At 43.3% G+C, this 72,089-nt stretch overlaps 2 protein-coding genes and 1 non-coding gene across 5 annotated transcripts in view; 1 reads left to right on the top strand and 2 right to left on the bottom strand.

The window, feature by feature from the left end:
* Window positions 1-12,120: 12,120 nt before the first annotated feature.
* On the bottom strand, window positions 12,121-12,192 carry TRNAQ-UUG (transfer RNA glutamine (anticodon UUG)). Its single transcript has one exon. It is a non-coding gene; the product is annotated as a tRNA-Gln (tRNA).
* Window positions 12,193-15,908: 3,716 nt separating this feature from the next.
* On the top strand, window positions 15,909-56,378 carry LOC135897259 (2',5'-phosphodiesterase 12). 2 transcript variants are annotated; one of them, XM_065425854.2, is made up of 8 exons: window positions 15,909-16,418; window positions 16,698-17,110; window positions 25,470-25,609; window positions 25,824-25,986; window positions 35,959-36,091; window positions 50,185-50,340; window positions 50,437-50,554; window positions 53,117-56,378. In XM_065425854.2, exons 1-8 carry the CDS (start codon window positions 15,999-16,001, stop codon window positions 53,374-53,376), a joined length of 1,803 nt encoding a protein of 600 aa, XP_065281926.1. In that variant the 5' UTR covers window positions 15,909-15,998; the 3' UTR covers window positions 53,377-56,378. The 2 variants fall into 2 exon arrangements, with proteins under 2 accessions (XP_065281926.1, XP_065281925.1); XM_065425853.2 differs by having other exon boundaries at window positions 50,167-50,340.
* Window positions 56,379-60,852: 4,474 nt separating this feature from the next.
* Rab3GAP1 (RAB3 GTPase activating protein subunit 1) overlaps window positions 60,853-72,089 on the bottom strand; it is a 310,097-nt gene continuing 298,860 nt past the window's right edge. The window contains exon 24 of one of the 2 annotated variants that reach the window (XM_065425862.2): window positions 60,853-66,059. In XM_065425862.2, the coding sequence (XP_065281934.1) occupies window positions 65,859-66,059 (201 nt within the window). In that variant the 3' untranslated portion in view covers window positions 60,853-65,858. Of the gene's footprint in view, window positions 66,066-72,089 lie in introns of both variants that reach the window. The other variant, XM_065425861.2, reaches the window with a different exon arrangement.

Raw genomic sequence — 72,089 nt, 5'->3', positions numbered from 1 at the left:
CAGGTAAATGAAGCCAAGGGGAGCTTCGGTAAAATAAACTGTTTCTTTTAAAAATCACCTTTAGAAATAATCATTGACGAGTGTTACATTTGTGATGGACTTCATATGTGTAACAAAGAAAAGTAAAATAAAAGTGGAAGAAAAAATAGCCTGCCACCGGTAAAAGCCCAACCTACAACCTCCGCATATAAGCCTCTACGATTTGAGCTACGGGGACGACTGCACCAGCATGCACGTCCACTTTTAGCATCCACTTTCTTGGGTATTTGTGCACGTGTACTTATAAAATATTCTTGTAGTGTTAGCAATTGCCACAGCCATGGCGACGGATGCGGATTGTTCATTAAACCTCAGGCGTCACGTAGTACAAGATCTCAGGCGCAGGCAAGCTGCATGGCTAATAAACTTTCGATGCTACCTGAAGGCATCAAGGCCAAACTAGATCTCCTTTCATGCACTTTCATTTCCAATTTTCTTATTATTTCTACACTTAAAAATAACGGTAAATTTCCGCTGTGCTTCCTCCGGCTTCATTGCCTCTTTGCTTCAAATGGTAATAACACCAAAAACAGAACACTTCGGTTCCCCTTATTCTTCTCCATCATTGCATGGCGAGGGCCTCGATTCTTAGTCTTGGTGTCGCGAGGTAGCGTACGAGGGTTTATTGGCCAGTTGCCTGCTCCTAAGCTCACGTTTTACGTGACGCCTGTAGTTGAAAGGATGTTCCACATCTGCTGCCATGGCCATGAGCTGTGCTAGCTAAAACACCAAGCGCTCGGTCTAGTACACATGTACAAATATACAAGACAAAGGATGGCCGTCATGGTATAGCTTCATGCTAAAGCGCCGCACGTGTAATGCGGATGATGTGTGTTCTGCTCCCACCTGCAGGTGGCAAGTTGTCTTTTCGTCCACTTTCATTTCCATTTTCCTTATTATTTATACATTTTAATTATATGTAGCAGTTAATCTTGCCTATGCTTTCCCTGGTTTCATTGCCTAGCTGTTTGCATCACACGGTTGTAACAACAACAGAAAATAATGCCCCTCGGTTCCCCTTATTCTCCCCACTCGGACACCATATCGGGAGATATACGCAACGCTGAGTATGCGTACTCTTACTGTATCCTGTGTTTTTCGCTTGTGCTAGTTCAGTTTTCCAAAATGCCGTACCAACCAGCTCAAGTCGCAACTCTCCCGAAGCATCAAGGCTTTCAGTGTTGAGACCTTATCCATACGCAACGAACCAGAACAATCAGGGAAGCCGAACGACTGCGCGGGGAGACACAGTGCAACAACTCGGGTCTGTCACGATACTTTCTTCATGCGACAAAGTGGAGACGACATTGCACACAACGACGTCTGTCCGCAAAACAGGGGGAGGAAACACGATCAGTGTTTCTCCTCGCTACAACAGCGTTTGCGTCGCCACACGTGCAGAACACACCGATCAAAAAGCGATGCATGACGTCGAGCTAGAAAATAAATACACGTGTTCGAATCAGGGTGATATCATGTCCCGGCAATTTTTGGCCGTTTGCTTGCACCGACAGTTACTATTCCAAGAGTCATACACGACCACATGCACTTCTCTAGCCATGGACGCCCGGTTGAGCGCGCGAGTAAGACATAGAAAGAAAGCACCGATGTGCCACGTTTTTCCCCACCACTGCTGGGGTGCAACCTCTTATGAAAAGAGATCATCCGAAGATAATTCTTAGCACCTCATGAATTCGAATTCAGACCTTCTGGAACCAATTACCTTAATCTGCACCGCATACCGACGCAGTATAACATATAATAACACGTCGCAAACTGTGGTTATTTGAATGTACACAGTATGCAATACGGAAGCATCTATTGTCGAAATAACAATAACGATAACAACGACGACAACAACAATGCTGATTCCAATCTTGTGGCATAATTTTAACGCGACTAGAAATGTGTGCATAAGCTGCGCGGCGACTCAGTGGCTATGACGTTGCAATGACGCAAGGTCACGGGTTCGATTCCCGGCCGTGTTGTCCACATTTCAATGAGAGCGAAGTACAAGGGCTCTCGCGTACTTAGATTTAAATGCGCGCTAAAGAACCTACGTGGTCGATATTAATGCGGAGCCCCACACTACGGTGTTTCCCGTAGCACAATGCGCAGCGTCGGGACAATTAAACTCCGCAATTTAATTAGAGTGGAGCACAGCCCCGAGATAAGGCATGAAAAACCCAAGGCGGGACAGGCGCAATCATCTGCTGGCAAAGGAAGCAAGCTGATTATGTTTCTGCAGACTTTTAATGGGAGTAGCATTCTTTGGCTGTTTCAGCTTCTATCTATCTATCTATCTATCTATCTATCTATCTATCTATCTATCTATCTATCTATCTATCTATCTATCTATCTATCTATCTATCTATCTATCTATCTATCTATCTATCTATCTATCTATCTATCTATCTGTCTGTCTGTCTGTCTGTCTGTCTGTCTGTCTGTCTATCTATCTATCTATCTATCTATCTATCTATCTATCTATCTATCTATCTATCTATCTATCTATCTATCTATCTATCTATCTATCTATCTATCTATCTATCTATCCTCCTACACCATCCCAGTGGCCCAAGTTGTCTGCCTGCTTGGGCCACTAGGTATGTGCTACTGGACGTGACGCCATCGTGGTTGTTCAGTGGTCATCATTTAGGCTTCGTGATCTCACTCACGTCATGCTGTCATCGACACGCTTTCTACTCCGACCGAGTGGTCCAAGTTGGCTTGGGCCACTAGGTGTGGGTTCGGGTCGTGATGACGCCGTCGTCGTTACATCGTCGTCATTCCAACTTTGTCATCCGACTATCGCCACGCCGTCGTCGTCACGCTGTCGTTTTATCATTGTCATCTCTTCAGTGACGTCATCCCAATGTCACGCCGTCGTCGTCATGCCGCTTTCGTCGTCACATCGACGTCACTCTTTCCTCGCCATTGTATCGTAATCATACTGTTACAATTCAATCGTGATTATATCGCCCTTGCCATGTCGTCAGAGTGCCGCTATCATGCTTACATTGTTAGACCTTCGTCGTAATGCCATCGTGGTCGTGCCATCATCATCATCACTGCAGCTTCGTCATCGGGCTCTCGTCACGCCATTGTGGTCCCACAGGTTTCTTGATGCAGTCATCGTCCCGCCATTGTCGCAATACACTCGTCGTCATCGCTTTGTCCTCATGCCGTTGCCATGTCATCGTCGTCACACAGTCGTCGTCATGCATTTGTTGTCATAGCATCGTCAGGATCCCGTTGCATCCGTTCCATCGTCATCACTGTAACTTCGACATCCGAAGTCGTCTTGCCATCGTCGTCACGCTATCGTTTCTCCATGGTCTGTCGATTAGCATTACTGTCGACAGTCATCGTGAGATGAGTTCTACCGTATTTTTTTCTTATAGAAAGTGTCAGGCACGTACCCAGGATTTGTTTTTTTTTCGGGGGGAGGGGGCAACCCAAGGTAACTTTTCTATGCACGTGAGGGTGGGGGGTGTACCTTTACTAGTACAGAGGTGAATAACGCCCACCATTCGCCATAAAGATGCGTAAACCCGCAAAAGAGAAATGCAATAAGGTGTATCTCACAGGTACGCCAGTGAAATATACCTCTCCTTTACTTGGCGAACAAGGAACCATGTCAAATGGACTCACGCAGGAAAGAAACGTAAAATAAAGATTACTATAGTAGAATACAAGTTAAAAAAACAGCCGTTGGCAACCAAGGCACACGGACCGCGCGGGGTTGCGTTACTCGGCCAGCCAATCACAGAAGCAAACAAAATCGTCGTGATGCGGCCTTTTCAAAATGGCGTCGTACTTGATACCTCCGGAGCGTCTGCTGTACTTGAAGAGTCTTTTCATTGGCGGAAGCAATGAGTTGTGCAGCAGACATTGACAAAATGTATGGAGTCTGAGCATTTCACTTTTCAAAAGTCTGCGGTACAGTTCATTTCACTGCTGAACCTGTTTTACTCATGAAACTTCACTGCCAACTGAAGTGAAACTTGACAATAAATAGTTGCAGCGAAGCAAGCATATTTTTTTCACTTCAATAAAGAATTAGGCTTTCGCCATTCCACTGAAATAGGCGAGAAAAAACGTATAAAATTTTGCTCTGATAATTATTTTTTTATACTTACCGCCTTATTTGCGTAACAGGAAAAGATTCAAGTACGAATTATTTGCAGCCTCGCGGAGGAACAGTGGCTGGCGGTTATGAGGGCGTGGGCGGTGCTTTTAAAGGGCCTCTGAAACGGTTCGGACAAATTTTGTAGACGCGTAGGGTACAGCTAAAGTTAATCATTCGCACCACAATGTGTGTGAACCGTCTTATATTAAGAGAGCTACGGACGATTACAAGTTACCCTCCTCCATAGTCATGCATTTTCTCCTCAACTCGTTCGCCGAGAGATTGGGGCTAAGCTCCGCCTTCACTGGATCTGCGTCATGATGGCACGTCGTGTCGGCAACTTCCGGTTCTCTAGAGCGAGCGCGCGAAGCCTCTCCAAAGTCTCCGCCAGCTGCTTGGCAGTCGACCCCAGAGCTAATCGAGAGCTATCGAAGCAGCGTGCGTTGAGAGCATTCTGTCGCAGCGCAGAACGTGACTGTTACTCAGGTAACCATGGCTAGCTGGGCGTTTCGACGGAACGGTGGAGGAATAAACTCAAGCTGATGAAGGAACTTTAGCGTAGACGTACGTGAACTGCCTGATCGGTCTCCACGGTCCAGCCACCCGTTGGTGCAGAGCTTAACCAGCCAAAGAGCTAATATTGCTCTAACCAAGTGCAATACATGTTAAACATTTACAAAAACAACGTGTTACCGATCCCACTCCTGCGAAAAATTTACACCAGCAGCAAAGAATACATTTTGTTACTGATACTGTGTGTGGTTGAGCTCTGTGTCCCCAGGTAGCTGCACCGTACAGAGCATTCACATTTGCGCTTCTGCTCATCCCGTGAAACGACACGCAAGGGGACACGGCCAGGCCCTATCCCCTTGCGCTTGTGTTTACCGTAATACCGGACTAACGAAACGCTATTGCGTTAGTAAGCTTCCGGTGTAAAGTGACGGCCGCAAACGCGCAAATCCTGGCGCCGATCGGATAGCGGCAGTCCGGTGCGCTGCAGCCAGTCCGCTCGTCTGTTGCCTTGCAGAGGGACACGATGTCGCAGCTTGACATATTGCCAGTCGCTACGTTTTCAGTCCACAACGCAACAAAGTCGAACCATAGTGCTCGCGAAAAGACTGAGACCGACTCTGACCGCGGAGCTCTCGTCAAAATGGAGCACGTTGTAACACAAGCAGACAACGCTTGCTGTGTGCCGGAGGTGCTTAAGCTTTAGCTCGGGTGCTCCTATCTAAATACATGTGAAAGGAGAATTCGTTTGTCTCGGCAACCACTGCACCGAATTTGACGAGGATTGTTGCATTTAAAATAAAAACTTAACATCTAGTGACTGTTGGTTTCAAATTTTTTATTTAGGTCGTCAATATTTTATTAAAAATTGGCAAAAATCGCAAATTTTTAGAAAACGAAACTATCAAGTTTATAACTCTGTAACTGAGCAATGAAAAACGATATGACAATTCTGTGAGCTGCATCTAATATTACATCTAAAGCGGACAAAATTGATATGTTACATATGAATTTCAAAAAGAATTGTAATGTGAAAATACAGCTTTTGCAGACCCCTTGTACACAACGTAACGAATTCATGCAAGCTATTAATTGACATATAGAATTTGTCCGCTTTAAATGACCTAATGGATAAATTCAAGGTGCAATGGATAATGGATAAATTCAAGGTGCGAAAGCCCCCAGATTTTCTCTCTCGCGTCCGCTCTTACTCGCGCCTGCGCACAAGCGACTGGTTATCCCTGAAATGAACTCCTGGGAGAGGAGGCTGAAAATTCCGCCGAGCAGCGTGCTGCGATCAGCAGCGATGTACATTTTCAAAACCTTGTAATAAATTACGCGTTTTACGCGGGGCACGTAGATGCGTCAATTAATGATCAGAAGGACCTACTCTAACGACTCAGTACGTTTGTAGAAAATCGTCGTTGTATCCGACTATAGTAGCGTTTTTTGAATTACATGTGGAAGAATTATAGATAAATATGTATCTGCGGAACAATCACAGTTCTTTTGGATCCCTCGTTTACTGCTCTACCAAGTGCCTAAACCAACTTGTATTGTTACTTGCTAAGTTTTGTAACGATGAGTGGCCGCCAGTCCTGTACAACAGAGCGCAGGACGCTGCGGTTCTATACGTACTGCGTCCACCTCGGAAGGTTAGAAAAGCACCTACATAAGCACAGCAGAGAAGTGGCTACGTCAGGCAGCTCGACTGATAACTCTAGAAGCATCATTCAAAACACACGGAATTGTTATCTACTTCCGGCGGCGTTTCCTCTACTTTCTTTTTTAAATAAAATGATGTTGATTCATAAATATGTTCATAAACAACGAAAAATTTGTTAATTTTCACTATTTCTTCCTGTTTGGCTGTTGCCTTGGCTCTCTTTCTTAGTAAATCGCTTAATTTCTCAACACCTTGCGATTCTTCTTTCCAGTTGCCAATTTTGCACGAAAAGTGCCGTACAATTAGGGAAAAGCCAGATGAGGGAACGGGTGACAGTGATATTACTTATGGGTTTAACGGTTATTGCAGGGTCTGATGATGTACGCTGTTCCACATTATTTAATTTTCCACCTTTTCTAACCCATATCGCGGTTATATGGTTGTGAGGATCTGCCAGCGTCGCGGCGAGCCGTCACTCAACGAAATAATGAAGCGAATGGAAAAGTTAAACGCAACTGGCGTTTTCTCTGGCCGCAACTCGTTCCACGAGCATACACACTATATAGATGACCGCGAACCGAATCCGTTTCCTGTCCCTGGATCAGTTTAAACAATGGTTGAACTAACGAAGCAACATCGATGCGCGTGACCGTTGAATGGACGGTGAAAACTTAACGCATCTCGAGTTAATCGTGCGGGCACCGAATCGATAAGGAAACTGGCTTTCACACCCCAGCAGACGCCGATAACTACCGCCATCCAGAAGGAGTGAAAAAGGCAGCAAAATTTTGACCGCCGAATAGCTGTCAAGTCTCAACATTGATTTGGCGGCGCTTTAGGAATGTGTGCGAGGAGTGGTGGTGTGGCACGGGGAGGGGGGCAGCCCACCCCTCCCACCCCCTGAGTACGTGCCTGGAATGTGTACTGAAGTATCATACGTGTACTGATTGACGTATCTCTCTATTGCTTGAATTAATGCTTCATATAATATACGACACGAGCTTTCTTTAGTCTTCCAAATATCTCGCATAGTTTTCCTTTTATGAAACATGGAAACGAAGTTATGATATTTAGCAAACAAAGTTGAAGAAACAGAAAGGCGGAGCTGCTTGATCGCTACAAAAACGATAGAAAGAAAAAGAGAATCGATACCCTTATCAATTTACATTTTAAAGATGTCCGAAAAGAACGCCGGCGTCCGAAAAGAACATGCGCTGAGAAGGTTTGTTTATAATCAGCACACTCTAAACAAGGTAACCTTTATAAAGGTGCACATGTTAGATTTGATATATAACTAAAAACGGTGGCTAAATTCTTCCAAATGCGTACGTTTTTAATATTTTTCATCGGACGTATAATTGACATCAGTCGGAGTGAAGCTTACAAAAGCGGAAAAGAACTCATTACGGCGCCAGTTGTCCTATCATAACATGCAAAACTTGACAGCTGGCCCTGAACTTAGTGTGCTTTGTCCCTGTCAACTGTAATGACATCGACGCCATCTTCACATTTGACAAAGAGTAAGTAAAACATCGAGGTCGTGTAATTTTTATACTAGATGTTTCATGTTTTCTATCAAAAGCATACAAACGTAGTCTGGTGAAACGATGAAAATAAAAAGAAAACAAGTAACAAACACCCAGCTCGTACTTCCCGCCACTCCCCACTTGCCTCAATCTTTTCCTCTTAAAGGGGCCCTGCAATACTTTTTTTAAGGCCCCCATTCTTGCTCTGGATCTATATTCTCAGCATGTCAAAGAAATAAAGGTAAGAGGAATTGTGATAATTACCGCACACAAACATAACTAATCGGTCGCACAATATAGTCCTTTAATGAAAAAAAAATAATTAGGCCTGTGAAGGGACGCCGTCGAAATCAATAATCTCACAGCAAGCTGTTGCAGGACCCTTGCGGGACTACATCGCCGCCGAACAGCCCGTCTTGCGCGGCACTACACTTCTCACGCGTTCGCCATACCGTCCTCCTCCGCTTTCCTCCTCGCACTCTCTTCGCTATCGCCGTCTCTCATCTCCCGCTGCGCTCAGCGTTCGCTTTCATCATTCGCTGTGCTCGTTCGCTCGGTTACGAGGGACAACGCCAACGCTCGCCGCAGGAACGGGCGCCTAAGAGCTGCGCTCTAAAATTATGATGTTGATGAACATGGTGATAATGTGTGAGAAATACGTCACAAAAGTCGTAGGTTTTTGTGGTACAGTCATCATGACCTGTAGTATAGTTGCATTTATTCGCAGAATCGACGCGTACACACACCGTATTACTGTGGAGTCGCCCGTTGGCTCCCTTCTGGGAATACATACTACGACGACAACGCTACTCGCAAATACAGAGGGGAAGGGCTGCCCCCCCCCCCCCTCACACACACTCCCTCCTTCGCGAGACATGCCGGCATTTCTACTGACGCATGAGTTGGTCTTGAACGGGAAGAAGGGGAACGGGGGGATCGATTTTTGTTAGTCACAACCAGTGGCATAACCAGAATTTTTTTTAAAGGGATTGTTGGGGGGGAGGGGGGGCTTGCACTTGACCTGGACTGAGAGGGAGGCGGGGCTAGGGGCTGGGCAGGGGTCCTGCTAACACAAAAGTTTCAGAAGGGGTGGGGGGCACGGGCTCAGCGTGCCACCTCAATCCTGGCTACGCCAATGGCCACAACCATATGCGAAGCAGTGCGTGCTTGGAAGATGTGTTCAAGCTATTAAACTGGGAAGGCTTAGGAGTAAGGATCGACGGCGAATACCTTAGCAACTTTCGGTTTGCAGATGATATCGTTCTATTCAGCAACACTGCAGACGAGTTATAGGAAATGGCTGAAGACTTTAGCAGACAGAGTGCAAGAGTGGGGTTGAAGATTAATATGCAGAAGACAAAGATAATGATCAATAGCCAGGCAAAGGAACAAGAGTTCAGGATCGCCATTCAGCCTCTAGAGTCTGTGAAGGAGTACATTTACATAGGTCAATTAATCACAGCGAACCCTGATCATGACAAGGAAATTCACAGAAGAAAAAAAATGGGTTCGTGCGCATACGAGAGACATTGTCAGCTCCTGACTGGAAGCTTACCATTATCGTTGAAAAGGAGGATGTACAATCAGTGCATTTTACCAGTGCTGACATATGGGGCAGAGAAAAAGAAATGGAGTTGGGCAGGTCATGCAATGCGCAGGTTAGATAACCGCTGGACCATTAGAGTTACAGAATGGGCACCAAGAGAAAGGAGGCGCAGTCGAGGACAGCAGAAGTCTAGGTGGGGCGATGAAATTAGGGAATCCGCGGGCGCTAGAGGGAATCGGTTGGCGCAGGACAGGGGTAATTAGAGATCGCAGGGAGAGGCCTTCGTCCTGCAGTGGACATAAGATAGGCTGATGATGATGATGATGGTGATAATGGAAAATATGAGGCAAATAACTGTTGTTTTAAAATGAAATGTAGAGCTACTAAGGATTGGTACGCAGGCTGTCCAGCTCTTATGCACTGAGCTTTACAGGAAGGAAGGAAGAGAAAAGAAGAAGGCAGGGAGGTTAACCAGAATAACGTCCGGTTGGCTACCCTACACCGGGGGAATGGGAAAGGGGAAAGCAAAGATCACAGGGAGAGAGAGGAGGGAAGGAAGAAGCTGAGGAAGGAGCTGAGAGGAAGGAAGGAAGGAGCTTTACAGAAATATAGATAATTATATGGGAATAAGACCAAGTACACGTTGTTTGAAGACAAATCAATTAAATTCAATTCTCTTTATTTACCAGAAGATAACCTGGCTGGACTCCTGGGCTAAAAGCTGCAAGAAAACAGCCTTGACGGGGCCCAGGAGACCATAACTACATGACGACATCTATGTATGTACAGTCCAGTTGAGCAGCCGCCAGTATCTTTTTATTCCAGGACATCATGTTAATTAGTAAAGAGTAATTAGATAACTTTGAAATGGGTGTTGTAATTGTCACGATATCAATTAGGTACAGTAGTAGACCGTCGTAAGACAAGACAAAGTGAGATGTCTCCAGCAATGTACACATCGCGCGTTTTTTTTTTCCGGCGGAGAGAGAGAGTCCACGAAGTATAAAACTATATCATGTGATTAGCATCCGTGCGCACTAGTGCCCCTGCATATGCGTCCTGCAGGACATTGGAACGCAGCGCGCACGGGATAGCAGCGCCATCAAACAGGCTCAGTGGGAAAGCAAGCTGGGACGAGCGCTAACATCACGCGTGCTTTATCTTCGACGCGCCAGTAGCACCCGCAGATTACTACGTCTCACCAAGCTGTCCATAATATTGCGTCTAGATTAAGCTGTTCATGAGCCTAAGTTGAACAGCTTGCTTTGTTAATGAGACTGCTTTATGGCGCTACTAGCAGTCGCATTGTATTTCTCATGTTTCGCGAGATTTTTCCCTGAAAAACAGAAACGAAAAAAATCGGAAAAGAAAACGTGTGTGTATTTTGCTGGAAACATCTCATTTTGACGCTTTTACAATTCTCTACAACTCCCTAATTTACAAAGTCACAATTAGAACAGTAATTAAAGAGTTTTCTATTTGCTTTTTATTAAATAATTGGATGTCTGGGACCAGAAAATTACTGGCTGTTTCTTAATGAGATACCAAACAACATATACTTGGTCTAATTCGCGTAGAATTTTCTGTCGTTTTTTAAAAGCTTAGTGTCTGACAGCTGGGACACCGTGCATATGCTGCGGAGGATATCCGTGCGCTGACAAACTTTAGCGTGCAGTGAGGCGCGCCAAGTTCATAAAGCGCAACTGCAGTGTGCATCCCCTCCTTCCTCAATCCCTCGCCCACATTTCTTGATGAACCCTACATGCTTTGATGATGCACAAGTGGTAGCAACACACAGGTACGTAGTTCCACTCACGTATAACAATTTCGTCGGCATTCACTATAGTTCACTATATGTTTTTAGAAAACTGTGTAAACTTTAACCTTTCAGCTACAGGTATGGAAAATTTCGTACATACTTTTTTTTTTCCTGTCGTTGTTGTGCTTCAATTGATTAGAAAACTGTATAAACTTTAACCTTTTTTTTCTTTCTTCTTACGCGAATTGTGTACTCAAGTGTTGAATATGTGTACTACTTTAATTTCATGTGTGACCTCCTGAAAGCCTGCCACTGCCATGTTGCTGCCAATGTACGGGTGGCACGGCCTAGTCAGGCAAATGTTTTGCCTTTAGCCGTTTCCCCTAAGACAATCTGTTCATTGTCTTAAATAAATCAATAAAGAAAGAAAGAAGCAACCTGCATATCTGCACGTAATGCCGAATTTCCGGCCGTCGAAGCACTGACGCAAGAAAAAGGCTTCACACAGTACACAGTCAGAAGCGTTAGGACATGCTACCTGAATAAACGCAAAACAAAGCCATTGCAGCGAAAAAAAAAAATTCTATAAAGCATGCCCATTTGTGAGCGCGCAACTGGCAACGAGCTGTCAAAAAGCAGCACTCTTTCCGCTTGAACGTTCAGGCACAAAATAACAATAAACAGCTCCAAATCATCTCCCGACTGTATCCTGGGCCTGAGGTTTCTTCCCTGCGTGCACCTGCAGGGAAGAAACATCCCTTCACTCTGGCTATAGTATTCTAGTACACTATAATTCTGGCCGCCGAAAGTGCTCGGCTCAGATTCGCGAGCGAGACATTTTCCTATGCGGAATCAGCAGCAACAGCAGCACCAAATGGCGTTCAACAATAGTAAACTAACAGCAATTGAAAAAAAAAAACGAAAAAAGCGTTTTAAAAAACAAGGTCCCACCGAGATTTGAACTCGGATCGCTGGATTCAAAGTCCAGAGTGCTAACCATTACACCATGGGACCGAGGCGGGATGCGTCGTCTAAACATGCCACTAGATGACTGAATCAACAACACGTTCTCTACTTCTTTCTGGTTGCTTCTTTATTTCTCAAAAGCTCTTCTTTTTATTTTATGGTTAATTACGTAGCCTTTGTAGAAAAATAAAATCCTCGTGCAAGCTTCGAATGCAGGACGTTGTATGCCGACCTCATAGATGGCGCCACGTCACGGGCAAAATGCTCTTTCACGGAAGGATACCGGTCGGATCCGTTGCAGTTAGCCGTCTTGCTCTCCACTTCTGGCTCACTGAAATATTGAGCATTGTAGAAGCCAATGTAATTACCCGCCTTATTTTGCTGTTTTTATCAATGTTGCAAACATGAGAATTTCATAAACAAAACTGACAGCTGCGGCGCAGAACGCTAGGCAGCAAAACCTGCCTGCGTATCGGTAGTGTCGGCCCTTTCCTCAATGTGCGGCACGAATGTCGTCCAGAGGCCAAGTGTCTGGGCGATATCCGCTTGTTACAAAGCTAGTCCATTAAAGATGCAACTTACACAAGTATGCTGAGCTCTAAGGAGTTCCTCACATTCCAAGTACGCCGTGGTGTCCATCGTACTTTAGTCGAACGTCTGCTGCCACAACGCAACCAACACGGAAAAGCAATTTTTTTTGGCGACGATGTCCCCCGTGTGCTCCCTAGTTGACTTCTTTGTCCCTATTAGGCCGCTCAAAAAGGAGTTAGATAGGGCGATATGGTATAGTTTCAGCCGTTATTGAAGGCGTGCGCGGAGGAAGGAAAAGAAAAGAAAAAAAGGCGCGCTATGTTTGCGTCGACATCCTCTTCGCAATGCTTTATTTATTTGTTTATTTATTGTATCCGTTATTCCGTCGCCGACCAGGAAAGCCTCGGTGCGATATGCAGTGGCGTAGCCAGGGGGGGGGGGGGGGGGGGGAGGGCGTGGGCCTCGGGTGCACGGGGCCAGCAGGGGGGGTGTCATATATGTCTGAAGACACCCGAAAATTGTCGATATCCTCACCTTCCTCGACTACACCCCCCCCCCCCCGGGGGGCGGGGGGGAGCTGACAGAAGATGCTATCGGCTCCGGGTGCCAGACGAGCCTAGCTACGCCACTGGCGATATGCAACTAATCCGTTTTCGAATATGGTTGAACTGTGATGAATCCCGTAAGGTTACCATGCAAATGGCGAAACAGCAATGCAAAAGGAAGTTAAATAAGACACTTCTTAGAAATACTCATACACAATATTCGATGGCTGCTTGACCATTAATTATGCGGGCGCGCCCAGACATTCTTTGTTGCGGTTGATTTCATTGGAAAAGTAAATATTCACAATGTATTGCCATTTTCAAGTCAGGAATTTGTGTCCGCCGACGGCGTACATGTGTTACGAAATTTGTGCACGTCTCGCGTGCCACAAGCGTTTGCGTCAGGTCGGTGATACACGGTAATATAAACAACATTCATATCCTGAATTTAACGTTTTGACATTAAGGATTTATATCTTCTTTGATACCATCAGATATAGTAACCTTTCAAATATAGTGCAAAAAGCCGCGGTAGCATGTGCACCTTAACAAGAAAGCTAGTTGTTTGGTGTAAAAGCTTGTAATGTTACACGTTGTACTAATGTTTCCCGGCAAGCACGTGCTTGCCCTATCGGTGCATATGTGTATGTACAGGGTGTCTCAGCCAACTTTTGACAGAGCTTAAAAATATGCGAATGCCATGTAATTGGACAGAACCAAGGTAGTGTTGTTTGCCGGCGCTTGGAGATACACATATTATTTGTTTCATTCCGCCTAATTGCATAATTAGACATAATTAATTAATCAACTTCTCTAACATTATAATTGGGTGAAAAGTGTCAATGAGAAAATTGTAGAGAAACACGAAAAACTCCCGATACAGCTTTCCGTTGCTCAATACGTGCTACATAGAAGTTTTTCCAAGCGTGAGAGAAGCCTGCGAGTACACGCAAAGTGCCTCGAGCGGCCAGTCGCGCGGCTATTTTCCCGCAAACCTAGAAGTGTATCAGAGGCTGAGCGTTGAAAATCAACAGAATACTTCTTCTCTACACTGGGCCTGTAGTACTCATGCCTGTTCTGCCTCCTGATCTTTACATGAACTTTCTTTCGCTGCACTGTGCGGTCTACATTCTGGCAAGTCCTAGTCTGTGTCGGCAGCATACTGATTATGCCGAGTCTCTTCTTCAGTACTTTGTTAAAACTTTTGCAAAATTGTATGGAAATGACCAGGTTTCCTATAATGTTCACTGTGTATTACGTCTTACAAATGATGTACGCAAGCATGGACTACTGGACATGTTCAGCGCACTTCCTTTCGAAAATAATATGCAGTTCCTCAAGCAGCTTCTAAAGCGGCTTCAGAAGTGATGTGGTCAAGATTAATTCCTTCATGTCATTTCTGTTGCTTTCGCAGTTTAATAGTGCTAATTCATATCTTCTTTTTGCTCCTTTCCTTTTTTTTTATTACATGCTGCACTCAAATGTCCAAGCAGGGAGGACAATAAAAATTTGTGTTCTGTTCTTCTCAAACTTCCCAAAGGGTGTAAATTTTTCTAAGAGTGTAGAGTGTACACTCTTAGAAAATTTACACCCTTTGGGGCTTATCTTGTCCCACAACAATAATCGTCATCCGTCTTGCCCGCGTTTCCTTTCTCTAACGCGGCGAGCCCGGTACTTCCCAGTCAAGAACGACATGCGCATTATCAGTGTGACGCATGCAGTATTCTCGACAGCTAGCGAGCGCTGAGTTTTCAGGAAAGGAAACGCAAGCAAGGCAGATGACGATTATCGTTGTGGGACAAATTTACACCACAAAGGGTGCAACCGTTTTAAGAGTGTAGGTGTTATTCTGAGGTGCACATCAACTATGCGGTCTTTTTTTAACCACGTGCTGCCTGAATAACAATATGTATGACTTTTTTCAGTCTTTTCATGCAGCTCGGAGTAAACAACGAGTTTTTGTTCAAAGCATATTTATGGTCATTTTTTGTAATTATCTTTAGGTTATGCGAGTGAACATAAACCGGTATGAACCGATTTGAAACGTTATTTATTATATTTTGCATTGGGGCAGAAGCGGAACTGAATCATTTTCAGTAAACCGAAACAAAAATCGGGACAAAGAAGTTTCGGTTCGGTGCTATATAAGATTTGAGCTCGTGGACAGTGCGTTCCACTTGACTGAGGATGAGCAGCGACCATAAAGCATTGCCTTAATTGCTGCAACAGTGGTGCCAACATTGGCACGATGGCTCCCTCAGAGTTACAAATGCATATCTCAAAGGCTGTGCTTTTGTCTATCCTTGGCGCTGAAAGTGATTGCAAGTGCCCAAATTACGTCATGGCCACTATATATTAAACATTACTAGTCGCGGAGGCCTTGCAGACCTCTTTGATTACCCGTCTCCATGCCCATCTCTGACAGTTCCGGACTGCCCGAGGCGGTGCTTTCAGCCCATGGTGTGTTTATGTAGCGTCTCGGGCAGTTATGGACTACACCACTGTCGCAAATACAAAACTTTATCGTAATAATTATAAAATTAAACAACGCTTAATAAAAATATATTGATCAAATATTTTTTATAGCTTGTTCTGTTACTGTGAACTAGCCATAGCGCAATAAAAAGATTGCTCCAAATTACTCGCATTACAAAAAAGCAGTTGGAAACCTGTTTCAATATGGCAGCGCCGGCAGCGCGCATGTGTGTAATGTTGTTTCGATGGTTTCACATCCCATACCATTTCCATGAACAGGCCATTATGACCGTGTGACAAGCAATGATATTCGCACGTTTTGTAAGGTCGAAACTAGTACAATCCACTCTTCGATTTAGGATCACAATGTCGTCCGCTGTCATCGCAGCGGAGAAACTAGCTTACGTTAATTATGAGTCCGAAAGCACCAGGCTACGTTTGTCGTTTAAGTATGCTTCAGAGGACCTCGCAGAACGACAGTATACATTAAACCGTAAATCCGCAGAGGAGCTTCGTGTGGTACTCAGTAGGATAGCGCTCAACATTGCCAACGCTGAAGAAGGAAAAAAGAAACGGAAAAAGAAGAAAGATGCTTGCTGTCCCGAAGATACTTCGCAAACTGACTTGCGACCCGAGTTGTCAGTTTCTTTGGAACACAATGGCTTACCTGTGTCCGGAGATGTGGCGAACAGCGATGCCTGGAAGGATGGTTCCGTACTGCAGGTAGTTACGTTTTGCCCAATCATAGTTGGTTCGGGTCGACCGATCAATCTTAGAGCTTATTATTATCTATTTTTTTCTTCTGGTACACTTGTTGAGTAATTGATTGAAGTTGCTTTTAAGAAATTATCTTTGGTTTTATTTGGCAAATATACAGCGATATCTCGTGCTTCTAAACACGACGTTACACCGAAGCCCGAGTTTCTGAGCGTTCGAAACTTATATGTGGTAGATGTAGCGCTATCAGTTGAGTCAGCGCTGCCTTATTCTTTCATTTTTCAGATTGGTGAGCAACGGTACGTGATTGCGGTAAATGCACCCACTGTACGGAGTGTTCGTCTGCCTAAGTACTTCATGGTAGGCTTTCCAGCGTATGCGCGCATTGAACTGGAGAATTGCAGCCTGTGTGACTGGAAGCTCAGCTGGTATATGAGCGTCACGAAAGGGCAAAAGCTACCAAGCCATGAAGTGCGCAAAGTGAACAACGTGCTGTTCGTGAAAACACATCATAGTGGTCCATTCCTAACACCAGGTGCTTCGGACATTGGACGCCATGTGCTTCTGACACTGACACCTTGTGCAGGGCAGGGCATGCCAGTTGAAGTTATTTCATCCTCTGTTGTTGAGGCTGGCCCTGGTATATGTCCGTTCGAAGCGAGGCAGTCTTTTACACCTTTCTTCACTGCACCTGGAAGGTAAGTTTTTTACTGCTGCAAATAATTGTTTAATTTTGTTTGTAATCTGCATTCTTAACTTCTGTTCCTTTTATGTTTGCGTTTAGACTAGAAGAAAATGAACTTTGTATCCAAATAAGAGACGCAGACCGTCCTAATCTTGTGATGGACTGTCTGTGACAGTTTCATTGTGCACTCCAATTCATAGAATGAAGAACTGCCAGCTTCTTGTGGCACTAGCTCTCAGTCAGATGTATATCATAAAACAAATATTTGTATCAGGAAAATATGCTTCACACTGTAAGAGTTGGGGTCGGGCATGTCAAAAGGGGTAGCTGCTCCATGCCTTGGTCCGACTCATCCATGCTAAGGACGTTGTTGAAGGGATGAATGTGTTCCCATCGTGAACGAGGAGTACTGGGTTTACTTACAATATCTATATAAAGAGTGGAGAATGTTACATCTCATCAGTCTAGCATGACTGAATGCTTATTTATGATTGCATTATTTAGCGTGAAATATGTTAACTGCTAATGACCATTTAACACTTCAATCAGACCTAAGTAATATAAATGCATGGCGTGAGACTTGGTTAATGAAACTGAATAATAATAGATGTAAGGCAGTGAGAGTTACTCGCCATACTTCTCAGGACTCTCCATGTACTTATTCTCTTAATAATGTTCCCCTAACTCAGGTTTCCACTTACAAATACCTTGGTATTTATGTTTCTCAGAACCTTTCTTTGTAAACTCATGTTGATCACATAACTAATAATGCTAGTTGTACTCTTCGTTACATCAAACATAAATTTAGTCTAGCTCCCACCAACTTAAAACTCATGCTTTATAAAACGCTAGTTAGGCCCATGCTTGAATATGCATCTGCTATTTGGGATCCTAGAATCACTGGGATCATAGAAGCCATGTAGAACCATGCGGCACATTTTATTTTATCTAGCTACTCATGTACAGCAAGTGTCACTTCAATGAAATTCAATCTTGATTTGCCTTACCTGTCACTTCGTCACAAAATTTCACATCTCTATTTCATAAAATCCATCATTACAATCCCACTTTAAGCGACTCTCTTTTGTTGCCACCATTGTACATTTCTTCCAGAAATGATCATCAGTTCAAGGTTGATGTGCCATGTTGCCGCACTAACCTTCCTTTCAGTTCCTTCATTCCCACAGCAAGCAGTGACTGGAACCACCTTCCCGCTTCCGTTGCTTCAATCTCCAATGCCAACGAATTCAAAAAAGCCCTTGTTAACAACATCTTGTAGCCCTACTATGCTGCTAAAATGTGTGTGTGTGTATATATATATATATATATATATATATATATATATATATATATACACATTTTATGCCACCCACACCTCTCTGTAATGCCTCTGCCTTAAGAGAAAATAAATGAAGTGAAGCACACCGAGGAGCCGCTAACGTCCACTTAAGTCCCCTCTGACTGTCCTAGATCTCTAGGTGAGGGAAATCTGCCGCCTCCTCCCCCCTTCGTCCAGTCGGAGTGCCCAAAGTCGTCGAAGGACCCGTGTTGAGGGCGAGCATTCACATGACCACTCCCACACCTTCTTTCACTGAATACACAGGACGGAGAAGAGCTCCGTAGACAGGAGTTGTCACGCTTGACTCAAGCTGGCACGTCTTGGTTCCTGGGATGACCCCATAGTTAGCTGGAACGTCTGTCAAACGACCGTGGCGGTTAACAAAATCCGAATGCCTTAGAACACGCTTTTCCAGGAGTTTTCTTGCTCCCATTCATCCGTGAAGGCGACAGTGAACCAACAAATACTCGGTCTGCCAAACATGTCTCGCCTTGCAGGGGCCACATGTCTGCCCAAGGGTGATGCATTGTTAGCTTCACGAAGCTATGTGTTGCAGTGGGGCAGGAGAGGCTAGAAGGTTGCTACCCTGGCTGGCTGATTGTAACAACGCTTGCAAAGGAGCAAATCACATTTAAAACTTCCTTCCTAGCTAAAGCTGGCTGTACTATACAGCAGATACCGCATTATGATGCTGAAAGCGTATTCTTAGCATATTTCTTACAATTGTTTGTTTGCTTGCATATAGGTAACTAGCGCTAGCGAGGAAGTGTTACAGCAGTTTCAGTACGCACCTAAATTATGTTGACGCCATCTGGTAGGGATGCCAGGAAAATGACAGGACATTTTGAACACTGACACTTGTCCGTTTCAACATCTGCTATCTCTGACATGTCCAGTTAAACTCTGTGTGTGTGTGTTTTGAGGAACATGTGTGTTTCTACCTTCTAGCATGCCGGTACCCAGTCTAGTCTAGCTGGACACTGGATGCATGTGCCTCATTATGAACAGTGAATGTCATATTTCTGTAAACTGTACCTATTGATACATCTAAAGTGGTGCAAATTGATATATTATACATTGCTCTGAAATACGCCACAAATTTGTGAGTAGGAATTTTGTAAAACCCTTGTCAACATTGTAACAGTTTCATGTAAGGCTTAAACTTATTTATCAAAAATTTCCGCTTTCGATGCTCTGACAGATGCACAGAATTGTTCACACAATTGTGATATCTGTCTTTAGTACAGAGTTATGTACAGTAAACTCTCAGTGGTACAAATGTAGGTTTAATGAATATTTCAGAATAACAAACTTTAGAAAATCCCCACCAGTTTTCCTAAGCATTCTATGCAAAAATCTTGTTAAATGAAATTCTGAAGAGTGAATATTTCAGTTGAACGAACTTGATCAATGGACCCTGGCAGCACATTGTTAGAAGACTATGTGCAGTGTAAATGAGCTCATTACCGGTGCTGAACTATCAGATCTGGAAATTCTTTCCAGTGTTCATCCTGAAGAAGACGAGCACGATGAGGAAGATGCAATGGCAGAAGCAGATTCAAATCATTTAACTCTAGCTGAAGCTGTAGGATGCATTGGAAAGTTGTGAGATTCGTGCCTTGGCAACAAGCTTTGCCAGAGGAAGTGGACAAAAACATACTCTCTGGATAGCTTCGTTACTTCTTTCCCTTTAAGAGCACCAATGCAAATGAAAATTACAGATTTTTATTTTTTCAAAATTAGGTAGACAGCAACGTAACTGTTATGCACTTCGTATACCCTAGCAGCTGCGGAGCACCTGACCAAGGTGGTGGTCAGACCTGCGACGCAGCAGAGGGTGCTAAGAATCTCTTGGTCTGGACAGGCCGCCAATAGAAACTGACCCTGTCAACCTTTAATTGCCGAACTCTGTCTAGCGAGGCTAGCTTAGCAGGACTCTTTGAGGAACTATCAGACATTGTTTGAGATATCATCGGCCGTAGTGAGATTAGAAGAACTGGTGAGGCTTATACTATGCGGAATAATGGCCATGTCCTCTGTTATAGAGGTCTGCCAGATAACAAGCAATACGGGATAGGATTTCTATTCCATAAGGATATAGCGATATAGCGGGCAACATTGACGAATTCTACAGCATTAATGAGAGGGTAGCTGTAGTCGTAATCAAACTTAATAATAGGTATAGATAAAAGGTAGTACAAGTCTATGCTCCAACATTTAGTCACGATGATGAGGATGTAGATCACTTTTATGAACATGTTGAATTAGCAGTGAGAAAAGTGCAAACTCGGTATACTGTAGAGGATATACGATATATAAGGATATAGCGGGCAACATTGACGAATTCTACAGCATTAATGAGAGGGTAGCTGTAGTCGTAATCAAACTTAATAATAGGTATAGATAAAAGTAGCACAAGTCTATGCTCCAACAATTAGTCACGATGATGAGGATGTAGATCAGTTTTATGAACATGTTGAATTAGCAGTGAGAAAAGTGCAAACTCGGTATACTGTAGTAGTGGGCGACTTCAATGCATAAGTGGGGAAAAATCAGGCTGGTGAACAAGCGATTGGCAACTACGGCGTCGATTCGAGGAAAGCAAGAGGAGAAATGCTGGTAGAATTCGCAGAAGGGAATAAGCTTTGAATAATGAACACCTTTTTTAAGGAAGCGTAGCAACAGAAAGTGGACCTGGAAAAGCCCTAATGGTCAAACAAGAAATGAAATTGACTTCATAGATTCTGCTGATCCCAACATAGTGTGGGATGTAGAAGTGATAGGTAGGGTAAAGTGCAGTGATCATAGGTTAGTGAGGGCCAGGATTCACCACAATTTGAAGAGAGAAAGAGTAAAATTGGTCAAGGAGAAACAGGTCAACCTAGAGGCAGTAAGAGTAAAAGCAGACAAATTCAGGATGGTACTTGCAAACAAATATGCAGCCTTAGAACAGAAAGATGAAGACGACAGAGAGATAATAAATGAAACCGTGACTAGGCTGGCTTCAGAGGCAGCAATTGAAGTGGGAGGCAAGGCACCAAGGCAACCAGTAGGCAAGCTCTCCCAAGTAACAAAGGACCTAATAAAGAAATGACAAAGAATGAAAGTGTCCAACTCAAGAGATAAGATAGAATTCGTGGAACTGTCAAAACTGATCAAGGCGAAAATAAGTGATATACAAAACTAAACCCGAGGAAGACTGAAGAACCCATAAAAACTGGACGCAGCCTGAAATCAGCGAGAAAGAAACTTGGCATAGGACAAGCCAGGATGTATGTACTGGAAGATAAGCAGGGTAATATCATCAGCAATCTCGAAGATATAGTAAAGGAAATGCAAGAATTCTATACTGACCTGTAGAATACCCAGAGGAGTCAGGATACCTCCATTAGAAATAGTAATAAACAGGATACAGAAACTCGTCCTAAAGTTAGCGATGAGGTCAGTAGGGCATTGCAAGACATGAAACGAGGAAGAGCGGCAGGAGAAGATGGAATAACAGTCAACTTAATCAAAGATGGAGGAGATATAATGCTTGGAAAACTGGCGGCTCTTTATACGAAGTGTCTATCAACTGCAAGGATCCCAGAAAACTGGAAGAATGCGAACATTATACTAATCCACAAAAAGGGAGACGTTAAAGAATTGAAAAATTATAGACCCATTAGCTTACTCCCAGTATTATATAAAATATTTACCAAAATAACCTCCAATAGAATAAGGGCAACACTGGACTTCATTCAATGAAGGGAACAGGCTGGCTTCAGGAAGGGATACTCTACAATGGATCACATCCATGTCATTATTCAGGTTATCGAGAAATCCACAGAGTACAATAAGCCTCTCTATATGGCTTTCATAGATTACAAAAAGGCATTTGATGCAGTAGAGATACCAGCAGCCATAGAGGCATTATGTAATCAAGGAGTACAGAACACTTACATGAATACCTTGGAAAATATCTACAGAGGTTCTACAGCTACCTTAATTCTACACAAGAAAAGCAGGAAGATACCTATAATGAAAGGGGTCAGGCAGGGAGACACAATCTCTCCAATGCTATTCACTGCGTGCTAGGAAGAAGTATTCAAGCAATTAAACTGGGAAGGCTTACGAGTAAATATCGATGGCGAATATCTCAGCAACCTTTAGTTTGCCAATGACATTGTTCTATTCAGCAACAATGCAGACGAGTTACAACAAATGATTGAGGACTTTAACCGAGAGAGTGTAAGAGTGGGGCTTAAGATCAATATGAAGAAGACAAAGATGAGGCTCATGTGCCTGGCAAGGGAACAAGAGTTCAGGATTGCCAGTCAGCCTCTTGAGTCTAGGAAGGAGTACGCTTACCGAAGTCAATTACTCACAGGGGACCCTGATCATGAGAAGGAAATTCACAGAATAAAAATGGATTGGAATCACATACGGCAGACATTGCCAGCTCCTGACTGGAAGCTTACCATTATCCTTGAAAAGGAAGGTGTACAATCAGTGCATTTTACCAGTGCTGACATGTGGGGCAGAGACTTGGAGACTGACAAAGAAGCTTGAGAACAAGTTAACGACCGCGCAAAGAGTGATGGAACGAAGATTGCTAGGCATAACGTTAAGGAGACAGAAAGAGAGTGGTTTGGATCAGAGAGCAAACGGGTATAGATGATATTCTAATTGACATCAAGAGAAAAAAATGAAGCTGAGCAGGTCATCTAATGCACCGGTTAGATAACCGTTGTACCATTAGGGTTACAGAGTGGGTACCAAGAGCAGTGAAATGCAGTCGAGGACAGCAGAAGACTAGGTGGAGTGATGAAGTGAGGAAATTCGCAGGCGGCAGTTGGAATCGGTTGGCGCAGGACAGGGGTAATTGGAGATCGCAGGGAGAGGCCTTCGTCCTGCAGTGGACATAAAACAGGCTGCTGCTGCTGATGCTGATGCTGATGATGATATATTGATCTACAGAACTCCATGAATTGCATTTCACACTTTTGACTCGAGTTAAGTGAATTATTTCCTTGCCTCCCTTGAAGTTCAGTAAAGTGAGAGTTCACTGTATTTGTGAACTTTAAGCATTCGTAAACTTTATGCTTACGCTTTCTTAAGCTGACTTTACGTAATTTTTGTAAAAAAATACGGGGCCTGAAATCAAGATTATGCTTTCTAAAGTTGATAAAATTCAGTTTTCTCTCTTAAATGCAACACATTTCATTGAAATCATATCAGTGGTTGTATTTCTGTCTTTCACATGTTTCAACAGGAAAATTGAAGTTAACATTGATCTAAACTTCCTTTCAAGGTTAAGCACTATCTTTGCTGTGTTTGTTGGATTGACCAAATTGGAAATAGGAAAGTGAGCTTCAGCCTTGTAAGCATTCACATTCCTAGAACTCTCTTGGTGTGGCATCCACTTTTCCAGATAGGCAGCATACAAACACAAAGTGTTGAGGCTGCTCCTTGGCCTGAGCCAGTGGTGACATAGACAATATAGCTGCATTTTGGCTTGTAGAGATAGATATTTCAGTGTTTATCACAAAGGACACAGTCCATGCATGACTATTAACAAGTTTTTGGTGCTTTCAGAAAAGAATGTACAGAAATCGAAAGCAAGATTTTATCCAATACACATGGAGAGTTATACTTCACATTCCCTCTGATCAGGGGACATATTCTGCGACTATCACTTTTGGCAACAGTGTAGCCTCAGCAATAGTATTGCTGTCAGGTGCACACTGATTGGCTGGTTGAGCAAAATTGGATGACGTAGTGTTCGACCAGCCAGTCAGCTTATCCAATCTTGCTCAACCAGCCAGTCAACGCGTGCCTGATGGCCAAGGCCTGGCCAAGTTGACAGTATTGCCGTAGTGGATCGTCGCAGAATACATTCTCTGTGCTTGCACAGTGTCATTGTTCTACTTGCATTCACAGCACATTTGTGCTCGTTTTATGCAGCTTACCAAATGAAGCCATTCATTATGAGAAAGAATTGTTACATCTCATTGTAAGCTGCATCATTTGTATTAAACTGGTTAGAATTAGCATGTTGTGGAAGCCCTGCTTACTGAAATAAGCCGTATTCTGAACCTGCTTGCTGCTGTCTTGTGTTATTTGCAGTAGCACCTGTATAACTGTGAGCAAACACAAAGCCCAGCAATTTTTAACATGCTCATGAAGATATACTGCATGTGCACTACCCCTTTTTCCAACAATAATAATATTATAATAATAATAACAATCTTTATTTCTCTCTTTCCACAGAATACAGAATGAGAGCGGACGTAAGGGTAAAAGCCACATGCAGCGGCTTGAAAAAAACCCCATTACGCCCCACATGACAGTATGATGAGAAAACAGCTTAGTCGTGACAAACGCAGAGAATACTAGAAACATTGGAATACATTGTGAAATTTGTGAACGTACAAGGGCAAAAATACAGTAGGGATCAGCAAGAAAATATATGTACAAAATTGAGAACAGCCTTAGTGCATTTGTTGTTAACATTGTGTGATGTAAGAAACAGCACGACATACAAAAACAGAATGAAACACCATACATTAGTGCAGGAGCGGCGAAACACTAATTAACTTATTTTTCGATATTTCTTCCTGTGAGATGTTATTGCGTTCAAGTGTGTTAAGGAACAGGGAAGTTTATAGGCGCTTGATTGAAATTGGTACACAGTCCGACAAAACGGTGTAGACCAAGCGGTGCAACGGCGTGCATTGCACATGGGCACATGGCTTTGAAGGTTGAATAGTGTCAACATATCTGCGTTGTTTGTTCTAATAGCATTCTTGTACATAAGAATTAATCTTATGTACAAGAATGCCATAATGCCATCACAATCCGAGGATTCACTATTCCCATGATCATACCGATTCTTAATGGTCTCACATGCATTGCTTTAAACTGGCTGCCTCTAAATAACACATTGCAACTTTTTACTTTTGTTACTGCATACGTATTTTGCTTCTGTTCATTAATTAAATTGTGCACTTTTGTACTCGACCTGCTGATTATATTCTTGCTTTATCCACAGGTTCCGATGTATTTCTTACAACCTCCTTGCTGATGTCTATGCTGACACGAAGTTCACAAGATCTCACCTATTTCCATATTGCCCATCTTATGCCCTCGACTTAAGTTACAGGAAGCAATTGCTTTTAAAAGAACTATTGGGTAAGTTGCTTTTTGTTTCAACGGATGCTTGTGTATTAGAACAGATATTATAATGTATCACTGAAATTGTGTATAGCTACTGTTCAAGATAAGTTAACCAGTGTGATAAGTTAACTAGCATTGATTTACTGGAATCCAAATGTACTCCACTGTTAGACTACTGCATATACATTCTTCAACCTTTGAGAAGAATGCTGCTATCATGCCTGTGCAGGCTACAAGGGCGACCTGATGTGCCTGCAAGAAGTTGATCGCAGAGTTTTTCAAGAAGACCTAGAGCCTATACTTGGAGATCATGGCTTTAGCGGCTGCTACACGGAAAAATGTAGCCCGATGGCTGAAGGCGTGGCTTGTTTCTTCAGATTATCCAAATTCAGGTGCGGTAAGAATGTTTGTTTAAATGTTGTTCGTTTCATTATATAGTGTATACATACAAGTCAAATTCTGTCTTGTGCATTTTCTCGCTCATGTTGAACAAGGGTGTTTATTCTTGCTAGAAAAATTGCTTATTTGTAACACAGGTTTTATGGTGATCTGACATATACATGCCTGTTGTTTCAGATATGTTGAAAAACGGTTTGGTGTCTTTATGCCATTCGAATGTCATCATTGTGGAATTTAATATTAAAGTTCCAAATAATTTGTTCATTGATAATGTGCATTCTTGAAATGCAAAGCATGCAGTGCAGAACAAAAATCTGAACATCAGATCAGAGAAAAGAAACATTTAACATACGGTGTGCAGCTAAAACATTGTTGGATGTCCTGTATAAAACAGAATTGTTTGTGTGAAAGTGAGAGCCATGCATGGCATGCATGCATGTATGTGTGTTGTTAACTCTCATGTTACCATTCCTATTCAAATCGGTCACTAGTGACTGATGACATCAGTAGCGGATTTCATTATGTTGAAGCCATTTATCAAATATGCAACATTGTCCAGTAGGTAGCTTGGGAAAGGGCTCTCGGAATCACTTTTGGTTCCGTGTTTTGCGGCAAAACTGTTCCTTTTATGAAACTTTTGGTAAACTAGTCAAAAGTCAAGTAGGCTATGCAATTTTTTTTTTTTGCTTCTTAAAAAAAGTGTGCAGCCTGTGATTAGGGTACATCAACATTGAATATTTGTAATTGGAGTACACGCAGTAAGTCAGAGGATGGCATTACATTGTCAGATTCATCATCTCACAGTTCTTAAGAGTGATAATTGAAAGGAAGTCAACACCTGTTTGCCAGTAAGTTTAGGTTTCAACTCTGAGCTGTTTTATCCCTCTTAAGGACACTTGAAAAGGTCTGCCACACGTCGAACACGCAGAACTGGGCATTTTTATGATGTTTAGAACAGTTGCAGTGTCAGAGGAGCGCCAACTTCGGCCAGTTGTTCAGAATTAAGCTTGTCCAGCAGCGGCTGGGCCTTGACATTTAAGATCACAAATACCTTCTTTCTCAAAAACCAGTCCCAGATCTTCAGCACCAACTGAGAAAGATGCAGTAGAGCTGAAGCTGTTGTATCGGAGCCCAAATTTGAACCAAAAATTTGTTCACTGAAAAAATGCACACTCCACCTTTGTCTCACGAAGTCAAGGAACTACTTCACTGCATGGCACGGGCATTGGAAAGGCCAACCTTCTTGTGTTTTATGCCCAAAAAACGGTTGTGTGCCAATTATAATTTTCTTAGAAAAGTGCTGTTGGAAATGTTATATGAAACATATATTATGAATTTCAAGTGGTGGCAAAAATGTCAGCCTCACAAATTTTTGTTTAATAATGGTTTCTTTCTTGCAGCTTATGTGTTTGGAAACAGTGATTAGTTCTTTAGAATTTATAATGCAGCATTATATTATGCTGAATCGTTGTTTATGATGAGAAAATATATTTTCATTAAAGCTCTGAAAAATGTCTCTTTTGCCAAGGTAACGAAATAGTTAAATAAGACTAAATAGGGAAGTCTCTAACCTCTGAAGGTATGTGAAAATTTCCAGTATTCTTATTTTCTTCATGCTAGTCCTTCGAAACCATGGGTTACTGACGAATGAACTCTGCTTTTATTTCATATGGTCGGCTTCTGGTGTGGCTATACTTTGTTTTAAAGGGGCCCTGAACCACCATTTGGGCTTGGTGAAAAAACACAGTCCATGGATAGCATTCGCTGCTGTGAACATCTGAGGCAAATTTTGCAGTCATGCGTAGCACGTGGATCTCGCAAGTGGAGCGGGAAGTCACCTTTATCTCAAACGCTCTCTTTTCAACAGGAGCCTGCTCCCTTCTCTATTCTGGAAGCTTCATTTCGTAATATAGCAGATTCCCATCTGCAGCAGCTATTATCCAATAGCTGATGCCAACCAAGAAGGACGTTTGGATCAATGTGCTTCTTCCTACTATTACTGTGTATATTTACTGACACAGTTTAATAAACACGCTGAAGTAAGAGAAAAACTTTCGAATTTCAAAAATCAAAACAGTAGAACCTCGTTAATTCGAAGTCATCGGAACCACGAAAAAAATCTTCGAATTAAGCAGGTTTTCGAGTTAACTGAACACACAAAAAAAAAATGCAACCCAGGCAAAAAAGTTCGCTGCAGGAATGTGCTACCTTTATTTGGCAATCTTTGGATTACTTAAAGTAATCGGAGGTGCTGGTTTGCTGCGTCCTGTAGTTCGAGATCCAAGGGTCATGGTTTCTAGTTGGCCAACTATGTGCAGCATTTGAGAATTTCCACCCTAGCACTCAACAAACCTGCGGATAACGTTCAGCGATCCAATAACTTTCCTGAGAGCAGCTGCTCGGGAGGGCTCGTTATCATCGTCATCGTCACTGTCATCGCACATGGTCGCATCAGCGGTAGCTTCACTCTCCAAGTCTGAGTAGCACGTTCGTTGATCATTTTCAAAGTTTAGATACTCGGTGAAGCCGACTGCACCGGATTCGCTATCCTCTGCACAGAGTACATTGATGCGGTTGCAATACTCGGCTCCTTCTTCATCAAGTGCACATGAATAGTCAACATCAGCATTGACGGTGCTTTCCTTCGAGAAGCCAGTGTGTTCAAAACACCGCATGATCGAAGTGGGTTCCACTTGCTTCCATGCATACACAAAAAGACACATGGCCCCGAGGAGGTCGATGGAGTACTCCTTGCTATTGTGCAGCAAAGGAGCATGCGCTTGGAGCAAATGGTGGCGGTAAATCTTCCTCGTGTGGTGAATGACGCCTTGGCCCATTGGCTGCGAGATCGACGTGGTGTTCGGAGGAAGAAATAGCATCCTGATAGCTTTCAGGTGTGGAATGTCGCCATGCGCCGGGCAATTATCAACGACAAAGAGTACATTCCTGTCTGTGGCCACGAACTTGCGGTCAAGCTGCCGAATGTAATCTTCATATATTGCGCCTGTGACCCAGGCTTTTTTGTTGTGCCGGCAGGTAAGCTCATCCCTTGGCGGCAGCCGTGCATTTTTAAAGCAGCAAGGCTTCCCACTCTTTCGAACTACGAGTAGCGGCACCTTGTGTTTACCGCACAGGTTCGCGCCGAATAGAACAGTAATTCTTTCCTTGCCCTGCTTTTGACCCTTGACCGTGGTGTCCTTCGCTGCAAACGTTCTTGTGGGCTGCATCTTGTCAAAAAGGGCTGCCTCATCAAAGTTGTACACATCGTCTGCACCGTACTCGCCAAGCAACTGAGCCAACATGCGTTTCTTCCAGTCGTCGATGATGCTCTCGTTTGCGTTGCTGCTCTTGCCACAGACGGCTACGAAGGTCAAATGATTGTGCTCTTTAAAATGGCTGAACCATCCATTGCTACAGTATCTATTCCCATCCATTCCCGCAGTATCATTGTATTAATGGGAAAGTGGGCTGCATTTGCATTTGCAGCCAGCAAAGTAAAGATGATTCCACATCTTGGTACGTGGGAGCCTGTACTCGTGACTGCTTCGAAGAATATGTCTTGCTGTAGGCCTCCAGTACCTTCGACTTGTTCTTCAATATTGTGGACAACGTCGTGAGGGGCACGTTGTGCCTTTTAGCCAACTCGGTCTTGGAACACATGTTCTTACCTGCTTCTTTGATCAAGCAGAACTTCTGCTGCAGCATTAAAGTCTTATACTTTGGCATCTTCACTCACTGGCACTTCTGCACAGTTCAGAAAAAAAAAGAACACCATGCTAGCTGCAACATCCCTAACCACTGCACACAAAGAAACGGCGCAGACTGGCGTTGCGCACACGCAGGTCGCCGCAGGTGCAGAGAGAGAATGGGTGAACAGCAGCCAGTGGCAGCCTCATGGAATATGCGCTGACGCTGCGACTGTGAAGAGCATGAGGAGTGGAGGACGAAAGCATGTGACAAAAACCGGTATGCCCACTGCATTGCAGTGAAGCACTACTTCTCCTCTGCAGGCGCTCGTTTTGGCGGTGCGCGGGGCGTACCGTGGACTGATTCTTGTACTAGCAGTACTACGGGTCAGGTGTTTTCTCTATAAATAATCGCTATTGCTATGTGGCGTCGCCTCACAGCTCCGAATGGCCGTCGTTTTGTCGGGTTTGCGGTGAAATGGGGATAGGGAATTGCCGCATAGCACCCGAAATCTTCGAATTAACCGGGTTGGCCTACGCCGCTGGGTCAAATTTACATTGGAAAATACGGGTTCCGCAGAAAAACTTCGAATTATCCGTGATTTCGAATTAAACGAGTTCAAAATAACAAGGTTTTACTTTCATAAGATGCAAACTATCTTCTGCTCATGCTTGGTCGCGGCCTGCCCACGTAGGAATTAAACCTCCTTGACCACCTTCCTTATAGGTGTTGTAGCCATCAGGTCTCGCTAATTTCGACTAGTTTTGAACACTCAACTAGCCTTGATCCACGCAAAACTTAAGGTCAGACCTCATGCATGCTTGCCAGTGCACGCTCACTCCTGGCCGCTCCTGGTTAGACGCCTGGGCAGACTTCGCTTCATAATGAGCTACTGATAGCGTCTCAAAATTCGCAAGTTGGATGTAGCTACTATTCGTTGGTCAAGCTGGTGCAGGACAAAGCTGGTCCGCACCACGTTGCACAGCCAGACAGGAGCATATGAGCACGAGTAGGCTCTCTAGCCCAGTCATGCGCAAAGCAAACGCTGTCGTTCCATGTAGCTGCGATATGCTACGTTGCGGTATGCTACCGCAACTGCCATGGGGTACCGCGACGAATCCACTGGCTGCGCACACTGCGACTCGCAGAGGACAACCGCATTTGGTGCATTGTAGACGGCAAAATCGGAAATAATGGCATCTACGTGGCCATGCAAAATCATATTTGAAGTGCACGCCATGGTGACGTTCATTAGGCAGACTGTTGTGGGCATGCCTTACTCAACCATAACCTTTGCAGTGCAAATGATTGAAGAAGGAGCGGAGGCACCGCTAAGGGTGGGTTTGATCGCCAATAACTCTGCTTCTGCTTAATGCATTGAAGAACTTCTTGTGGCAGAGTATTTCTTAAGTGGCCTAATTTAACTTCAGATGCATTTCTCGACTTTGATAAGAAGTGGTTCATGGCCCCTTTAATAGTCTTAAGTCTAATTGTATTGTTGTAACTGTTAGCACTGCTTAAGCTCAAGCTGATCCAGAGAGCTGAGAAGATGGCAAGAGCCAGCGGAGCCCTGGACAAGGGTCCCTGACCATTAGCAATTATTCTAATTATTCTTCTAATAAAGTTTATCTATCCTATCCTCTGTTCAAGAGTGTGAACTGAGAGAGAAAGAAAAGGTAGGGAGGCCAACCAGATGCATCTATAATTTGCTATCCCATACTAAGGGAACAGGTTAAGGAGAGAAAAATAAAAAAAAGATAGAGGAAGGAGGGGAGGGTGTGAGTGTGGGGTCGCGCGAACATGTAGAAAGGGGTAGCTGGCCCATGCCGTCATCCAACCCATCTACGCTAAGGATGTTGTTCAAGGGAGGAACGTGTTCTCATCTAGAACGAGAAGTCCTGGATTTATTTACAATATCTACATGAAGAGTGGAGAATGTTAGATTTCATCAGTCTAGCATGACTGAAAACGAGACACACCAAGGAGTCTAAAATGGCTGCTTAAAACCCCTCTGTCTTCACTAGATCTCTATGCCAGGGAAACTGCCATCCAACCTTCGCCTAATTGGAGCGTCCAAAGTTTGGTGAAGGACCTGTGTTGAGAGCCAGGGTTCACATACTCCCTCCCGCACCTTTGTTTCACTGAACAGTGTTGCAACGCCTTTTACTCGAACCTCGACCAGCGTTACTACTGGGTAGCGTGGTGTTGTCGGCAGGCTGCAGGCGTCTGGTAGACCATGGCGACCAGGCAGGGGCGAGACGATTTCTAGTGCAAAGCTTGCACTGTTTATTCCGTGGTTGGTGAAGGATATGTAAGAAGAGAATGAAAGAAGGATACATAAGAAGAGAATGAATGAATATAAAATACATTGCGGGGCCGCTTAAATAGGCCCACTAAAACCGTAGGGATTTTGCTTGCGTCCACGTCACGTGACATGTACTGAGTCCCGTCGGTGCTTGGCGGCTGCTCCTTCTCTCCTAGGTGACGTTGCACGTGCTTGCCTCTGCTGGTGGCAACCCGTGGGTCCTGTTTGGTTCACGGAAAGGGTCTCCCCTTTAGTCGGAACAGTTCGCGGAAACGTTTCCCTCTTAGAGTCGCACAGTTTGTGGAAAGGGTCTTCCCTTGAGTTGCACATACACAAAGGGGCCAGAAATTACTGCAGAGTGCCCGCCAGACTGGCAACCTCTCGAGACAACCTTAGTAAATTAGGGATCCATCCTCCGTTTCGAATAGGCAGGGTCTTTCGGTCATCCTTCTTGCACTGGGTGTTACATGCCAGTCCTAACAACACACAGAAAAGAGGGGGGGCTTCGTAGATAGTGGTTGTCACTTTTGACCCAAGCTGGCATGTCTTGGTTCCTGGTATGACCTGTGGTTAGTAGGGGCTTTTGTCATACTACCGTGGCAGTTACCAGAGTCCGTGAGGGAATGCCGTAGAACACCCTTTTCCAGGAGTTATCTTGCTCCCATTGGTTCATGAAGGCGACAGCGAACCCCAGCTAACAATACTCGGTCCGCCAAACGTGTCTCGCCTTGCGGGTGCCGGTAGTCTGTCCGAAGGACGCTGTTCATTTCATGAAGCGAATCGTTGCAGTGTGGTAGGAGAGGCTAGAAGGTCACTACCCCCACTGGCTAATCATAACAAAGGGCACTAGCAGTGAGAACACTTCATGCTACCCATTGTGCCTATAACTGGTCACTGAGGCCAATCAGTTTCAAAGGATGTAGCAATGCCCATGTTGCTTTGCGTTACTGCAACCTGTGAGGGCCGTGGTCCAAAAATAGTTGTTTCTGAACATAGGGGAAGAGTTTTCATTTTTTTCGGGGGATGCTGGGGCCTGACCAGACGATTGCCATATCCCTCTCCCTCCATTTTCCCTCTCCTTTCCATGTAGTATGTGCACGCGCACACGCACGCACGCGCGCACACACACACACACACACACACACACACACACACACACACACACACACACACACACACACACACACACACACACACACCTGTCTCTCTACACTGCCCACTCTGTCAACCCTTTCCTATATTTTGCTGAGATGCTTTTTGTTGTTGTTTTTTGTCCATTGCTTGGCAGATGGAGGCCGCAAACCAAAAATGCAAGAGCAAATAAAACTTCACTGCAGGTCGCCTTCATGCAGGTAATCACTTGACGAATTAACATGGCACAAGCATAATATAATAATATTTGGGGTTTTACGTGCCAAAACCACTTTCTGATTATGAGGCACGCCGTAGTGGAGGACTCCGGAAATTTTGACCACCTGGGGTTCTTTAACGTGCACCTAAATCTAAGCACACGGGTGTTTTCGCATTTCGCCCCCATCGAAATGCGGCCGCCGTGGCCGGGATTCGATCCCGCGACCTCGTGCTCAGCAGCCCAACACCATAGCCACTGAGCAACCACGGCGGGTAGGCACAAGCATAGCCTAATGAATTGAACAAAGTTTATTCTTATCAACATAATAAAGAAAGAATATACAAGTGCATACAATATCAACAGAAAACAAAACAAACATTCAACAAAAAAAATTTTCAACGGCCATTCAGTATAGCTGCATAACTTGCCGTTTTTGGTAGCGGCGTTGAAGTCTGTGGTCAACCGTAACTTATCAATTGCCATTTGGCCATCACGCATAACTTTCCCATGACAGCAGCCGTATAGGACTGCTTGATGATGCGCTCTAACTTCACAAAGCTGCAGTGGAATGTAGCAGGTATGCTGAAGACATTAGCAGGGTGTCTCACCCCGCTGCCTGAACATAACAGCCGGTGCGACCTTTCGGTGTGAAATCGCTCGTTTAGGTTTTTTGCTTCGCCATTGTACGCTGCCTGACAGTTGGAACAGTTGCTATCGTAGATGACCCCTCGAGCTCTCTGTTGGTGCACGGTCCTTGGGCTCAAGGGGTCGTCTACAAATTGAACTTTTCCTGCTGTCAAGCAGCCTACATTGCCAAAGCAAAAAACCTAAACAAAAGAATCTCACAACACAAAAGCGATCTCGGAGCCTTCTCTTGACTGCACAACCAGGCCCCTTGCCAAACATTAAGAAGTTGCAGATCATAGTACATTGAAAACACCAAGAACAATTTTCTGAAGGAAAGCTCCACTTGGTGTACATTGATTGGTTTATGTACAGGGAAAAAAAAAGTGAGGGAAAGCAGGCCAGAAACAAACTGTCAATCGTCTCCAACCCTTCCCCAAGCCTAACCCTTTCGATTCACCTCATTAGTCGTGAACACAAGGAAATTCAAGACTCCCTACTGAAGTTCAACACCCCCACTGCTATCATCCAGCCTTGTCTCGTTTACTTCTTTGTCCTGTGCTCCGTGTTTGGTGCTGGATTTCCAAACATTAACATGTACCAACTGGCCCAACTAACCACTTTCATATTATGAAAGTTGCATCCTGCCGTCTCTGTTGTCACTCCCCCATAAAGAAGGAACCGACTTGGTTACGAAACATCGGGAAAAATAAATTAATTTTCTGTTTGGAACAATTCTAAAGTCATAACCAGCCCATTCCACTCGCAAGGAGGAGGTGTAATTGGGAGAGTTCCCTGACCAGGTTTGCTCGGCGCTCGACACACATTGGGCGTAGTGTGAACGTGCCATAACATCGTGGACGCCTGTGCTTCTGGGGGGGGGGGGGGAGGAACTCGGGCCCCCTACCTGCCCTCCTCCCCTTGTACTCTCTGCCTATGTCTCTGAATATGGTCTGAATAACAATCTGAATGACAATCTGAATGACGACACGCTCGACGTCATAACAAGGACGAAAACGCAGCACAAGTTTGATTGTCCTTTTGCAGCTGCCCGAGTTGAAGAGTGCAAATAAAAGAAAAAGCCTTGCTCATGGCCTCTTGTCTTGTTACTGTGCTAGTACTATAAATTTCAGGCTTAATTGTGTTATTTGTGTGGTTAAAAAGTAATTCCACGAAATCAGTTGAGTGTGCCAGCTTTTAAGATTTCATCATAAAATACCCAATTTCTAGAGCTTCTTTACGATTTTCGTGTTGATGCCAATAATTTGATGACTTTTCATTTGCTTCCTATCTAAAGTTGAACTGTTCTCGACACAATGCAGATATATAGTCGTTAAGCAATTTTTTAGAGTCTTAGTTTTTGAACCCACTAGATTATTCTGACCAACTGGCGGCAACACCACCACTAAAATTGCAGGTGAAATTTGGCTGTCATATGGATAGTTCATGACTAAACATCATCGACATTGCTGTTCTCTGATGCAAATATTTTTTTGATGCGACTTTCCCTATGAAAATATTTTCATGCGTTTTTGAAGCGCCCTACAGGTATTTTTTTTAAAATAAACTCTCTGCGTCTTCACTAACGAAACAACTTTTAGTATTTAGTATGTCTTGCATCTAATTGCATGCTGTGTCTGACTAATTATTATTGGAGTTGCTGTGATATGCGTTGCCTGCACTAAAGGCTTATGGGGTGCAGGATTTTTAATAAAGCCATACTTCCACAAATCCTGGGATTGCAGCCTCAAATTCAGAGTATGAGCAACTATCACAGTGCTCCAAACTTTAAAGCAGTGGTCATCGTAGCTTCCCAGAAATTTACCTTTTTTTTTATTACACTTTGTGACCTTTTTAAGTGCCTGTAGTTTATACCTGCACTACAATATAAAAATCGACATTTTAAGTTTTGTGCTATGAATAACTGATGATTGTTAGTATGTGTCATTATCAATAACCCTGAAGTTGATTCCATTCACATTTCCTCTTGCTCTGCAGGGCACTTCATGAGCATAGTATTGTATTGGCAACAGAAATGACGCAAGAACCAGCGCTGTCGGACATTTTGGCAAGCATCAACAAAAATGAGCACCTCAGGGATCGAATTTTGAATCTTCCAACAGCACTCCAGGTAATATTAGGCACCTTAATTGTGCATATTATAGGCAAACGTTTCTGTTATCAATTATGAGGGATTGCATCTTGAAATTGTGGCTGATAATAATTATAGAACAGCTTTGTGGCATGTTAAAGGGCCCCTCACCAGGCCCTATAGCAAATTTTGGTTATATGCTAGAAGTTGTTAAATGTCCTCTCGAGAGCATTTTGCCGCAAAAATTTTTCAAATTGGCTCATTAATAGCCGAGCTATAAATATATCAGTGCCGCGAACCCATGATTTCAGGAGGCGAGCTTCACCGCAAACATAGACGCTCCTTCCACGTGCCCCATCTAGCCTCCACAAGTGAAATTCCTTCCCTGTGTTCTCCCATACTGGACCTCGAGGATCGAAGTGACACATATTTCATGGCCCCGTCTTAATTTTTTTTTCTCCTCTCTTTTTTGCGGTGCGGCGCACTTCCGCTGATGGCGTTGTGTGCTAGCTGTTGCAATTGTCTCGTTTCGCGCAGCACACGATTTTGCCTGCTGTGCATGAGGACACCTGACTAGCGGTATAAGTCTGTGCTACATGAATACTGACAGACACAAGCGGATCACAGAGCATGATCCTGTGCTCGAACACGGTAGAAAATAACATAGTTTCGGTGTCTGCGCTCGCGACTGCACGACATGGGAACAAGCAGATGAAACAGAAGTACATCTCTCTTGCTGCAGTCCGAAGTAAAACAAAAACATACAGATATTCGGTTTGTTTGTTTTATTATTTGTCTAAGCTTTAATCCGTCTATCCTAGCAACATAATACACAAATAACTGATGTTGGCTTGAATAATTCTCGAAGTCACGCATCACCATGAGCGACGTCACAGTGCAAACACGTGTACGTAGGCGCACAAGCATGTGCACGTCACCCACGGCTTGGAGTGTGGTGGCCACGAGGAGAAAAAAAAATGGCATTCGGTTTGAAATTTCATATCTTTCTACGACGTGTAGCGATGTAATACTTTGCAGGCACAATTGTTATCGTGTATTGTATGCTCTGCACTTGTCAGCTCAATATGGCTAGACCCGGTGAGGTGCCCTTTAAAGGCTTGCAGCAGGACGTGGTGAATGCCCATTTGTGAAATTATTACAAATAGCCTTGCATCATTTCTTGTATATATTAAGGTGCCTTCAAATACTTTTTGGTTACGAAGCCTACTTGTGTTCATCCTAAGGCACCCTCGGAAGTTTTTAAGGTCCAAGTACAACTTTCTTAATGCTCATATGGGCATTGTTAGGATTGGCGTTTAGCATTGTTATACCCGGCATCCCTTCTCGACTATTATTGCTGCACTGGCGAGTGTGCATCTATGAAAGGCCCTTCACGCTGCATCATCGCTTTCTCAGGACGAGGGAGCTGGCCACTAAATCAGCATAACCAAAGCTGAAGGGCGAGATGAGCGCCTGGCTGGGCTAGACTGGACCTGACATAGACTGTGACACACAAACAGAGGGGCTCACATCCAGGCAACAACAGTTGCTGCCCGTTGTGGAAGCAATGACTACCGTGAAAACCACTCTACCAGAACCCCACTTCGACAAGCGGACCGTTACGAATGGCCCTCTGATTGATAAAAGGGGGCCAACATCAAGGACTTTCGTGGAAATTACTTTGACATCAAGTTCCCAGTTCGCCCTGTTGTTGCCTTGTATGCAGGGGCGAATGTTGTTAGATATGGAGCTGTTTCCTGCGATTACTTCGAGTTCCCCAGACCACATCGGATCGCAGCACAGCTAATTGAGGAATGCCGAAGCAGGAAAGCACATTCCAGAGGAGCGGCCGAGCAAACACGTTTAAGGCAACAAGTTCACGTGCCAACAAGTTCGTGCGCCGCCGGGATTAGCAGGTGGGCATCCGACAATGGAGCATGAGCAGCCCTCCCCTTCCCCTCGTTAGAAGTGCATTGCCAGTCTGCGAGGCAAGACCACAGAGAGCCGCCAGGTGGGACACCGCGACACGGGCGCCTACCATTGGCTGAAAGTGGCGTCATCGGAGCGGACTCTCCCATTGGTCAAACATGACGTGACTTGCAGTGCTCGAAGGGTTTATAAGAAGCCTTCCAGAGAGACCTGAGCATTCTGGGACATGCCCTGATTCCCTGATTCACCTCTCTCGAACTTCTTGCCGCGGGCCGCAGCGTCCGAGTTGCTGCCGGCCCGTAATGACTGTACTACTGTTACTTGTCGCTCACCTCCCTGTACATAATGTAAAATAAATCCCTCCCAAGTTTGCTTTCATCCCGAAGTCCGTCCTTCAACCCCTACATCTGGTTGGCAGCGGTAGGATCGCCTCCGAATGCATCAGCTGGTGGCAGCGCTACGGATAAACCTTCGTCGAGAGAGATCCTAAGGAACCGGGAATAGCGAAGAAGAGAGAGCCTTCGTCGAAAGAGGTCCGAAGAAACTGGGAGTAGCGAAGAAGGAGCGAGCCTTCGACCCAGGGAGTCCGGAGGAACCGGGAACAGCGGACAAATGAACCGGATGGCAGGGTGCTGCAACCGTAAGTGAGCGCGTGGTTTTTTCCTTTTGATTCGCCAGACTCAAATGTTGTGTGTTCATTTTGATAGTTCTGGGAATCGGGAGTTTGTTGCATTGTGTGTTTGCACAAATTAATTAAGGAAAACAGTTTTAACCACCTGTCGGGGCAGCTGCCATGGATCTTAGAAGGTTGACGAGGTTAGATTTGTTGTTGGTGTGCGACGATTTGGGAGTTGAGGCGGACGAACGGATGAAAACGCCAGCTATCATAAAGGCGATTGAAGATAGTGGCAATGATGATAAAAGCATTGAGCTTGCTTGGGAAGTGATACAGGAGCCACGGGAGCGTGTGCGTCGTGTACGTTTGCGAGAGCGTCGTGAGCTTAGGAGTGAGCGTCAGCGTGAAGAACGCGAGAATGAACGGAAGCATGAGCTTCAAGAACTTACTCTTAGGTGTGAGCGTCACGGACGTGAGAATGAACGCGAACGTGAGCGAGAGCAAAAGTATGAGAGAGAGAAGGCAGCACTGATCAAAGAGATACAGTATTGTGATCAGTTATTGGCACAGAGAGAACGGCTGTCTGAGAATTCTGTAGGTAGTACAGAGCAAAAGAATGAGGAAGCATCTAGCAGATTTTCGCCAGAAGCCGACGAGAAGAGTAGTGCCTGTGAGATTAGCTGCAGATTCATAAGTAAAGGGAAAAGGCTAGCTGCTAACGATGCCTTAGTGGCAATAGAGGCCGTTAAAGGCCAGAGTGAGAGCGACGAGGTGCTGTGCCAACAGATGACTGTAGAGACAGCTAGGCCAGCTGCGAACAAATTGGCACAGTTACCGAGCGTGTGCGTCGCTGGTTATGTTAGCGAGGTTGCTAGCGAAGAAAAGGGTACTTCTGACCCGACAGAAGCGAGCACCCATGTAGAGCCAGATCTGCGTGCAGAAGTGAGGTGCGAGCTGGACGGTGCAGTTGAGAGTAGTTCTCGGGATGGCGAGCTCCGTAGTCCACGAGAGAACAACTGCATTGTTCAGGGATCGGTGCGGCTCTCCGCCAGTCTAGATAGCCTAGATAGGGATGGTTCAGTTATTAATCATTCGGACTGTGCGCGTGAGACAGCGATCGATACCGACGGGCTGTGTGCCGATGCACAGCGTGAGCTGGGCAATGTAGTAGAGGGCAGCTCGCAAGAGTGCGAGTTGTCTAACTCGAGTAAAGCCTGCTGCATTGTGCCAGAGTCGGTTGAGCTGTCCGCCAGTCGAGGCAGAGAGAGTGTTGGTTTAAAAGTAAGAATCACTCAGACTGTGCGGGTAAGAGACCGATCCGGGCCGACGAAATGTGTACCGGCCAGCACGAGGCACGAGAAGGCGACATGAAAGCAAGTGCAAAGAGAAAGCGCAGTGAAAAGAAGCGCAGTAAAGACCGAAAGTCGGTAATTAATGTAGCGCCGCCAAAGATGGCGAGAACCCCAAATGGGCAGGGCGCGAAGAGTAGAAAGGTGCGGTCGTCACTGACGATGTTGACGCATCGAAAACGTTCGAGCCACCGGTCAAAAGGAGACCGCGAAGCATGTTCTGCACGGACGCGGACAAAGGGCACGAGGCAGTTAAACTCCTCGTCGTTCCGTAGTTCTTTTCACAGCTCAGCGTGCAGTTCGAAGAAACGCAAGGTGGCCGGACGAGACCAGGTGGGGAGTAGCGACGCGGTCAGTCGAGGTCCTGTTGAAAGCGGGGCGGGAGGACGCAAATTGGCAGGAGACCGTAACGTCTTGGGGGAGCTGATAGTGAATCAGCCCTTTTGTTGTCTTTCGGCAGCCAGAGTAGCTTTCAGACCACGCCCACCTCGAGTCAGACTCAAAGTATGAGTCAGACGTAAGCGTTTGGAAAGGGAGGCCAAGAGCCCTTCCGTAGAAATGAAGTGTGTTGTTTGTTTTTATTTTTGAGAATCGGAAAATTTCGCGATTTGAGATTAGGATTTCTTTCAAGGTGTAAGGTTTGAGCTTTGTTTGTGTTTTCGTTTGAGAAGCTCGAGATTTGAAAGAAGCGTTTTAAGTAAACATGTAGTCTCGCGAGATGCTCATTAATAAGTAGATAGGCTTTTTTTTGTGTGTATGAGTAACCTGAAGGTCAAGGTTATCGTCGAAAGGCCTATGGTAAAGCGCGTGTGTTATTTAACCTTCTTTCTTTTTAAGCGTTTTGAATTTTGTAAGGTTAAGCGCGTAGGTTTGAGTGAGTGCATGATTTGCACGGAGAAGCGTTCTTACTTCCATTAGCGCGTGTCCTGTGTGGAGGGAAGGAAGCAGACTTTATGACTGGGTTGCTAGTGTGTGTTGAGGGCAGCCGTATTCTGACTTCTTTAGTGAGCATGCGTGGAAAGAGTTAGTAAAAGACGCATTATTTTAAGGGTTCTGCGGAGTGTGTAAGTCCCGCAAGTTTAATTGTTCGTTTATGTCACGTGTCCTGTAGGACTTTCAGGGAAGAAACGTGAGTAAGCGTGAATGCAAAGTTTGCCTACAACGCAAGTACGCGTTCTGTTTAGTGACCACAAGGCTAGTGCGCTTGTGATTACGTACTTGTGAGGTTGACCAGATTGTTCAGTGGCACCATTACGTGCGATAAGTACGCCACTGCGATAGATTGGAAATATGCTGTTCGTGTAGTTAGGCCACTTAAGTTATGTTCGGCTGTTTTCATTTGTTGTTTGCATCGTCAACGACCCTTTTGTTTTGCAACAACAATAGTACTCTGGTCTTGTCGGCAATCGAGGAGAAATGGATAGCTGTTTGGAAGGGTGGTTGGAACTGCTTTGTCAAAATTGGGGAACTAAAAGATCAGGGTTGATTTTGACTCAGTAATAGCCTGGCGAGTCAGGGGTGAAGAGCCTGCGCTTACGCGTGGTGCAGCGCTGTGTTGTTTGGTTTGTTTGACGTATGTTCTCCAGGGCCCAGGATCCCGAGGGTTGTCAAACGAGGCTCGACCCCAGTACCCTTCAGCTTCTATCAGCGTTCCTCATGGCCAGCGAATTGAGTTCACCGGCCATTCAGAACTACCGGGGCGAGGACGAGCTGTTAGATATGGAGCTGTTTCCTGCGATTACTTCGAGTTCCCCAGACCACATCGGATCGCAGCACAGCTAATTGAGGAATGCCGAAGCAGGAAAGCACATTCCAGAGGAGCGGCCGAGCAAACACGTTTAAGGCAACAAGTTCACGTGCCAACAAGTTCGTGCGCCGCCGGGATTAGCAGGTGGGCATCCGACAATGGAGCATGAGCAGCCCTCCCCTTCCCCTCGTTAGAAGTGCATTGCCAGTCTGCGAGGCAAGACCACAGAGAGCCGCCAGGTGGGACACCGCGACACGGGCGCCTACCATTGGCTGAAAGTGGCGTCATCGGAGCGGACTCTCCCATTGGTCAAACATGACGTGACTTTCAGTGCTCGAAGGGTTTATAAGAAGCCTTCCAGAGAGACCTGAGCATTCTGGGACATGCCCTGATTCCCTGATTCACCTCTCTCGAACTTCTTGCCGCGGGCCGCAGCGTCCGAGTTGCTGCCGGCCCGTAATGACTGTACTACTGTTACTTGTCGCTCACCTCCCTGTACATAATGTAAAATAAATCCCTCCCAAGTTTGCTTTCATCCCGAAGTCCGTCCTTTAACCCCTACAACGTGCAACATTGTCGGTGGAGCCTGGCGGAATGATGCGACGTCATGGGCGGGATTTTGCTAATGGTTCAGTGATTGTTGTTGGTCCCGAAGTAGAACAGTGAATTTCCTCCACAAGAGAGGAGAAAAAGAAGTGCATAAAAAGTGAATCTTGAGTGTTGCGGGAGAGTGCTCCCGCTCCTATCGATGCTCCTAGTCGTGCTCACGCTGATTCTAGTACTCGTATTAGTGCTAGTGCCAATGTAAACCACCATCAGGTAAATTTGTAAATAAACGCTTTTCCGATCTGTTGGACGTCGCCCGGACCTCTCGAGCATCCGGCACCTGGCACATCATCAGCCACGGAACCGTAATGGCCGCTCAGACACCGAGTCCCAACAACTATATGACAGCGGTGGGATACGCTACCCTGTGTCCTGATACGATCTTGACTGGATGAGGTGGGTCTTCACCGCAAGAATCAGGAAACGACGACGAAACCAGGCATTATGATGATGAAAAAAAGTAGAAAAGATTGTATTCACTTCATTGGTACATGGTTGTGACTTATCCGAGTCTTGAATGGTTCTGATTTAACACGGGGGCCAGGACGGCCTTAAATAAGTTACCCTGTTTCCCTCATTGAGGGAATCCACTGACCAGTCATAAACGCCGAATCATTCACCACCTCTGTCGCCGCCCCACTGGTCGTCAGTGTGCTGCTCGAGGTGCTCATGTCTTCAACGAGCTCCTCATATATGTGGTGCACCTGTCTCCGATGTGTCACAGTAGGAGGCAACCGCCTGTCGTCGACGCTTTCCCCTGGGAGTTCTCGACGAGGGCCCTTTCATTGATAAGTGGCCACTTCGTGACGGTCAGAAGTACAACGTTGCTGTGTTGAAGAGAAGTGAATGATGAGGCATGAACATCAACTGTGACAGCTGCGTGTTGCTGGTGGGGCATCCCTCCATCGCCAGATATGGTAGTCGATGGCTTCTTGGAAAATTGGAAAACTTGGGTCGATCATAACAGTCCCAACAACTGGATGGCAGTGGTGAGATGCAACCTGCGGTCAACGCCAGTCTCCATCATCCGATTCACGAGCGACTGATTGGAAGCTGATGTGATCGACAACACTCCATCCTGTCAAGAACCAACGTATCTGGATGTAAACTTCAAAAGGGAGGTGTCAGGATTCATGACTGCATATGGTGATTGCATGGCTTTTCTTCACTGAGATATCACCTGGCTTTGCATATTTTTTGGGGGAGGTACAAAGCATTAATTTTATGTAGCCTTTGATGGAAGTATTTGGACTGCATCAAGGTTGTTGTAGAGTGGAGAGTTAGCAGCACTAATGGCAGCCATAAACTTGAAGGCACTAAAGAAGCCAGAATTGTTAAACTTGGCCAGAGAGTTGGGCCTCCAAACTGCCGAATCGAAGAGAAAGCCGGAGATCATTCAGGCAATCGAAGCGATCGGGGCAGACAATGAGGAACTTGACGAATGTCTAGAGAGCATTAAGCAAAAATAACAGGAGCGCGAGCATGTGGCATGTGAGGCCAAAGAAGCGCTCGAGAGAAAGCGTGCAGAGGAACAGGAAGAGTACCAAAGGAAACTGGAACGCAACAGAATTCAGATGGAAGAAATTAGAAGGGAAATCTAGAATCTTCGAGCGCAACAGGTACAGTCCAGGCTGGGTATGTTTAGTCTGTGAAAACGTGGAAAGTTTTCTTGATCTTTTTGAGAAGGTTTGTGCGCAGGTTGAGCTTAACTGTGAATGTTGGTCCTTTGAGCTGTATGGTGTTTCCCCCTAACATGTCGGATGTCTCACCTTTCTGATGACGAGTTCCGAAATTACAATACAGCCAAGAGAGCTTTATTCCGGCATTTCAGTATACCAGTTGAGAGTGGAGGGGAAGGGTCAAGGGGATAAACAGAGAGCTCTTTCTCTTGAAGCAACTGAGCGACAAGCTGCGGTTGGGGTCGCATCGGTGAATGGAGAGCACGGGAAGTGCAACGTAGCAGAACCCTCAGAGGTAGAGCACGTGGAGAGCGTGGCCGTTGCCTGTCTACAAATGGGGGCCATTTTGGAAAACATTCCTTGTTAGGACGAGGCTGGTTCCAGCACCCATGTGAAGGTTAAGGAGTCTCTGGACACCTTCCTCGTGCCTCTGTATATGGGAAAAATGCAGGAGTCATCTAAGGTAAGCCCAAATAGCGGGGCAGCCGAGCAAAGTAAGGAAGCAATGATTTGAGATTCCAGTAGTACTGCCGGGGAGGGCCTGGCTAAGCAGAAAGTTATCAGCGTTAGCACAGGTAAATTGGCTCGGCAGTATAGGGAACAGAAGATTGCTGTGGACTCGAGCTTTGGAGAGAGGGCAATTTAGGCGTCCACCGAAAATGAGTTAATGGCCATCACGGAGAGCTCTCCTTGCGGGGACAAGGCTTGTTCCAGCGACCCCAGTAGGGTCAGTGCGGATCCTTGTGCCTCAGTACTTGAGCGACTCTCAAGCATTGTGAAATGTAGAGAGCAAAGACTGCAGAAGTAAAGCCAGTGGCAATTTCGGAGGGTGTTTCTTGCGGAGATGTTTCAGAATTGTCCAAAGTAAAGCAGAATGCCGTGGTGGCCGAGCAGAACAGGAACCCAACGCTCCTGGGTTTCACGTGCACTATAGATGACTGGGTGTCAAAGAAAAACGTTTTCTGACTGTGCCGGGAGAGAAAAAGAGCCAAGTGCTTGGTGCAGCGAGAACTTGAAGAAGATGCCACACCGCAGCATGCTAGACAAGGCAACAGGCATCGCGCAGAGTGGCAAAGAGTTTATTGTGGTGGTTCAGAAAATGGAAGCATCGCCAAAGGCTGACTGAGTCAGAACGAGGCGCGTTTCTGCAAAAAAGGGTGCGGCTGAAATGTACAACCTGGCTGAGACACACACATGTGAACCAGGCCAGTCGAACAGGCACTGAGGTGGAATGTGCCACGAGAGCGAGGGCAAAGGGAGAATGGCTATTCTTCCTGCATTTACAGCCTCCTCTTCATGGACGAGAAAGCAAGCTATATGAGGACACACAGTGGCAGGTGTCTGCAGAGGGCAGTGTAAGTCTGGCGCCCTTTGTTGTTCTCGGCGTGGCCCAAAGGCTTTCAGACTGTGACCGCTTCGAGCACGCCTGAAGAGGCAATAACTGATAAATTGGGCACACCCATCAGTTTCTTGTTTGTACGTAGAACATGATGCCTTTTTTAAGTATTAAGAACTTTTGCTTTTAAATTCAAAGGCTCGTGTTAGGCTCCGAGTTTCTTTGTGTTGTTGTGCAAGCCAGTTACACGAATAAAAGTGTGAAGCAGGTTTTGCGACGGTGGTTGCTAATGGTCACGCTGATTTCTGTTGGTAAGCATTAAGATTGTAGGTTTGCAGAGACATACCTGTGTTAATTTAATGCTTACAGTGTAGGGCGTGTATCGGTTACCGTTGTAGAAATTTTCTTTGCTGAAGTGTGTTTGGAGAAGCAAAATTTTTTGCTCAAGGTTTCTTTTGTGCGCAGATCGAGTGTAACAGTTTTTTGGGTTTTAAATGTCACTCAGTGAATTAGTTTAAATAAGAGTTGAAGTGGTCAGCAGCGCTCAGTACATTTCGCATTAGAGGCACTGGTACTGGCTGGTTGCATTGACCAAACAAGCAACTCAATACGAAAAATTTGTCGGTTTGACCATTTTTTATCGCAGTCACGAATTCCGTAGTTCAAAAATTCACCTTAGTTTTCTTTCTTTTATGGCGAATTATGAATCGCACACCACATAGGCAAATTGCTAGTATGGAACAGCAAAGATGCGGGACACGTTATTGGGAGAGGGTCCCGATTCTTTCAAAAAAACTTCTGCCAATATGTACTGGGTAACACCATTTATGGCGGTCTTGGAGCCATTCGCTATAAGAAGGGTAAACTTAAGAGTAATGCTGACGGTCTGAGTCGTTGTCCCTGTAGTGTAGCGCTTATGCCTACTCTTGTTGCCATTTCATTTATATGTTGGTATTTTTTTCATACGCTTTTTATTATCACGTGGATGTATTTGATTGTTAGCTGATCTTGGTGATCACTTATTGGAGCTTTAGGAATTGGCTGTTTTTAGTGTTTTAGGGGAAGGACATGCAAAAGGGGTAGAAATGCAGTATCGAGGTCTGTTTTTTGTGTAGCCTGGTGTGTCTCTGTGGAAGGTGGCCTTGTGTTCGCTTGCTTTGTGGTTGTGGCTCTGGCACTGTTCTGGAGTGACTGTTAATGAAACTGAGGACAAAAAAATTGCAAGAGCGGTTTGCAAGTGCAGCTTCACCTTGTCTGGCCCGAGGACAAAAGGCACAAAAGCACCACGAGGTCTGCTGAACGACTGCAGGGAATCCATGTGCTACGAACATAGGGTTCGTCACAATGGAAAGAAATTCCGCTGCTGAAACACCGATCCCTTGCCCAGTAACTGCTGGCTCCTACGTGTTGGGATCTTCATTCCCTGCCGGAGATGCTGTTACGATAGGCATTTAGCATTGTTATACCCGGCATTCCTTCTCGACTATTATTGCTTCACCGGCGACCATGTAGCTATGAAAGGCCCTTTACGCTGCATCATCACTTTCTCAGGATGAGGGAGCTGGCCACTAAATCAGCATAACCAAAGTTCACGGGTGAGACAAGCACCCGCCAGGACTATACTGGACCCAACATAGACTGTAACGTGCAAGCAAAGGGGTCCACAGCAGCTGGCGCCCTTCGTGGAAGCAATGAATACTGTGAAGACCACTCCACTAGAACCTGACTCTGACAAGTAGACAGTCAAGAATGGCCCGCTAATTGATAAAAGGGGTCAACGTTGAGGACTTTCATGAGAACGACTTCGCCATCAAGTTCCCAGTTCTTCACGTCGTTGCCTCGTATGTGGGGCTGAACGTGCAACATTGGAGGTGGAACAATGCGACATCATGGGCGGGATTTTGCGAACGGTTCAACGATTGTGGTTGGCTGAGAAGAAGAACAGTGAATTTCCCCGACAAGGGAAAGGGAAAAAGAAGTGCACAAAAAGTGGATCTCGAGTGTTGTGGGAGTATGCTCCGACTCGTACTGGTGCTCCTAGTCATGCTCATGCTCATACTAGTACTCGTACTCATGCTAGTACCAATGTAAACCATCATCATGTAAATTTGTAAATAAATTATTTTCCCATCTCTTGGACGTCATCCCGGACCTCTCGATCGCCGAGCACCTGGCACATCATCGGCCATGGAACAGCAATGGCCGTTCAGGCACCGAGTCACAACAACTGTATCACAGCGATGGGATATGCTACCCTGGGTCCTAACGACTGTATGACAGCGGTGGGATATGCTACGCTGGGTCCCAACAGCATGTACAACTCGGTGATGGGCAATAACATTCTGTATGATTAGCTTGCTGTGAGCTGAAGAAGCAAAAGTAAACTTAGCTGCTGTGCTTTGGTGCAGCAGAAGTGTTTTCTCCCATTCAGGTTTGTACATAAGCTAAATGCATACATTTAGGCAGTATTTTCTGCCATGAAAATATTAGAGTTTGTATTTCCTTGCTCACCAATGAAACTTGTTATGGAACCAATTGGCAGTGGAGGTGGTATCATGGTGTAATGATGGAAGATTGCATAAGGGTGAGCGATTGTGTTTGTGTTGCGACTAGTTTTGATTAAAAGTTAAACCTCGATATAACAAAGTAGATAAATCGGCAATTTGCTTCGTAATATCGAAATGTTCTGAAATTTAATCTTTTATGCAAGTAGAGTTGCCGATTTATTTTTCTTACGGGGAAAGGGGCCGCAGAATTTTCTGAATTATCAGGCAATGGAAAAAAAAAAACATTTGAATGAAAAAACAATTCACTTTGATGAATTTGGGAGTCTGCAATGAATTACATGGTTTCATGCCACGTCGTGATATCTTCACACTGGCAGTACGAATTAAGGAAAGCCAGCCACGCTTTCGCTTGCACCCCACCCTCGCAGCTGATAGTGTCGCCCGCACTAGGACGACGCTATCATGAAAAGCGACGGTAGCGGATGATTCATCTGCCTCTCGCGCTAACGAGTCACCGAAACTCAAGCTTACGCGCACTCCAATACTAAACATGTGGGAAGACAGCTTACATGATGCCACGCCGTCTCGGCACACCCACTCTTTGCACACGCAGCAGATTACCTTTAAAGCAGGGTGTGTGGCTGCATATACTCTCAGCTGTGCTTACAGCCATGTGCAGCCATGGCTGAGACGTGCGCCAACAAAAAATTCACGCCCTAAATCGCCCTAAATCGAAATCTTTGCCTCTTCCTTCGACTTCTGTGCTACTGCTGCTGCTGTTTCCTTGCATGCTGCATCGGGGAGTGGTTCAGAGCGTGTATATACATGGCAGGAGCGTGGCAGAGAGGATAGGCGACGTGAGAAACTCGTTTGAACCTTTGCACCACATCGAATGTGCACAGTGCCCTCTGGAGCTCCCTGGGCGATGCCACAATACCCTCTTGACGGCTGTAATTATCCGTGACCCCCGCATAAGCATTGCAGAAACTGCAGCATTTACCTAACGTGCAACCATCCAGAGGGGAGGTATATAGAATGATAGAGAGTAGGGGGGGAGAGGAGGCAGAGAGTGGATAGAACCGACGCAGCCACGAAACTCGTGGCAACCTTCACTCACAACTCGCATACATGGGGGAGGGTGGAGAGGGAAAAGGCAACATGAGAAGGCGAGGAAATGCTACTACTTGGGTGCCTCAATGCGCACGCCCCCAAGGCACCCTAGCTATTACTAGACGCGAGAGCAGTTGCAGACAAACTGGATAAATTTAAGTTTAAGGTACGGTACGGTACGTTTTTGCTATTTCTGAAAAATAAACACCATGCAAATTTGTCAAGCGAACAATTGACGCACGGGGTGTAGACTCAAGGCACATTAAAGCACCGTAGCATCTCAGCGAAATTGTAGCACTATAGAGTCTAGGCGTTGCACTTCAACACCTACCGCCCGCCATAGTAGCTTTGCGGCTATGGCACTGCTCAAGGTTGTCGGTTCAATCCAGACCGCGGCAGCTATATTTTTATGGGGGCGAAATACAATAACACTCGTTTACTTAGGTTTAGGTGCTCATTAAAGAACTCCAGGAGATCAAAATTAATCTGTAGACTGCCACTACGGCATGCCTCATAATCCGATTGTGGTTTTGGCAGGTGCAGTCCCATAATTCAAGTAAAGTTTAACACTTCTGCGCCAGTGCGATGTGCCATGTGAGTAATGACAATACTAACCTTCTTGGTGGTTATAATGGCACACAATGCCCCAAGGAAACACGTCTCACTGTTTGTTTTGTGAACTACAAAGACAAACAACAGTGGTGCGTGCAAAATAACATTTACCGTCATCTTCACTATTCTCGTATTGCACTAAATGCTTAAGAAATGAAACATTCACCGTCAACATCACCGCTAATTATCGTCAGTTGAAGCAAACAGCAGAGAAAGCTTTGCTGCCGTTGATTCCCACAGTGCGTGGGATCTGCATAATTTTTTTGTTTTCTACTGCATAGTGTTGTCAACATGTGAGGGCCTGCAAACAAATGCAACAAGCCCTGTTTCTGACTTGCAATCATCAGAAAAAAAAAATGGTTATGGCTGCAGCTGCAAATTTTACAGGGCCTTTGCTGTAATGGGTTCTGCTGTCTATGCAAATGGCTGGGAGCAATAGCAGTAAAACAGTTTAGCATACTGTGTTACCATCCAATGCTGCCTGTAAATCATAACAATACCCCGAAATTGAACTTCTATTGACATTCTTTATAGTAGTGGCAGAAGAAAGTCAACATTTATTACCAAACTTGTGCAGTGCTGGTACAATAAAGTTACAACAGTTGTAATGTTTAAGGTTATAGTTTTTGCTTTGCATGCAGATTTTACTCTTGGAGCCTCTAGAATTGCCCGGAAGACTGCTTTTGGTGGCGAACACGCACCTTTACTACCATCCAGATTCTGACCACATCAGACTGCTCCAGGCTTACTGCTGTGTACGGCTAGTTGAGTGGATGCAAGGGGAATATACAGAAAAGGTAAGCATCTTCTGCAGCAGGCCTTCTCCAGTTTGACACATTGTCTTGGGAGTACCAAGTTTCCTTTGTCTGGTCATTTCACTTTGAATGTTGCAGTATGGTGTTGTGCCTGCTGTCATCTTTGCTGGCGACTTCAACAGTTGTCCTGCATTTGGAGTGTACCAGCTTATGACCTGTGGATATGTGTCACAGGACAGCAGAGACTGGTGTAGCAGTAAGTGCACAGTTATTGCATATCACAAACCATTCCAGGGAGTGTGTTGTTCAACTTAACACCTGCAGAACTTAAATGGTGTATGGAATCTGTAGCAACATTGCAAAGACTCCGATTAATAATTTTATCTGAAAATGTCGGGGATACGAACTTAAGGAGATCGCATAAGGTGAACACACAGGTGTGAGCTTGCCTCTGAAGGCTTATTCAATGCTAAACTTGGTTTCGTGTCACGTGGTTTTGTTTCACACGAAATGCATGAAGCACATTTGCGCCAAACCATGCATAAAATGGCATACTTAGCACCATAGGCATTGTTGGTCTTTGATATGCTTCATGCATTCCACACATTCCACTGTTCTCATCTGCCAGCTCCAACTTGGACGTGGCCCACTTCATGGTAGTCATGGTCATGTTTTATGGTCCTCTGTCTTTGACATGCTTATAGCGATTCTCGGATATTTGCTATCTGTGCCCTAGCAGTTTAGCCTGTCTTCATAGAGCGTCTTCACCAAGCATAGGTATGCACAGGTTTAGCAAGCCCCATTGCAGCAGCCTTTTGCCCCCCCCCTTCTGTCTTAGCGGCGTGACTTTCGTCTAAGAACCTGCCTAATCCCTACGAAATTTCCGCAGCACAGCCGCAGAGGGCACAGAGTTGCTGCACATTCAAAAATGAAAGACGTCACAATAGTGACATACATACAAAAAGAGAGACAAACAACAAACTTCTTAAAGGCACGTTGAAGTTGATTGAAGCTACACACTTTGGGCGCTTTCTACCAGGTGCACCGCAGCTGTAGCGGAAAAGTAGGCATGTAGTTTTGGTTGGAGGAAAAATAAATACTTTGCAGGGCAACCTACTTTACGAATTTTGCCAGTGGTCCATTGCAATACCCATTGACCTGAAGTGGGGAGGGGTGGGGCACTTGCCCCGTGCACATGCCTATGGTGCCATGTATGCCATTTTATGCACTGTTAGGATATTATTTCCATATGCAACAAAAAGGCAGCAGGCACAGGGACTGTCGATAGTGGCTCCACTCACAAGCCTTCTTTGCTTTGTTTCTTTCTTTCCCTTCTCATTTTTTGCTTCACCGTTTATGCAACGAGTGCATATTCGAACCACTCAAGTCAAAGCTCTGAACGGAATACCGAGGCACAACCTCACACACACACATCCTGCTTCACCTCAGACCCTGTCTTGCACTCTTCACACTTGGCCATCCGTTCCTCACATATGGCCTCCTCTTCACTGAGTTCTTTGGCTTTGCAGATCATGATAGTAGTGGAAGGCCAAAGGATTTTTATCAAATCAAGCGAATCTGTTGCAACATTGTTTTGCACTTGCAGCAACAGTTCTCGAGAGCCTCCTTCAACGCGCTTACCATTTTGTCTGAGCCCATCGTTTCCAGCAAAATGTTACGAAGACATTACTCAAAGGAATAAAGCCATTGTATTCTTTACTGAACCAAAATACATCATACCACAGTGCCCAGCTTCACTTCAACCTCTTCATTTCTCACAGTTACTTTGCTTCTTTGCCTTTAGCCGGTAACAACATACGATGGCACATGGCTTTTGTGCGGATTTTCTTGGGTGTCATGACTAATTGATGTTTTCCATGAGATGTGCTATGCAGCTGTATTGGGCCACACATTGAGTAGCAGCATAGCAGACGATTGAGCAAACCGGAGCAAGTGCCAAAATGTTGCAACCTCCCATGTGACCACCTTCTGCAACATGATATCATGACAGACACATTTTTAGAAATGAAATCAGAACTGGTTCGTAGGAAAGCTATTATTGTAAATTGTTTAGGGCACTGTGAGGCTTGCCAGTATTTTTCTAGTGTCTCAAGGTCAAGGACCATAATGTCAGTACTCCTTTAAGAAGGAAGAAGGTTACCATATTTCACGATTCTACCACATCACCGATTGTAATGTCCAGTTATATTACTGCCGAAATATTTAAAAAAAAATAATTTGGTGCCAATTCTACGGCACACATCAAGTAACAAAATGCGATTCAATGCGTACCCTGTTAAAACAATATTATGGAACATACAAAGGCACACAGACACGCAAACAGCTTAACCTTAGCGGCTAGTGGCTGTCGGAGTCTGATGACACATTCTTTTCACTGTCTACTGACCACAGAAAGTCATCTTCAGTGCCACCTAATGCATTAGAAATGCCACACTTCTGGAGGCTCGCGCCACCATCATCTGCGGGAGGGCATTCCACGCACCATGGATCTACCTCAAGATTTCTCAGAGCGTTGCTTTTGTCAGACGACCTGTTTTATGGCAGTGCGGCTAGCTACCTTGCATTGAGCTTTTTTTTTTCTTTTTTTTTTAAAGTAACAGTCGGTTTCATTTTTGAATTTGGGTAGAATTAGTTACGATTGTAGCATGCCTTTTATTGAAAAAAAGTGCGCGTTAGATTCTTGCAAATATGATAATTGCATTTAGTGGTTTTCTCCAGTTCTGCAGTATCCGACATGTATGTTTCTGGGGGAAGACTCTAACTGCTTAGAAAGAATATTCTGTGCATATGCATGCAGATGTTGAAGAAGCTGTGGTGGGCTTGGAGGCAAGGCAGAAGATTCCCTTGGCAAGTGCATGCGGCATCCCTTTGTACACCAACTACACCAGGGGCTTCCAGGGCTGCCTGGACTACATCTTCTATGACTACATGCAGCTAGCTCGGGAGCATGTAGTACCTATGCCAACTCATCAGCAGGTCACCGAACAGGAGGCACTGCCCAGTGCACACTTTCCATCTGACCATGTGGCACAGGTTGCCACACTCAGATGGCTTTGAACCTGGGTGCAAGAATTCAAGAACTGGCAGCAATCTTCCAAGCACAAGTTAATTACAAAAGCTGATACTTGCCGGTTGTGTGTTAAGGTCATGGGGTCCTGGACTATGGCTTCTGCACAGCCAAAGTTGTGGCGGACATGGTGTACAAAATTCCAATCAGCCATAAAAATTTGGGTTTCAAATTAAGTCAGATTCATGCTTCCGAAAGAGACACTGAAGGCAAACATTAGGTCAAGCTAAAGTAATGAATTAGTGCTTTGAAACGATCAAAGCATCACTTTTACTGCAAACAGATTTTTTTGTAAGGTAATGAAATATCTGCAACGGTTACAATACTCCCTAATGCAAAATTTGAGTGAAGCTCTACACGTTTTCATTTCACGATATATTGGCTGGCACAGACAGTCTGTCTTGTGTGGCACATTGCAAACAGAGCGATTGTGGTGCGACAGCCTCGCTAATCTGGAGATTGCAAGAGGCAGCACGTGAGTGACGCGTGGGTGCAATTCACAGCAGCTGCTGCAGACAGAGCTCCCAGACGACGCACGCTACTCTGGCACCATCCCGTAGCCATCGTCACCGCACTATGCTTTTATTCTCCCACTTTCGCCATACCCTCCTCCTAGGACGCTTTCCTCCTTACAGCTTTCATCTCCTGCTGTGCTCCGTGTTCGCTCTTTCATCCTGGGCTGTTCTCATTTGCTCGGTTATGCCGAGGCTCACCACAGGAATGGGTGCCCAAGAGCTGTGCTCCAAACCCAAAGGCAGAGCATTGAAAGCGATAGCAAGGCTTAGCGTTGCACTCGAGCTCCTTGGATGATGTTCTGACACTATGTGGAGGTGACATGTTCGCGTGATGCATCATGCAAGACAATGATATATGTGCCACAGCTGCCTAGCAGTAATGCGAATCTGTGTGCACACATTAGTATCATGGCTCCGCTGAAGAGCCACTTGAACTGAGCAAGATGCTACATCCACTCCAATTGGCTTTGTCATTTTTGCAGCAGAACACACTGTACAGGTACCTCTGAAAACCGTCTAACCCAACACACATGGGTTGCGCATGCGTCAATCCCTTGACAACATGGCAGTGGCAACAACGACGGCGTGAACGCACCTCAGGTGTCTGTATAATTGTTATCGCAATAAATTGGCAAGCGCATACAACAGGACTGGTACCGCCACTGTTAAAAATGTGGTACTGGCATGCATGGCATATAACGTCCCATTTCAAATTTGCAAGTTATGTAGTCAGCCAGGGACAATAAAAAAGAAGTCAGTTAAGTTACATTTAAATACGAAAGAAAGCACATTTTGCACAATTTTCTTGGATTTTTCTATAGAACTCATGGATGCTACCTCTGTATTCCTTTGTTGGCACTGTTTACAGCAGTGTAGTGTCCTCTCCTGTGGCCCTCTGACTCTAAGCAAGCCGGTAGTGCATTACTTCCGAGATCAGTGCACTTCCTACAGAAATCACACCGCTTGTGGGTAACTTGAATTGCAGAAACATTGTGTGGCTTATAAGTTTTTATTTTCTGTACAACTAAGTAATGTCTTGGCATAAAACAAATGTTTGAGATTTCTGGAAGGGGACTCTTAATTGTCTAGATTTATTCAATGTTTGCATTTAGTGGCCCTCTCTGTAGAAAGAAACTAATTGTTATTTTCTGTGTTAGCATGAACTATGTTGCATTTTATATGCCACAAAAAGCCCCACAAATGTTTTGACATGAATGCAGTATGGGAAATTTACCCAGTGAGAAATCCTTTCTCTTGTTGGGAATGTTTCATTATGTTCCATTGCCTTCTGAGAAGTGCTTCACATATGTGTACTTGGAGAAGTGGCAATTTGTAAAAATTTTGAATGGTCTAGTTGTGTTTTTGGGGCAACTGGTTCCGCACCTGTGGTCACATTACACTCTTTAAAAAATTACACCCTTTGGGGCTTATCTTGTGCTACAACAATTTATTTATCACAGTACCCACAGCGCCAGTTTGCCATTACAGTGGGGGGGAGAAATACATATATCATTGACAAAAAGCAGTTAATTTAGAATACATGAAAAAAAAAAAGATACAGATCAAGGCAAATCGCCGTCACAACAAAAAGAAGAAACAAAGAAGCAGAGCATAACCGTACATGCGCGAAGTGAAACAAAGCGGTTCTGTTGACGCAAACACAAAGCACAGAGAAAAAAAAATTGCAAGTCATACGACTGAAGCAAAGGCATCACTTGAAGATAGCGATACAACATCGCTGGGCAACCTGTTCCACTCACTGACCGTCTTGGGGAAAAATGACATCTTAAAAAGCTCCGTTCTACATCTATACTCCTTAATTTCAATAATCGTCAATAACAATAATCGTCATCTGTCAAGCCCGCGCTTCCTTTCTTTAATGCTGTGAGCCCGGTACTTCCCAGTCACGAACGGCTTGCACGTTATCACTGTGACACAAAAAGGAAAGGAAAGTAAAAGAAACGCTACCAAGGCAGATGACAATCATTGTTGTGGGACAAATATACACCCTAAAGGGTGCAACCGTTTTAAGAGTGTATGTGTATTGCTCAGTTCAAGCCTACTGCAAGTGATCGCTGACCATTGCTGTATGCAATGTGTATGATACTCCGAATTCAATGTCAGCAAGCTGAGGGGCCTTCCATGAGCTTAGAGGTGCATCTGAAGAATGGAGTACAGTATGAAGCAAATCAGCTGTTACTTTGTCTAGACAGCATTGCTGTAGAACATTGATGTCAACGTGTCATCAGTGGAGTTCAGGAAAAGGCCCAATATTGTGCCTTTCAAGTATCTTTTGAGCATTTGTACACTTGCAAGTGTTTGCAACTTCTAAACTAGAGCCATCTCCTAAAAAATTTTCAATCTTGTTTCTTCAGCTTGTATATTTGTGAAAGATAATGCAAGCCTATTTTGGCTCTAAAAATTTTGTGACAATTTTATTGTAGAAAAAGAAATTGAATAAAGGGATGAAATTGGAATAGTGGCATCAAACTTTACATGGCATGGCTGTGATAAAAAAGTATAAAATGAAACACCATACTTCTTTGACTTGTGCATTTTTTTTACTCTTGAAATGGAGCAGATTTTCCATGGGTCACACTTATGGCTACATGATGACAAAGTACACTGTGTTGCAACTGAGTATCCAAGCACTGATGGCATAAGAAGCAAACTTTATTTAATATTAGCCACTTCTGGCAGCCACTGCCACTCCCATTCTATTTGTTACTTGAGCTTACCTTATTGTCCCTTCAAAGATGCTTGCTCGTGGTGTTGGTCATGCTGGTAAATGCAATGTTTGAACCCGTGGGTAATGTCTTGTATTGTAAAAAAAATGAATACATAAATCTGAAGCCTTTTACTACAGTGGCTGCCATGCATCCAAAATTCATGAGTACATCTGTTGAAGCGATGACCCTTTCAGGCATCCTATGGAGGTCTGCAAATGACTATCTGAGGTCATCCACTTGGGAGTATGCATTGAAATTCCACCTTACACTGCTGCTTGACAGATTGAGTGGCTGTAGCATGGTTGTCATACTACTAAGAATGGCAGCAAGTCGCAGCTGAGTCGTCACATGGCATGCTCTGATATACATATTGATGAGAGTACCCTTTGGCAATCTTTTTTCTTTCAAAATAGTTTTACGCTCTGAAGTACAAGAATGCACACTTTCCATGAGGGCATGCTTTACAGGAAAGATTCTGTTGTTAAGCAATTACCTGTTATTGGCTTGTTTTAGGGCAACAACAATGGTAACTTTTGGTTCATCTGCAAGTAGCAGTACTATGCAAGCACACATGTCACACTTAAAGTATGTATATATAAGCAACTGGGCTTCTGTACAACAGAGCAGTTACTGTACACATTTTCAGCCATTGCCTTTGAAGTATTCCCCTTATGGATTAGTACAGGATATTTCAAAATATGTTTGCAATTTCTTAACAATAGGGAAAGTGTGACAACTGAGTGATTTCCTTGGGATTGCTTTTACCACAGAGACATGTGGCACTAGGCAGTGACTAGACAAATAAACAAATTACTTTTTAACTGTAAGGGTAAAAAAATTGATCCCGATGCAAGATGCTGACGCTGCTCATTTCTGTACTTCACTCTGTAACAAGCTTTAGAAGTTGCAAATAATAAATGAGCATCCTACTTGTTCTGAAGTCTGCAGAAGACTCCCTTTAAGGTGAACTTGGTCTGCTAGAACTTTCAGGAAATGCAACAGTTCTGGGACCTCCGTTTAGTATCCAATAGATGCACTGCATCTAACTTAAGCTAGGTTTTTATAAGCCAAACAATATTTTTGAAGTCCCTTCATGTGCAGTATTTGATGGAGGCTGCATTACTCTACAGATGTCCAACTTTGTGATAAAAATGCAATAAATTAATAATTAGAAGTTTCTGGGGTTCCTGTATGCACACTGTGTGGCATTTCTGAAATGGTACCTCTTACAAAATATTTTCAGGGATAGCTGTTAAAGATACTTAACTTTCGAAGTGTCTGGTCATAGATGTCGTGTTTCCCTGGCACAAGACGTCGCCAGAAAAGAAAACCATTGTCTTCATCCAGGATTTGATCCCAGGTGCCATCGTCGTGCCACTGTCACTTTTGTCATGCCGGCTACTGCTGTGTGGGGCAGCACTTAAGAGGAAGCTTTAGCTCTGGCCCAACTCTGATGCCGCCTATTCAAATACACGTAAAACACAAATGCTTTTCCGAGATAACCACTAGGCCAATTTTAATGAAATTTGTTGCATTAGAGAGTTCCATTCCCACGTTAGAGTTGTAAACTTGATAGTTTTGTTTTCTGAAAATTTGAAATTTTCCACAATTTCTAATAAAAAATGACGACCTAAATAAAGAAAGCTGCCAACAGTCAACAAATTCTAACCTTTTCCTTTAAGTGCAACAACCTCATCAAATTTGGTGCAGTGGCTGCCAAGAAAAACAATTTCTCCTTTCCCATAATAGGATCTTTTCTTTGGCGATGCTGACATAGGATCACAATTTTTTGTACATCAGCTATAGTTTGTTTGCTTCTAACCAATGCTAAAAGAATATTCATTGTGCTAATGAATTTAAAATATACATGCTACAATGATTATGATGCCTTCAAATTAAACCAATTGAGTATGTAGCTGGGACCTTGGCACCTGTTTTGGACCACATCTTCAACACTTCCCTTAGATCAGGCACATTTCCTACAGCAATGAAGAATGCAAGGGTTTTAGTTATATTTAAAGGTGGTGACAAAACCAGCTTGAGTAACTGGTGCCCAATTTCTGCCTTCTTTGAATTTTCAACGGCATTGGAAAAGAAAATGTTAAAAATCCAGTATCTTTCCTGACGCACAACTTTTTGAAAGAGTTTTAGTTTGCGTTTACTAAAGGGAAATCTATTGAATCAGCTCTATTATAACAAAAAAACAACCTGATTTTAGGTGACATTAAAGAAAAACTAACACTGCAAATATGTATGGACTTTAAAAGAGTTTGACTTGTTAAATCATAAGACATTACTTTACAAGCTTCAAAAATATGGTTTCTGTGGCATTCCTTTATCACATTATTGTTTTCATTCAATTTACCGAAGACACATTGTTCATGCTGATGCCTACAAATCCAATACATGCTTCATACAATGCGACATTCCTCAGGACAGTCTTCTAGGGCCATTCCTGAATGTATTTGTCAGGGACATTGTCAAAATGGCCAACGAACTAACATATGTTTTACACGGAGACAATACATCTTTTTCTCAGAAGAGCTTGTAAATAGAGGTAATGCCATTCTGAGCATGCTTGATCTAGAGTAGATGATTTACTGGTAAATACAAGAATGATTAAAGCAGTATTTGTTTGTCCCTTCAGCAAAAGGTCATGTTAAATCATTTGTTGAAGCGAAATATTTTTGTTATTGAGGTTGTAAATAGCTTTATAAATATTTTGGAGTACTCTGATGAGTGCCATGAGATGGACCGACCACATAAAGCACATTGCATCAACTCGTCTACCACCCAATATTCCAATCCAATCTCAATATATCTCACCTGGTATGGGTAACCATGTCTATAACTTTATGTGCTTTTAGGTGAACAGAAAAGAGCAATAAGACTAATAGCTGGAGTCATTTACAGAGCTCACTCATTTAACCTTTTTGTTGAATACAACGATCTTATCGACTTTCTTTTCGGATGCAGATTATTAGACTCCTTGCGAGTTTCTATGCCTAGTGTCTACGAACGTCTCAAGGCTAATTCTAAAATGGCATGCAAACATAGTATAATAAATGGTTAGTTTCACACAAAACAAGCTATGGCAAACAGAGTCTACAGTTATAAGTCTTAAGTATGTTTACGAGTTAAATAAGAATTCATAAATTAATTAAGTATGATACCTCCCATGATATTTATACTTTGCCTCCAGCTTCCTTTAAGTTATATTGAATTAAAAGTATCCAATATTACTACTTTCTAGTATCCAATTAGTTTACTTTTTTTTTCCTTGTACTTGCACTTGTCATACATCTTTCATCCCCCAATGCTTGTTGTATCTTTGTAATTGACATTTGAATTGTTTATTCGTCACCACATACCAACATGGATAGTAGTTTCATGCCGCTGGTGTATGATGTCCGTCTACCAGTTCCATGGGTCCCAGATGTCCTCAAGCTACTTTCTCGTAGCTTTTTGTCCGAAGTTCATTCCCTAACTAGGAGGAATTGCATTCATTCATTCATTTATTCATTCATTCATTCATTCATTCATTCATTCATAAGCTTGAAAATTCCTTCATCCTTGTGCTTTTTTTGTTTATAGTTTAAGAAATTTAAGCGACAACAGCATGAAACATATTTTAGCATATCTACCAGATTACATAAATCACATGTATTCTGCACAGTGCAATAATTACATTATCATGAATTAAGTGTGCTCCAAGAAGCTTCTTTGACTGGAAACCTTGAAAATGAAAATTGTCATCAATCCAACTGATGCTTCAGTCAGGTGGATGACACTTTTACTTTTCACGAACCTCTCTACACCTTGTGGACTTTTGCAGAACTGATTTGCCTTGACTGGAAACCATGCAGAACGTAGTTTGGCCAGGATTGAAATGTGATTTTCATGCAACGCAGAATCAAAATATATTCCCTGCAGTTGTTGTTTGAGTTTTCAAGGTTCCGTGGAAATTGTTTAAAAGTGGAAGAAAATGTGTGTTGCCACATTAAGGTCTTGAACCATGGTACTATGGAGAAAAACAGTACCTTCATTTTCTCCTTAGGGCAGAATTATACAAGTGGCGATAGAGATTTTTATGTTTCAATGGTTGGAATTTGCTAGTATCACCTTCTAATGAGACATTTTCCCTGGAGCCACCATGTGTTGAAAGTTGTCTTGTGGATTATCCACTGTTGTGAAATAACCACTAGTGCTCATTGAAGGCAGCTGAAGTACAAAATTCAAGATCTTTAATAGTCCATTGTTAGTACAACCACAACCACGAACATGAGCTTGTTAATTTTAGGCAGTCGCAGCATGTACACTTAAGGTCAGACATGTCACAGTTGCCTGCGAGCTCCGTTTAAAGAATGCTTGCTGTAACATGTTTTTGAAGGTACAAACTTGACACACATTCTGTTTTTCTACACATGCTAAAGCCAGGTTGTTTCTGGTTTGAATTCATAAGTGATTATTAAAGTGTGCTGGAGGCTTTTGTCACACACACTTTAAGTGCAGTGCTGACATCTGGCAAAGAAGGCGCATTTGACTTTGCTTTGGAGGACTGGTGCCTCAGTAAATACACTGTAGATAGTTTTTAGCATATGCATTCAAGTGTATGTTCATTCTCGTTGCGCACTTGTGCTTTGTGTGTGCATATGCTGCTTCATGTTTTAGTTTTCAGCTCTGGAACAGCACGCTAGGTATGTGACCTGGCTAGAATCTCCAACTTCCACTAGTCCCTTTACCATGTGGCAACTTTGACAGCATACATGGCCAAAAAGTGACATCTACTTCAAAAGGTCCTTTTAAAAATGGTGCCATAGCAGCTACTTTGAAAATTTTGCAGCAAGTACATTTGTAAATTGCAAATGTTTTTTATGCCTTTCTTTGTAGTACAACATACAGTACTGCTGTGCTCATGGAGTCTCATTTCTATTACTGGCCATGTTCTAAGCCCTATTATAGACAAAGGATGTATGCAAATTAAAGCTGGAATGTTTAGTTAATATTTCGCAAAGTTGATAGCTCTCACTTATGCCAACTGGCATATAAGTTGGAGCTTTTGCTGCCAATATAAGTTAGCAGAAGGAAATAAGCTCCTAAAGTGAAAAAATTACATTTTAATACCATTCAAATAGCAATTCTATTACTAAAGAGAATGGAGAATAACCTTGCCAACAAACTATTTTCATATCACGGAGAAACATTGGCTGGTAATGATGAGGGCACAGGCAAAGATTGTAGTTTATCTTTCTGATGTTAAACCTGACTACAGCTTACCTGTGGCATAAGTAGCACTGAATGAGGGCTTATCATGGTCTATGCAGAAATTTATTGTTGCATAGCTCCTGGATTTCATGTAGACAAAATTGAAACCCTGGGATTGCTAAATTTAAGTCTGGCTAAGCTGAGTACCCTAACACATGCTTTACTAAACATGCTACTGTATAATATCCAAGCTTATTAATGTTTTAACTGTTAAAACACTGGATGGTGGTTCTGTGCTATCCTATATATACATTAATCTATCGCCTCACTTCGCAACATATGCTATACAAAGTATAAAGGACGGGCATATGTAAACTTGTCAGGCAACTCATTAGGTCCTCTAAAAGCATGCAGGCGCTCACTTACGCAGGCAATATCGGCAACACTGCAGACTGTATTTTCATTTAAAGTGCCTTGAGCCACTGTTCATCTTTTTTTTTTTCATAAAGACTTGCAAACTTCAAATGTCAGATTGGCCTTTCCAAAACTGTTCAACAAGGCCTGAATCCAGATAACCCAATGGAAGTAGAGTGCTGCCATAGAGAGGCCACAGCAGTGTGCTCTTTCTCACGGCTGAACGAAGCAATTACGAGGGCACTGTAATTGTGGCAAGACAAAGATGCAGTGTCAAGTTAATGTCTACAAATACTATAACTTTATGTAGACAGTAACAATCATTAGGATATTTCTACGGGTGGTATGTAGAACTTTCAGTGCTAGCAGATGACAAATTTCAATCTCTGACACATGGATCTCGAAAATAACAGCTGTAATCCTTCAGTGGAGTCATTTTTGTTAGATCGCTCTTTCATCATGAGCTGCAAAGCTTTCATAAATCTACATGCAGGTGGCTCCATTTTCAGATCTGCAGTTCTTATGTAAAGTGTGCATGGAATAAGACAGCATGGAAACGTTTGCCATGTTCCTGCAACCCTTGAAAAGAACGCCATGCCAATGCCAGACAGGTAGCACCAGAAATAAACTAACTGCAAGAGCAGTGGTGAAATCCCATTGCTGCACATTTTTGCGCTACCAGCTGAAATTTTAAAAGCAATGTACATGTTTCATTAAAAAACTATAACAACATTGGAGGAACAATGTGGAAACACTTGTAAGGACATGAAAGTAATGGCATGGCTGCTACTGCTTTCAAAAGTGGGAAACCACAAGAACATTCCTTGCTGTACAGCACATCAGTGTGACAAACTTTGAATGCAAATTCACTGTTCGCCACAATTAATGACAACATATATCACATGCATTTGCCACAGGAACTGCCTCAAATGCATGTGCTGCAGGAACAGTGTCCAAGAAGACTGAGATAAGACACTGATAACAAAAAGAAAACAAAATTTTTCAATTGCATTAGAACTTTAGTGCGCAAGCTTGGGATTGTGATGATAAGTGTCAGTTGCCCTTAGGCATTGCTCTCATAATGACAGCATCTGGCAAATTTTAACATAAAATCTTTTGTGTTGAAGTGTGCTGCGTACTTTCTGGTTGCTTGTATTGGAGGTGCTAGGTTGAGTGAATGATGCTGTGAATAAAATGGTCTATCATTAACATTTGTGTTACAAACTTAATACAGATGCTTCAGTAGAATATGAAATCTGTACAAATAGTCAGCGCAACTGAGGAGGCTGTGGAAGCCAGTGCGTAAGGAACAGTGTGAACACACATTGCAATCAAGTAACCGGATTTTCACTATGAAAATAGTAAAATCTAAAGTTATATATTGCAATACTTTTCTGTGTTACAATTTGATGCACTTACATTTCCATTTAATGCTACAGATTGCTGGCGACACGATGCAATCTTACACAATGCCTTTACAAACTGTGCTGCCTAGTTTGAGCCCTAGCAAAGCCTAGCCTAGCCTAGTCAGCAAGGCACTATCATTGGCACTGTTGCTAACAGTTTTCAGACAAATCTTTAGACAAGTACGCACATGTTAGGTCTCCTCAAATGCCAGGGCAACTAGGCAATGCAGTTTAGTCACTGCTTTTGCATTTCTACAAGTTCAGTTGCTACTACGGTCAAACTTTGATTCAACAAACTTCGATATAATGAAATTTTTAATTGAAAAACATTTTAGTCATCCTGTAATGGCTCCATAGATGATTACAGATTATTTTCCTCAATTTCATGCAGCAATAATTCAATCCATTCTTCTCGATTTACTGAAGTATTCGTGTATTACATATTCATTTCCACACCCTCTAAGAGTGGACCTAGGTGGAATATGTGACCAAAATGCATCAATATGCCATTTTTTGGCCTAGTACCACTGTTACCCATACTGGATGCATGCAATTTATGCTTTCCAATGTGGAGCATTCAAGAGCATGCCAGCAGAAGAGACTGAACAGGCTCGTCAATGGAAAAGTAATAGGCAAGTCTGGCTGTGTTTGATTGACCTCCCCATTATCAAGATCTAATTGCAGTGCAGTAAAGACATGGTGCACAGTCACAGGCGATTAATGCATGCACAGCAAAGCAAAGCACAGCAAAAGCTACACGTGGGCTGATATGTCGCTTGATGTGTGCTTTTGTCTGTTTCTACCATGCATGAAAATTAAGTTAACAAATGGGAAAGAAAAAAAAGACTGACAGTATTCTTCACACTACCGTGCAATTGTATTACAGGCGACATTCTCGGCATATGCATGCTGAGCTCAGCAATCCTATGTTGCTTCATCGTACAGTCCATATACCTAGGTATGTCAGCACTTGCATCTTCATGATCCTCCACGATTTCTCCCATACCATGTGTGACAAAGTAGCAAAATGCTGCTATGCCGCTTATAGAAACTACTCTCTCCACCTGACTTGATATATTGAATTCATTTCACTTTATTTCAACATCATTGATGTTGAGGTACGTGGACAAAAAAAAAAAAAAAAGCCATTGAGGCTTGACGTGGTCTGCAGCCCTTTTTCTACATGTAGCGACAAAAAGCAGACAATAAACAGTATCTAATGTATAGGACTTGTTCTGAGAATCATTTTAGTGTAAATCATTCTGAGATGTGCACAACTCACTGGATCCTGCAAAGTGAAGCAAGTAATTGTGCTCTGCTACCAGGTTATATGAGTGTTTAGGCTTTCTAACTGCACCCATAAGCTATTATTACTGTTAAATACTGCTAACTCCACTCCTAAGCACTCCTGGAGTGCTTTTATTTGCATTCCTAGATGGGGGAGGGGGAGCAAATGGTGACCTAATGAAGTTTTTGGCACCAAATATTACTTTATTAAATCAAAGTTTGGCAGTAGTATGTTTGTGCCATTACGTGTTATTTTGATGCCTACGAGAAAAAAAGGATATTAATTTAGTAAAAAAGTTAAATTGCACATAAATGCTGCTAACTGCACTCATGACTACAAACAAAAAGTAAAATATAAAGAAAAATCACATGTAATAGTAGGCAATATGTCACTCTGCAATGAAAGGCTGTTCTCATTACAAAAAAAAAATGTGCTGCCTAAATATGCAAGCAAAGCAATTACATTAGAAGTAAGCTGAATTAGAAAAAAATGTGCCCTGGGAAAATAGCATCTACCACTTAAAAAGTAACTGTTAATAAGAAAAACTGTATAATAAGTTAATTTCTAATAGAAAGTACCAAATTTTAGTACAGTGTTAATCAACTGTGGCTAAATGCCAAATATCATAGTTATGCTAATGAAACATTCTAGGTTATGATGCTTTTTTCTTTGTCATTTCGTTTGTCCTAATCTCCCATAATTTCATGCAGGAATGCTTTGCCATTTAAAATTGTAACACACAGAAACAAGTTTCGCATTTACCAACTCCAGCCACCACCAAAGCCTACAATTGATGCTGGTAAAGCCAGGCTGCCACCGAAGCATGCTATCACATATGAGAAGAGATTAAGCTTCAACACAAAAAATAAACACATGTGAGTACTTGAGAAGAGACATAACCATAGTCTCTGAACATTAGTAGAAAACTGTGTCATGGGTGAATGCACCTGCCAGACGAAAGTCATTTCCTGCCATGACACAGAACATGCGCTGTGGTGACAACCTTGAGGCAGGTGTTGGCCGACTGTGCCTTGTGCGTAGGATGTACTCGCGTGCCACTGGCCTGGGGAACTTGCATTCGTTATCCTCTTCTACTTCTGAAGCTGTGTCACTTTCCTGCAACTGAACACAGGCTCAATAAAAGGATCACATAAGCAGGTAGTCATGCAGTCATTTAGCACACAATACTTGCAGGAAACAATGAACCAGCTGGCTGTTGTTTCGAGATGAAGCCTCTGTCACTGAAGCCTAGTAAAGAGCCACTTGCTTTGCCATTATGTGTAGCTATAAACTCTTATACAGAAAAATTGTGACTTAAGCAGAATAATGAAGGCAAGGAAGATTTAACAAACCTGTGACATGCACAAAAGCTATATGCCTATGCCATTTCTAGATTGCTCTCTAGATGGAGCTGGCACTGGGCCTGTCATAGCAGTATTGTAAAACTGATTTATCTTAAAAGGACGCTTTAGCTTGGGCCAAACTCCAACGCAGCTTATTCAAATACATGTAAAACAAAAAAGTGCTTTTATGAGATAACCCCTGGAACGATTTTAATGAAATTTGTTGCATTTGAGAGAGAAAATAATATTCCAGTGACTGTTGGAAGCGGAATTTCCATTTAAGGCCTGAATTCTATTGAAAAAATATTCAAAAATTCTAAAGTTCAAAAAAAAAAAAATAGAAGCACGAAGTTTACAAATTAGTAGCTCTCCATGAGAAACAGACATCACGGTTCTGTAAACGGCATCCATTAGATGATTCAAAGCGGAAAAATCCGATATGTCAATTTATATATTACGGGAATTTGTTACGTTGCATACAAAGGTTCTGCAAAAGCTGTATTTACACATTACTAAATTTTTTAGATTTATGTGTAACATATTAGTTTTGTCCGCTTTAGATGTACTATGACATGCAATTAACAGAATTGTGACATAGTTTTTCATTGATGAGTTACAGAGTTGTAAACCTGATAGTTTCGTTTTATGAAAAGTTATGATTTCTTGCCAATTTTTAGTAAAACCAAGACCTTTAAAAGGGATGCCGGCTTCATTCACCAGCAGTGGACACGGCAGCACCGCCGTGTTCCGCTTCTTGTGCAGGTTGGTAAAAGCAAATATGGTTTCTGCAGTGATTACGTCTGCTTATTAGTGCTGCCATGTCCACGCACTCTTGGTTGTTGTATCACTGCATGCCTATCCGTAATAAGCCTACTACTGAAACTTTCTGGAGACATCGAAGAAAACCCAAGACCTAACGATAACATGCTTGAGCAGCTCATGCTGTCTCTAAAAGAACTACTTGAGAAAGTGACCGAAATTAGCAGGCAACATCAGAGGCTTTCCTCTCACAGGATGACAGCAGACTTCAAGCTATTGAAAAAAAAAACTTTAATCCTTAGACGATGTTCATAAGCATTTCTCGGTGCTTGATTGTGCTGTAAGTAAATTTGACGGTGAGATGGGCAAGTTGACCAAAAGAATTGATCATACAGAAAACCGCTCAAGGCGAAATAACCTTATAATTAGGGGTATAGCAGAAGAAGACAAAGAAACAGACGAAGATCTCATGCGCAAAGTAAATTCTGACATTTTTGAGCAAATAGCGAAAGTTAAGTTGAACTCGATTGAACGTATCCACAGGCTTGGTAAGAAAATAAACGGAAGAAACAGGCCGGTTATATTGTGCTTTGCTGATTTCAGGGAAAAAAAGAAGGTACTAATCAATTGTTCGAAGCTTAAGGGAACGCACTTCAACGTCCAGGAGGATTTTTCTATGAGAGCTAATAGCGCGCGCAAATGCCTATGGATCTCGGCAGTCAAGGAAAAAAAGAGGGGTGCTAGAGTTAAGCTTATCTTTGATACGATAAAAACTAATAACACCGTATATGCTTGGGATGACATAAATCATAAATGGTACGTGCTCGGATCTTTCAATGAGCAGGGATGCGTGACTTCAACCAAACGACCTTGCATGTTTCAAAATCATAAATCTTAAGTGCCCGCAGCATACTGAATAAATTAGATGTGTTCAAAAGTATTCTACTCGAGCATGAGCCAGATAATGTTGGCATTACAGAAACATGGCTCCGCAATGACATTTCTGACGCTGAGGTTACTCCCTGCAGTTACACTCTTTTGAGAAAGGACTGATGCAGTAGAGGAGGGGGCATAGGATTACTCGTAAAAAATTCTATTACGTACACAGTATTGCCGGATTTCAGAGATATCAAAGCTCTGTAGATTAAAGTAAAACTTCCAAACCGTTCACTCTGCATTGGTGTATTTTATAGACCTCCTGGCTCAACCGATAGTGTAATGGGAAACCTTAGAGCATTTATGGAAGCAAGTTTTTGCCACACAGATAATATATGCTTGATTGGCGACTTTAATTTACCTGGAATCAATTGGGTAACAGTGGATCCTGGCTCATCTGAACCTCGATCCTGTAAAGAAGTGCTTAATTTGACCTTCTGCTTTAATTTACCCCAGATTTTCTCAGAACATACTAGGGTGTGTGTGGATAATTCCGCAATCCTAGATTTTGTATTTATTTCTGAGCCGTTTCATCCCTATCTTTCTAGCTGCTCGGTTGAGGATGGAACGTCTCACCACAAAATGGTTATCAAATGCTTTAGGCTTGATGCAAGGATCTCGGAGGACCGCTTGCAAAAGTTGTTCCTGAATTTTAAAGATGCTTATGATGTATGCATACTAGATCACCTTGCCTTATCATTTGAAGGCTTCATTACTATGTACTGTTCTGGTGAGAGCGTTGACAAACTCTGGGATAATTTTTCCGACGTGGTTCAACGTTGCATAAATTGATATGTTCCACACCATCTTAAGAACACTAGAAAAAGAAATCCATGGATAACCAGAGACATTATTCATGCAAAAAGAAGATTAAAGCGAAGGCATCAGGTGCTTGCACAGTCTGGTAGCCCACATTCCATTAATGTTATCAAGAATATGAGCCAGGAATTGAAGCAACTTATTAAAGATTAAAAAACTAACTTCTTCAACACTACCTTGGTATCATTCCTCAAAAATGCTCCTGGTAAATTCTGGAGATATATCAACCCCTCGCCTCGCACTGACTGTAAGGATAATACTTTAGATGGAGCTCAGTCTCTTAACAGTTTTTTTTTTCCTACCGTTTATACTAAAGATGATTGCTCCACACCTAATTTTGACGACGTTCCCAATCAACCCCCTATGAATGACATTGAAATAAATGAACAGGGTGTATTAAATCTCATATTGAACATCGATAGCAAGAAGAGTCCAGGACCCGATAACATTCCTAATGAGTTTTTGTACAGAAATGCAGAGTGGACCGCTAAATACCTCACAGTTATCTATCAGTCCTCAATTTCTACTGGCTGCTTCCCATCTGCTTGGAAGTGTGCGAAAACTGTTCCTATTCAAAAAAGTGGTAATAGGTTAGATGTTAATAACTATAGACCTATTTCATTAATTAGCACATGTGCCAAAATGCTAGAGCACATTGTCTCCAAACAATTATCCATATACCTCGCCGATTTCAATATCCTAGGTTGCTGCGAACATGGTTTCTGTAAGCAGCACTCGACACTAACTCAGTTGGTTGAATTAACACATGATCTCGCAAGTGCCTGGAATGAACACAAACAAGTAGACATAATATTCCTTGACTTTGCCAAAGCCTTCGATAAAGTTTCCCACCCTAAATTGCTCCTAAAGATTGATAACATTTTCAAAAATCCGATGATCACTAAATGTTTTTCATCCTCTCTCTCCAACAGAGAACAGTACATTGTGCTTGAAAAGTGTTGCTCTGATCGCTCAGGGGTACTATCCAGTGTACCCCAGGGTAGTGTTTTGGGTCCGCTCCTTTTTTTAAATTTTCATTAATGATATGCCCAATAATATCACAGTACCCATTCGGCTGTTCGCAGACGATTGTGTCGTGTATAACAAGGTAGAAAATCCCAATGACCAGACTCTTCTTAAATAAAACTTGCAAAAGATTAAAACCTGGTGTGACACATGGCAAATGGTATTAAACACAGAAAAAACTGTTGTCATGACGGTTACGAGAAAAAAGAAACCTCTGTTTCATACATACTCCATTGAGAACATTTCCTTAACAATGATTTCTGATCATAGATATCGTAGTGTTACTATTGCGTCCGACTTAAGATGGAATGTTTATGTCGATGACGTGTGTACCAAGTAATGCAATGCACTATGGTCCTTAAGAAGACGCATTTGCAGTGCAACTCCTGAAATAAAAATTCTGGTATACAAAACGTTAATTAGACCAATCTTGGAGTATGCCAAAATAATATGGGACCCTTACACGGTAACGAATAAATCTAAACTTGATAAAATTCAACGCCTCGCTTTAAGGTTTCTTTATAATAAGTATCGGCGGCATGACTCCCTCTCAGAACTTAACGAAATTGCCAATCTACCCTCTCTAGGATCTAGAACTTCCCTCGAAAGACTAAAATTTATCTTTCTTGTCATTCATGATCTCGTTAGCATAAATAAAAACGATTACTTTATCATTCAACCAGAAACCTATTTTAGGCACAGACACAGTATGTACATTCCCCCTCTCTCTGTCTTTATTGATTCTTTTAAATTTAGTTGTTTCCCTAGGGCTATCAATGAATGGAATGGGCTACCAGACACTATAGTGAAACTATCATCAATAGGTGAATTTCAGGAAAAAGTTAAGTCTACATATTTGACATAATTTGTCCCCTGTGACCTTAATTTGTTCATGAGTATACCTCTATAGTGCGTTTTCCAGAAAGTGTTCGTTCGTTAGAATATTTGCTCAACTATGGATACAGTAATAGAAATGCAATGTTCCGATCCATACTGCATGTTACTTTTGCTAAGGTCTGGTCACTCTTTGTATGTCTTTCTATGCATCACCTTTGTATGCCACTTTGATTGCCTTTGTGTACAACACACTTTCTTGATCTTGTATACCTAGTAACTGCTGTTTTCTCAAGTTTTCATCTGACAGAATATTCTTGCACCTAGAAAATCAACATTGATGTATGATGTTCCACTACCTGCCAAGGAATGTAACACTTTGTATGTTCTTTCTGTACTTGTTCCGCTTTTGTAATGACCCATAGTGGGTTGACAGTATCAATAATTTTTTAAAAGTTGTTGACCTAAATCAAACATTCGAAACCAACAGTCACTAGATTTTAAGTTTTTCTTTTAAATTCAACAAAACTCGTCATGTTTGGTGTAGTGGTTGCCGAGAAAAACCAATTCTCCTTTTACATGTATTTACATAGCAGCACCCGAGCTAAAGCTTTTTCTTAAGTTTGAAATGCTAACAGAAAACATCAGCTAGGCTTCACCCAAGTCTTTCCAGAGTTTCGATGCTCTTGTACAGTACTAGCAATTTCACCAGCACAGCATGCCCATTTCACCAAAGTTCACAGCTGGTCATGAAGTAACAATGTAAAGCAACACCATATGTATACTATGTATACAACATCTATGTATACTAGCTCTACATTACTGAATGTGCCTTATCATGCCACTTTCTCAGGGGGACTGAGCTCAATAAACACTTGATATTACATCAGCACACTTCTCTTCTAAGGTGGAAACTTACATATGACTTATCAGTATATTAATTAGTTTGCTGCTATTTCAAATTTCAGACCCTGGTCATTGTTTATTCATTCATAGCTATCTTGACTGCTGCACTGTTTCTTATGGCAACACAGTTCCCACTTAACACACATACAACACATGCACAACCACAGTTTCAAAATATTCGTTCTAATTCACCTGATTATTTCTATTTGTTCTGATCACATATGATTCATTCTGTTTCTAACTTAGAAAATTATAATCCTGGTACTGTTGACTATAAATGTTTAATTACAAGCTTCCTAACCTATTAGACGCTCCTGCACAATTTTTTTCATTACGTTTGACCCGATTCACATAACAAAAATAATTTTCTTAACTCAACATAGAATAAATTATGAAAAGTTTTCCATTAATTCTTTATCTATACTTTTTACATAATTCATCATCCACTGGTGTCAAGGAATCATACACCACTGAATCATGTAAAGTTAAAGTTGCTGTACTTGCTTCACATTTTTTGTTGCTA

Source organism: Dermacentor albipictus, chromosome 1, assembly GCF_038994185.2.
Source record: "Dermacentor albipictus isolate Rhodes 1998 colony chromosome 1, USDA_Dalb.pri_finalv2, whole genome shotgun sequence".
Classification (NCBI taxonomy): domain Eukaryota; kingdom Metazoa; phylum Arthropoda; class Arachnida; order Ixodida; family Ixodidae; genus Dermacentor; species Dermacentor albipictus.
Note: the sequence above shows the minus strand (reverse complement) of the source record. Positions and strands in the feature narration are given on the sequence as shown.

Excerpts from the sequence above, each read along its gene's own strand:
- LOC135897259 (XM_065425853.2), top strand. The coding sequence starts at position 15,999 with ATGATATTCGCACGTTTTGTAAGGTCGAAACTAGTACAATCCACTCTT. Across the intron at positions 36,092-50,166 it reads ATCTTCCAACAGCACTCCAG|TTTTTGCTTTGCATGCAGAT; the intron begins GTAATATTAGGC and ends TTAAGGTTATAG. Across the intron at positions 50,341-50,436 it reads AAGGGGAATATACAGAAAAG|TATGGTGTTGTGCCTGCTGT; the intron begins GTAAGCATCTTC and ends TGAATGTTGCAG.